This window comes from Nicotiana attenuata, unplaced genomic scaffold (genome assembly GCF_001879085.1).
Source record: "Nicotiana attenuata strain UT unplaced genomic scaffold, NIATTr2, whole genome shotgun sequence".
In the NCBI taxonomy this organism is placed as follows: Eukaryota; Viridiplantae; Streptophyta; class Magnoliopsida; order Solanales; family Solanaceae; genus Nicotiana; species Nicotiana attenuata.
The window spans coordinates 101,432-161,556 of NW_017672905.1; the positions used below are offsets into that span (position 1 = coordinate 101,432).

Consider the following 60,125-nt stretch of genomic DNA (forward strand, 5'->3'; position numbering starts at 1 on the left):
AATCTTCAACTGCCGCGAAGCATAGGCAATAGCCTTGCCATCCTGCATCAACACTGCACCAAGTCCAATACGAGATGCACCACAATAAACTGTATAAGGCCCGGAACCTGTGGGCAAAACCAACACCGGTGCCGTAGTCAGAGCTATCTTGAGCTTCTGAAAGCTCGCCTCACACTCGTCCGACCATCTGAACTGGGCAACCTTCTCGGTCAATCTGGATACCCTCTGCTGACACAACATGACCCAGGAATGCAACTGAACTCAACCAGAACTCACACTTCGAAAAGTTGGCGTACAACTGACTATCCCTCAAAGTTTGAAGAACCACTCTAAGATGTTGCTCGTGCTCCTCTCGGCTGCGGGAATATATCAAAATATCATCATGAAGACTATCACGAACGAATCCAAATAAGGCCTGAACACTCGGTTCATCAAATCCATAAGAGCTGCTGGGGCATTTGTCAACCTGAATGACATCACCAAGAACTCATAATGCCCGTACCGAGTGCGAAAAGCTGTCTTAGGGACATCAGATGCCCTAATCCTCAACTGATGGTAGCCAGATCTCAAGTCAGTCTTTGAAAATACCTTGGCACCCTGAAGCTGATCAAACCAATCATCAATCCTCGGCAATGGATATTTATTCTTGATTGTAACCTTGTTCAATTGTCGGTAATCAATAGACATTCTGATTGACCCATCCTTCTTTTTAACAAACAACACCGGCGCACCCCAAGGTGAAACACTGGGCCTAATGAAGCCCTTCTCAAGAAATTCTTGCAACTGTTCCTTTAACTCTTTCAACTCAGGCAGGGCCATACGATATGGCGGAATAGAAATGGGCTAGTGCCTAGAGCCAAATCAATGCAGAAATCAATATCCCTGTTAGGTGGCATACCCGGCAGGTCTGAAGGGAAAACATCAGGAAACTCACGAACAACGGGCACAGAATCAATAGGAGGGACCTCAGCACTAGAATCACGAACATATGCCAAATAGGCCAAAGACCCCTTCTCGACCATACGCCGAGCCTTCACATACGAGATAGCACTGCGGGTAGAATGACCAGGAGTCCCTCTCCACTCTAAACGAGGCATACCCGGTAAAGCTAAGGTCACAGTCTTGGCATGACAGTCCAAAATAGCGTGGTAAGGTGATAACCAGTCCATCCCCAATATAACATCGAAATCATCCATGTCCAGAAGAAGCAAATCTACACGAGCCTCAAGACCTCCAATAACCACTATACATGAACAATGGACGCGATCCACCACAATAGAATCACCCGCCGGCGTAGACACATAAACAGGGGCACTCAAAGAACCACTAGGCATGACCAGATGTGGCGCAAAATAAACCAAAGCTTCTCTGCTACAAACCAAAACAGTACCTCTAATACCTTTACCTCCACCTCTAGCATCTCTACCTCCACCTCTAATACCTCTGCCTCCCCCTCTAATACCTCTCTCTGTGTGATGTGGAGAAACTTCTCCAGAAATAGCTGCGTGAACTGCTCCCAAGTCGAAGCTGGCGATTCAGCTGGTCTAGCCAAGCAATAATCTCTCCACCAAGTCTTGGCGGATCCAGACAAGCGAAAAGTAGCAAAATCGACCCCATTGGTCTCAACAATCCCCATGTTTCTGAGAACCTCATGACAGCTGTGTTGATAATCCTGGGGATCCTCAGTAGATGCACCGCTGAATGTAGTAGTGAAGAGCTTGGTGAAACTTATCCAACCTCCACAAAGCCTCCAAAGACGTAGCTGATCTATTACTGGTCTGTGCTGCTGCTCAGCTGAAGAAGCGGTACATGACCTTGCCATTCGCGAAGGGACAAGAGTAGAGGTTTTAATTTAGCATTTGAGAAACAAAACCGCACGACAAGAAAGAACAAGTGTGAAGTTTTCCTAACTCCGTAGCCTCTGGGGGAAAAAATACAAACGTCTCCTTACCGATCCCTCAGACTCTACTGAGCTTGTCCGTGAATTGTGAGACCTGTGTAACCTAGAGCTCTGATACCAACTTGTCACGACCCGAATTTCCCCACCCTCGGGGGTCGTGATGGCGCCTACTCGTAGGAGCTAGGCTGCTAGGCAAGCCACAAATCATAAACTCCTACCTACTTTATTTTAAATCCTTTTATCAATCATAACAACAAGCGTTAAATATTTAAATGACAGCGGAATATGAAATTAAAGCGGAAGACTTAAATTAAATAAGTTGAAGCCTAATGCGGAATTCAACATGTGCCTCTACCCAAGAACTGGTGTCACATCATCCACGGACTACTAAGAGTACTAAATACAATCGTTTGAAAGAAATATAACACTGTTTGTCTCGAAAACATGAGATAACAGAATGAAATATAAGATAGAGGAGACGCCGGGCCTGCAGACGCGTGCAAGGCTACCTCGGAGTCTCGGTGGACTGAAGGCTGGCTCCCGAGCTACTGCTGCTGTCTGGGACCTGGACCTGTGCAAAAGAGAACAAAGTGTAGTATCAGCACAACCGACCCCATGTGCTGGTAAGTGCCTAGCCTAACCTCGGCGAAGTAGTGACGAGGCTAGGATCGGACCACCAAATAAACTTGTGCAGTTATATAATATACAGCAGAAAGTAAAGCAGGAATAAACAAGTAAGGATGGAAGGGGGAAACATGTTGCGTGGAGATAACAGTTGAAACAGAATCTCAAGAGAATTATCAAGAAACCAAAATTCAACTTCTAACAAGGATAAGGAAAACAAAGGCAGGTTTCACTCTCGGTTCACAACTCATTGCAGGCGTGCAACCCGATCCCATTTTATTAAATCTTGTGGTAGGCGTACCACGCGCTCCCATTTTATTAAATCTCGTGGTAGGCGTACCACCCGCTCCCATTTCATTAAATCTCATGGTAGGCGTACTACCCACTCCCATTTCATTAAATCTCGTGGTAGGCGTACCACCCGCTCCCATTTCATTAAATCTCGTGGTAGGCATACCACCCACTCCCATTTCATTAAACCTCATGGTAGGCGTACCACCCGCTCCCATTTTATTAAATCAACAGTTCTTCCAAATGAAATTTACTCCAACAAACGCAACAATTAATACGAATTCATAAGACAACAAGTACACAATAATTATGACTCACTGAGGAAAACAAGTAATGACAAGTAGCAATTAATTATGGACTTTAAGGAGCAAATAGGCAATTTAATATTTAGTATGCTAAATGTCAAGTAGCAATTAAGTCACATAAACATGTAGCTATTATAGCATAAATTCAAGGCATAATGTTGCGCAAGGATACCTCGAGCCAATAATAACAAGCAACACAATAAGGGAAAATGCCAACATAAAGAATCACAGTAATAGTGGAATAAGACAATTAATGCACTTAAACCGAGAACAACAAGAAAATAAGTAAATAAAAGTAAAGGACAACATAACTCAATTATCAGCAAGAATCGGGAAAATCAAAGACAAGTGCACGGCATCACCCTTCGTGCTTTTACTCTCGTCCTCACCAAGCAATAATATAATGAAAACGTGCACGGCATCACCCATCGTGCTTTTACTCTCTTTCCTCACCAAAGCAATTAGAATAATAAAATGTGCACGACATCACCCTTCGTGCTTTTACTCTCTTTCCTCACATATAATCAATAGAATTGGCACGGAATGGTACATCGTGCGGCACGACATCATCCTTCGTGCTTTACACTCTTTCCTCACAATAGCAAACAATGCACGGCATCACCCTTCGTACTTTAACACTCTTCCTCACCCAAACAACAATCACAAACAAGGGCAAGGGAAATAAAGAAGAACATATAGGAATCCCGGCAAGGGAACAACGATTTAACAATTAAATCCCGGAAAGGGAGCAACAAGTAAATAATTAAATCCCGGCAAGGGAACAACAATTAAATAATTAAATCCCGGCAAGGGAACATTTCAATAACTCTTTCTCTATCTTTCACTTGTACTCCATAACTCACTTTACCACTTGAACCAATGCTCCAAAAGGGTTCAATCATCTCATATACTTTCACGATTCATAATATAACTCGAGCCAATGCTCCAAAATGTTCAAAGGTCTCAATTCCTTCGACAAACTTTTCACAACAACTAGAAATCATCACCAAAGCATGAAGAACACAACGAAATCATGAAAATCACAATATAAGACTCACGTTCATACTTGACACCAACGTATAGATACTCGTCACCATGCCTATACGTCGTACTCAACAATTATCACATAGCAAATAGGACTCAAATCCTAATCCCTCAAGCTAAGGTTAGACCAAACACTTACCTCAATGCCTTGAACAAAACTCAAGTCTTAATTATAGCTTTACCCCTTGATTCCACCGCCAATTCGCTCGTATCTAATCACAAATTACTTAATTACATCAATAAGTGCTAAATGAATCAACCCCAATGCATGAAAATGAGTTTTCCAAAGTTTTACCCAAAAAATCAAAAATCGCCCCCGAGCCCTTGTGGTCAAAACCCGAGGTTCGAACCAAAACTCGATTACCCATTCCCCCACGAACTCAAATATAAAATTTATTTTGAAATCGGACCTCAGATTGAGGTCCAAATCCCCAATTTTTTAAAAACCCAGGTTCTACCCAAAACACCCAATTTTCCCCATGAAAATCTTTGATTTTAGGTTGAAATCATGTTAAAAGATGTTAATGATTGATAGAAATGAGTAAAAACTAACTTACAATTGATTTGGAAGAAGACTTGTTCTTGGAAATCGCCTAAGTGTGTTTGGGTTTGAGAAAATATGAAAAATGGGGCTCAAAATCGTTTAAGTGTAAAATTGCAGGTCTCAGATGTGGGAATTGCGAAAAAAGTTTGGGAAGTGCGAACAAGCCTGGGAATTTGCGAAAAATGATTAGGAAATGCGAACCTGGGAATTGCGAAGAAAGTTTGGGAAGTGCGAACAAGCCTGGTAATTGCGAAAAATGTTTGGGAAATGCGAAGTCTGCAGGCCAGCAATTCCTTAAGTCCAAAATTTCACCCCGTGGCCTATCCAAAACTCACCCGAGCCCTCGGGGCTCCAAACCAAATATACACACAACCTCAAAAACATCATACGGACTTATTCGTGCGATCAAATCGCCAAAATAATATCATTATCAACAAATTAGCCCTCAAAATCAAAGCATTTTTCTCAAACTTCATCAAGTATCAAATTTAGCAATAAGTCCGAATCACGTCAAACGACGTCCGTTTTTCACCAAATTTTACAGAAACATCTTAAATCACATATAAGACCTGTACAGGGCGCCGGAACCAAAATACGGGCCCGATACCTACACGTTCTAATCAAATTTCATTTCAAATTTCCTTAAACAATTTCAGAAAACAATTTCCTTTAAAAATTCATTTCTCGGGCTCGGGACCTCGGAATTTGATTCCGGGCATACGTCCAAGTCCCATATTTTCCTACGGACCCTTCGGGACCGTCAAATCACGAGTCCGGGTCCGTTTACCCAAAACGTTGACCGAAGTGAAATTAACTCATTTTATAGCCAAATTTTACCATTTTTCACAGATTTTCTTATTTAAGCTTTCCGGCTACGCGCTCGGACTGCGCACGCAAATCGAGGTGACTCTAAACGAGGTTTTAAAGGCCTCGAATACACAGATTTTAATTTAAAGCAAGTGATGACCTTTTGGGTCATCAGATCTTGTAGACAATTTTCTTGAGGGAGTTAAGTCTAAAGAAAAAAAACAAAAAGATTTTCTTTTGTTAGGTAGTGTAGCATTTCCCCCTTGGTTTTTCTTTGTGACGCGGTTCTTTTTCAAGGGTTTTATTTGAACCGGGTGTAGTTAGTTTTTTTGGGAGCAGGAGCCATTGTGTTGTGTTTTGAACTAAAGCAATATCTCTCGACTTTGTAATGCCTTGAAAATAGTGAGTACTCTGGTTGTGACGCTTAGGCTCAATTTTTGACTCTTGTATAAGTACCTTAAATTGTATGATCTTAACTTTGCTTAGCTGCTTTGACTAGAGTGTCTTGACGAAACCAATCCTGAGTGAGTTATGTGCCATGTGTGTGTGAGGTTTGGATGTTATTCTGTGCACTGCATTTGATGCCTAGAACTTGCCCCGTGTGGTTGTAAAGCGAAATAGTAGTTTTGTTCAGTCTTGGAAGTGATATAGGCGTTTCTTTGTTGAACCAGATATGTATATTTTATCCGCCTAATTGTTATGTATCGTAGTTAACCCCTTTGAGCCTGTAATCCTGTTTCTTTGGCAACTACATTACAAGCCTTACCTGTTTGGTTGAATTAACCATCTATTTGAACCATTGTAACCTCTCATGAGCACTTGAATTGTTTATGAACTGTGTAATAGTTAAAGTGTGGGGTGGCTGGTTTGGCTTTTGAGTGGAACTAATGAAATAAGGAGAAAGGAGCACTATCTTGAACAAGTAAGAGCCACTTGAATTGGAAAAAAAAAATAGTTGTATTGTTGTGAGAAAAAAAGTATTCCTTGACAAGTGGTGACTCTTGATGTAATTGTGCTTAAAGAAGTATGGAGTAATATACATTGATGTGAAGGCGGAGTTTGGTTGACATAAGTATGGGGTTTGAATGATAAAGTATATGTATTAAAGTGCTTAGGGAGGTGTAGTCACTCTTATATCTAAATGTATTCTACCCGTCCCGCAGCCTACATTACAAGCAAATAAAGTCCTAATTGATCCTAGATTGAATGAGCTCGATTAGTAGAGTAGTACACTACGGGCTGGCCTATGGTGCATCTTTTGTGGCATATGAATGTTATTTATGAGAGTGAGTGAATTCTTTCTATCTTAAGTTCCTAAGTGTTCTTAAATTTTATTGTGTGGAACTACTCTCTTTTGTTGTGTGAGGGCACTTGATTCATGAAGGAAAGGTAGTGTCAGTGACCTCTATGTTAGAGTAAGTGGGTGAGTTGTGAATAATGCGTGGTACTTGTGAGTCAAATCGTGAGGTGAAGATGTTACGCTTTTGTGCTTAGTCTATTTTAAATATTCTTGGCGTGATGAGTTAGGAGAATTGTTTAAAAAGGTCGTGTCTATATAAAGTATAGTTTGATTGCTCGAGGATGAGCAATGGTATAAGTGTGGGGTGTTGATGATAGGCTATAATTACGTTTTAGTCGATTATTACATTCCAATTTACTGCACTTTAATTGAGTTTGCGCTTTAATCGCTAGTGTTTTGCACTAATTGTGTGTTTTATGCTTTATAGGAGTGATTCCGAGCTATGTAGAGGTTATGGAATGAATTCAAGTGATTTGGAGCTTTGAAGTATGAGTAAAATCTCAAGGAATTAAGCCGGGATCGTGTTCGGGGATCAACAGATGATAGTTAAGAACGAACGACGAATCGAGTAGGCATATTGCAAACTGTCTAGTAAAATGAACATAACTTTTCTCTCAGAACTCCATTTGGGATATATAATATATGGTTGGAAACCTAACTCAAAGGGCTACAACTTATATGTTTTACGTTTTTCCAAATTCCAAACGGAACAGGATGAAAAACGCGGTCGAAACTGCAACTGCGGACCTAGGCGCGGACTGAGGCAGTGCACTGGGAAAATACCGCGCCCGGACCGCAACCGCGAGGGTTCAGACCTAAAAAATTGTCCTTTTTCATGTAGGAGAAGGTATAATTATTTGGGCTCGACCCTAATTGGTATATATACATGGAAAAACGGTATTTTAAGAGTTTTGGACACGCGTTTGATACAGATTTGACCTAAGAAGGCAGAGAAACAATAGGAGCAAGGCGGAGAATTCTTCTACGAGTTTTTCCTTTCACTTCCTATTTTTTCATTGTTGGTTATGACTTTTAGTATTGTAGTTTTACATACTATTATGAATAGCTAATTTGTTATCTAGGTTTTTGATGGAACCTTTTGTAGGATAAATTCTTGTTATGTTTTTATATAATTAGGCCGTTGGATTTCTCTACTTGTTCAACTACGTGTTTGTTGTTGTTGATTGAGTCGCCATTAATTGACTGTGCCTATTTAGTGTGTACTGCTCGAGAGAGAGTACATATTTAGGTAGTTGCTTAGCAACATCACTCCTAACGTATGTGAGAAATCAATACATTGGGTTTAAAGGTAGGTTTAGAAATAACAAAGTCTTGACGTGGTCATAGTGAGCGGTTAGATGAAGCCAACTAGCGTAGTTCGAGAGAATATGTCTAGTAAATTGTTGTAGTTGCTCGAGAGAGAATTACGGCACCTAAAGTGTTCACGATCAGTAGAGAATACATCGGCGAAATTGTAGGGAACATAGTTGTAAGGATTCCGACAATTGGGGAAATCATAACTCTAGACCTCCTTAATTTAGTCTTCAACCCTTTGTCTCGTTAGTTGATAATTTAACCGCTTTGTAGTATTTGCTAGTTAATTAGTTAAAAATATAAATCTCAATTTTTATAATTTAGAAAATTGTTCAAACTTGTCTTCTTAGTGATATTAAACAGATATAGCTAAGCCTTAGTTCTCTATGGGATTCGACTCCGGACTTTTAGATCGGATTATATTTGCATCGACCGCTTATCCTTTTTAGGACTAGAGTTGGGCGTGATCAGAGCCGTAGTCATATACTTGTCTTATTGATTCATGATTTGGTGGTTAAATAGCTTATCTCATTCATGATAAATATTATAATAAGACTTTTGAATGATGAAATTACTTATTGAATTGTTGAGATGAATTGAATTACAAGATTAGCCATAGTCATCTTTTAGCCTTATGTACTTTTACCCGCATTTCTATTATTATGATTCGGTGCCTTTAATTATGTTGTCTCATACATATATCTATGAGTTTGAGATTTAAATATTATGAAAAAAATTAAGAATTTGGGCACCACAATATTATGAGCGGATATTGGTTATTGATGATGTTGTGCGGATCGGATTGCATACCACAACAGTATTATTAGGTGCGGATTGGGTAGCACTCTGCCACGAAAATATGTATGGATTGGGTGGCATACCTCCACGAGAATATGAGTGGATCTGGTGGCACACCACCACGAGAATATGTATGGATCGGGTGGCACGCCACCATGGGATTATGTATGGATCGGGCGGCACGCCGCCACAAAAATATATGCGGATCGGGTTGCACATCGCAACGATTTTTATTACTATTAATGGATCGGGTTGCATACCGCACAATGCTTAAATTTGGTATCATCCTTCGGGAGTCAGGTGATTACTCATATTACTCTGAGCCCTGCGAGCGCATGATACTGAAATTGGTATTGATTTGGACACTCTGTTAGTGTCGGGTATATTGAGTTATGTAGTGAGAATTGATATAGGATTATGAGTGTGCATTAGTAGAGTAGACTCATGCAGTGTCTCTTACTTTTATTTGACTGTTATTTGGCGCATATCATGATTATGAATGATTTGAGATACCTGATATTATGTGATATCTCTTGTTTGAAAAGTATGTTTACATATCAGTTTTGTGCTTCTACTGGTAGACTTGATTGATAATATCATGCTTTATTCCATATGTTGTTACACCTCTTGTGATTATTGAGTTGTTAGTAGATCCGACTATAGATCTCTCGCCACTACTTATTCGAGGTTAAATTTGATACTTATTGAGTATTGTGGTTTTGTACTCATACTACACTTCTATATATTTTGTGCAGGTTCTGAGATTGGTATTTACGGTACCCATTGAGCTTATTAGGAGTATTTAATTGGAGACTTCGTGCTGAGCTGTTATACTTGATTCGACTCGCAGCACATAGAGTCCCCCTTTCCTACTTATTCATTTATGTTTATGTATTTTTTTTTTCCAGACATATATTATCATTCAGGTGAAACTTGTTACTCTTAATTATTAGATGCTCGTGATATAGTGGCACCGGATTTTGGGGGTTTGCTAGATAGATGTGGTCGTATTTACACCTTGTCTTTGATTTTATAATTATGATGTTGAATTGGCATTTATTCGGCATTGTTATTTATATCATGAAACAGTTAATGGCGTAATAATTTGATTCTATAGTTGTTACTGCATGTTGACTTGCCTAACGAGTGGGTTAGATGCCATCACAATCCTTTGGTGAAATTTTGGGTCATGACATTGCTTTAAAGGGAATTCCCAAACCACCACTCCTTTTATTTAGCTTAAGAGCCTGTTTGGAAAGCCAACTAGGAATTGAATTTGGGTTTAATTGGGTGTAATTACACAGTTTGGCATGTTTGTCTGGCCAAGTAATTACTTGGTCAGCATGGAATTGGGTATAATTGGAGGGGTGTAATTACACTCTCCAATTCTCAAGGGATGTGAGAATTGGTGGTAATTACTGTGTAATTACAAGGTTGCTTTTTAGTTTCTTTCCCTTTTTATTTTATTTTAATTTATTTTCTTTATAACTTTTATTTGTATTTTTTACCTTTTAATTTTATTATTACTTTTAAGTTTTTTGAAAATTTAAAATATATTTTTTTGTACATTATTTATATTTTATTTCTCTACATTTACTTCTTGTGATTCATGTAATTGCTTATATTTTATTTTTATTTGTTTGATTACTCTAGTTTTTAATCTACACCTCCTAATATTAGAAATAATTAGTCATTAACAAACTTGATATGTAATGAGTGATGCAATTAATGTTTTTGTTGTCGAATGTGGTTATAAATTTATTATGTATCCTAATCTTAAGTTATGTTGGAATTTGATATATATTAAACTATTTTTTTTTAGGGGGGGGGGGCGGATTTTGAAATTGTATTATATTCTTGGTTCCAATTTACTTGTTATAGCAGCATTGGCTCACATTGCATGTTGTTCATTTTTAATTAGAATTGATACATTAGTTTCGTCAAATATTTAAATAATATTATGACATTATATTTATAAATATTAATATATTTTATCAAACATGAATTCCATGATGTTCTTACAAAATGTACATTTTTAGTTTTTGTAAGTAACTAAACCAAATATTATTATAAATTATCTCCACAATATTAGTTATAAATATATGATTGCTAATTAATGTATATTCACGAAAAAATATACATCTTAAATACCAAATATAATATCATTTATAATTATAAAAATCATTTATAGGCATATATTTATTATATTAACTTTTAAGTTTTGATAATTGCTTCACTTAAAATTTTATCTAACTGTGTGATTACACTTGTGCAACCAAATAGTAAACTTGTAATCACACTATAACAAACAAACAGGTCGTCGTAATTACAATACTGTGTAATTACTAGGCTGTGTAATTACTACCCTAGTAATTACACAAATTCCAATTACCCTGTGGCTTTGCAAACGGACCCTAATTCAATCTGTTAGTATACCTGGTTTATATATATCTAAGTCTTGACCTTTGTCATTTGAACTGTTGTTGCATTTCTCTTTCTTGGTAAAGAAGTTCGAACTGGTCAGCTTATGTACCTTTCCACCGACATGATTTCTGACTTTCACCGAAGTTAAGATTCAAGTCTCAATAAGCTTTACCTAGATTTACCTAGATTATCTAGCTAAATTTACCCGTATTGTTATATTATTCGGCTAAATTTACCCTTACCTCTAGCAAACTTTTAAAACACCGTAAGTTGAATGTAACTGATCTCCTGAACCTTTTTACCCCCAAAAGAACTGATAATATTGTACTGGACAAAGACATTTGACACCTTTATGTTCTAGTAATACCCATGATGCTTGCCATTTGCAAATTCTAAGATCAAGACTGCACCCTACTTGTCATTCCAAAGAGTAGACCAACTAAAAATGATCTGCGCCCCTATTTGTTTTTCAAATCAAGAGCTTATTTTGCATGTCCATTATCACCTTGATTATATTTGGTCACAACTACTTGTAGGGTTGAATCCTAGATTTGCCACGCACTCCGGAAGATTGTAAACCAAATATATTGAGAGGCCTAACTGTTCATTATGTTATCTTAGGAGTGGATAACATGCTGTGTTCTTTTTGGTGCAATATTTCATTTGGTCAATGTTTAGCTTAAGTTAATCTTAGCTTGTCAACAATATTCTACTGTTTGTTTTCCAGCTAACGATGGAAAATAGTTTTACCCCAAACTATTTCTAGAATGCCTTCCCTGCTATATCTTCTCAAATTTTCATCAGAATTCATTTTCCTCCAAACAGTTCCAGGTTGGAAGTTCTTGCCCTCACATTTCTTTGATTTATTCGTCTTGTAATCAAAATGTTGGCATCATTGTTTCTCCCTTCAGTTGCACAACGAAAGCAACACCATTTTAGTATAACATTGCCCAGTTCCACGACTTCCTAAAGTTTTTGCAGTTTGCCCAAGTACTTTACAGCAACTTAAAACAGAGTAACATTGCAATCAATTATAGCTATTAGAAGGAAGAAACTAGCGTCATTCCTTTCTAAACAATATCAATTGTTGAACAGCTGCATGAACTACAAACTAGCAGTTAAAAATGAGTATTCCTGTTGCTTCTCTTGTTGCTTTATATGGTCCGCCACATGTGCAATTACTCCAGCTCCAGCATTGTGAAACCATTCATTCTTTACCTGTTACCAGGAATAGTGATAAAATTAGATACAGATGGACAGGTTGGAACCTTAACATATTTGCCAGGACTTTACATGGATATTGTTATGGGCGAAGAAAGGCCAAAACGCTGAGTGAAAGCTAACATCAACTTTCTTCCAACTTAACTGCTGTAAGCCACGTATCATTTCCTCTGTTCGAAAAAGAGTACTGAGATTCAGTGTGCCGTAAAATAAGCAGATGTAAGGGCTTTGAGATTCATTTTCAACTGTACGCTTCTTAGTAATATTACCTTCCATAATTTCATGGTATTCCAATGTGGTCTGTGCGCTGGGTGCATTTTGAGCTGCCTCCTTTGCTTTGGCTGCTTCAGGAGGGAAATGGGGACCTTCAGATGGAACGGCTGAACAATATTCCATATCTACAACATGCTTGTATCCATCCAAAGATCGCCGAGGTGGCTGCAAGTTTAAGAAATCTTTAGACCGGTAGAGAAACACATTCGTCCTGTTATAATGAACTCCTAAAGGATTTTATCAGAAAAGTGTCTTCGATCTATTATGTTAGAAAAATTTATCGGGAGCGAAAACTCATCATCCGCACCTCGAAAAATTGGCCTTAACTCTCATATTGCTAAAATTGTGGCCATGATTACCTCGAGAACAGGCGAAAATATTGCTAAATCGTGAATGACACGTGTTCGGAGTATTAAATGCGGAGAGACGTGCGTCTAATCAAGCGTCAAAAAAATTTCAGAATGGTTCAGCAAATTTTCCGCCAAGAAAGAAATCTTCACCGACTTCCCGATGACACAAAGATGTGCCATCGGAAAGCAGGGGGACTTTCTGTATAGGGTAAAATCGGATCACATTAAATACTCGAAGGATAGAATGGCACGCGAAGCCGGAGACAGACGGAAGAAGCGAGTGGAAACCAAGACCGAGGACAACAGCTTCGGGTGACATCGAGCCGACCCCGGAGGGAACATTGTTGACGAGGGCAAACGAACATTTGCCACCAGATGACATTCAATGAAGAATATTCCTCAGTATTAAATACACAACCTGTTACAGAGAATTTTGGCATTCATAGCCTGCCGTTATATATTCATCAATGGCCCCCATTATTGTCATTTAATAGGAGCTTGATCCTAGGACCTTGTTCCCTATAGCTATAAATAGTGACTTCAACAGCTATTGTAAGACGCGAAATTTCGGAAAAACTCATGATACACATTATTCCAAGCTTAATACTCCCTCCGTTTCAATTTAGACGGAGTAGTTTGACTTGGCACGGAGTTTAAGAAAAAAAATACTTTTGAAACTTGTGGTCTTAAAAGCTTAAGGGATAAAAGCTTTGTGGGGCCATGATAGCTGATACTTGTGTGGTTATAAAAGCTTTTCATTAAGGGTAAAATAGCTAAAATTAAGAGTTTAAAGTTGAATTAATTCCAATTGTAGAAATGTGTCATTCTTTTTGGAACGGACTAATAAGGAAAGTGTGTCATTTGAATTGAAACAGAGAGAGTAATACTTTATTTTCTGTCTATCAATATTCTTATTACTGTCTTTGGAAGCCTTGCTCCCGGAACCAAGCTGTCTGCTATCTTATCTCGATTTTAACGCTAAGTCTCGCATTTTATTTAATTTGTTTATCATTTTGGGATCAAATCGATTCGTTTGTCTATAAACCACGCTATAAATTCAACTGTACCGTTTTACGAGTAAACACATATAAAGTAGACAAATCTAGCACACTGTCCACCTGCCACCACTGCTAATATGGGTCCTGATAAGAAGCTCCGCAATCCCTGTTGCCGGGACCAACAACTCATCCACCAACACCCATCCTGCTTCTACAAACTCACAACCTTGCGGGATTTGGGGGAAGTTTCAAGAGGTTTGAGGAACAAGGTCAGTGATGGAGTGTGGAAAAGGCAGCAAAAGTTAGTGATGTTATTAAGAACCCACTTAGTTTAGTTGTCTATTACAAAAATTCTGTGGTGATTTGCACGAAAATAAAAGTAAAAGCTAAGTTACCCAAAAAAGCAAGGGTAAAAGGTGCAAAATACGACTGTGTAAATATATGTTTTTCCTCTATGTGCTGTGAAAGCTAAAGGTTCCACTTAGATCTGAACTCAGCCTGCTGGAATCAGAGTCCAATGTACTGATGATTAGACTGTGGAACCATCAGTCGAACTCTTGTAAAAATGATTTTATATCTACAGATGCAGTCAAAGTGTGAGAATTTAAACAAAGTTACTGGAACTGGTCTATGATCATTTAACAGCCAAATCACGTGTTCTTTGCTACAGTAGAATGTCAGGAGGATTATCTTTGAAAGTAGTGAAGTGAGAATATTAACTCCGCCCCTATAATAAGTTTTCAAGCCACCATAAAAGAAGAGGGTTGTAGTACGTTGACAGTTAAGGAAAAACTAGTCAATTTGTGATGAATCTTAAACAATACTGAATATGTTGGGACATGCTCAGTATTGGACCAAAATGGATATTGAGTATTTATATAGCCAACAACAACTTGGAATTGAGGTGTAGTTGTTGCAGTGAATGGAAAATACTACTGCGGTGCTTCATTTCTCCACATTAAAGCAACAACAACAACAACCCAGTGTAATCCCACAAGTGGGATCTGGATAGGATAGAATGTACGCAACCTTACCCCTAACTTGAAAGGGCAGAGAAACTATTTCGAATAGACCCTCGGCTAAATAAAAGATGGAAGAAGCACTAATAGTAAGTAATAGCAATACAGGATATTTAGAAAACTAAATCCAAGACAGCAAAAGAGAATATGAAAGAAGTGTTGATAGCAAGTAACAACAGTACAAGATATGCAGTGATAGCAAACTAACGGAGTACGGATGGCAAGTAATAACAGTACAAGATTTGTGGTAATAGCAAACGAAGGATAAAAAGAATACCATACAAACACTAATACTATCGAACTAAGGAAGACAAAGGAAAACGCTCGACTTTCTACTAACCTTCTAACTTAATTCTCAACCTCCACACCCTCCTATCAAGGGTCATGTCCTCGGTTAGCTCAAGTTGCGCCATGTCCCGCCTGATCACCTCTCCCCAAGACTTCTTTGGTCTACCTCTACCCTTCCTCGTACCCCCAAGGCCAACCTCTCACACCTCCTGACTGGGGCATCTGTGCTTCTCCTTTTAACATGCCCGAACCATCTTAGCCTCACCTCTCGCATCTTTTTCTCCACATTAAAGCAACTAGGGTAATTCTTTAGTTGCTATACCATGTAGAAACTAGCACCCAAGGGTGTGGCCTAGTGGTTAATAAAGTGGGTGAGAATCATGAGGTTTTAGGTCCAAATCCCAGCGGAGGCAAAAAACACTAGGTGATTTCTTCCCATCTATCCAAGTCTTGTTGGATAGAGTTACCTGGTACCTATTGCTAGTGGGAGGTGACAGGTATCCGGTGGAATTAGTCGAGGTGCGTGCAAGCTGGCTTGGACACCAGGGTTATAAAAAAAAGACCAAGTAGAAACTAAAGGTACAACAAGGTAAAAGTTCCAGCAAGATTTGACCTCGGAGTTAGTGGATTTTAGAGCCTAATGTCCTAACCGCTAGACTACAAATCTGAAGGTTGACCTACAATACTTGAATCTCTATCCGCCACAGAGCTGCGGAAAGCATTAAAGAGGTTAGCATTTAAGTATAATATGAAAATTACATTACGAGGTCTTGTTTATCATTAAATCATTTTCGCATCAGAAAGCCCACGAGAATAGAATCATACTACAGAATGCTAATACAAAAATTACCACTAAAGTTAACCAACTAAAGCCTCTAAGAGAAACACAGCTTGAACAGAAAGAAAACAAAGTTTGCATGAGAGAAAGGAAAGCCCTTGTCTGAGTCATCAAAACCTCAGCACTCTGTGAGTGTTTCATGATTGCAAATAATCAATATGCCTATTTCAGAACATAATGAAAGCTTAAACTTTAGATCTGAACCTTGTTTAATTACTCTTTACCTGAAACAGTAGCTATACTTGACCTCACACCAATTTATCCAGACTAACTACCCGAATTCATAGTGCGATATTGTAGACATCTAATCAGAATGAATGATTATCTTCTTGAAAAGTAATAGAGTATTTAATAATTATAAGATCACCTTGAAAAGTTCTGTCTCCCTTCTTATAGAGGATGTACGCCAACCAACCATATCTAGATTATGTCAAGAAATTAGTGCAATTACTGCAAGGGAAGTAAAACTAATAATAGAAACCAAAAAAAGAAATTACTTTAGCCAAAAGAGAAAAAAGAAAACTGACACACACACACACACACACACACACACACACACACACACACACACATATATATATATATATATATATATATAAATTTAAAGGAAATATGAAGCTTGAGAAACTACAAGGAGATGCAAAGGATACGGTCATAAGAGACATTAGCATAAAGAACACGACATTTGAAAGCACCGAGGGCCGATCTGCAAGAAGGAAAAAACATGTGTAAGAAGCTTAAAGATGGAATAGGAAACTGCTGCTCGGGGTAGAAAGATTTTTTGACTCACATAAATTTACCATCATCACAGTCGGATGCCATTCTAAGTAGAAGAGGTGGTTTGTTGGGCTTGCCCTCTGTGAGGAAGAGCTGACTACCAGTTCGACCAGCAAAAATGGAAGCAACTGGTGCTGCGAGTTTCTCTAATATAGGAACTCCCAGGAGAAATGGAAGCTAAACAATAAAAGATAATCAACAGTCGGGATGTCAAGAGCCAACATAAATAATCACAAAAATTGTTCAAATCTTGCTGGAGCCATTATCTTACAGTTGGATTATATAAAAACACTTGCTGATGAATAAAACCTACCAATTACTTTCCCGGATTTGTATATCCTGTGACGCAAGGAGGGAAGATAACTGGACCCTAAAACATCACCCATTTGGGGTTTTTGTTGACCTAAAGAATTTATTGCAGATATGATAAGCTATTTCATTTTTTGTCTGTCATATTTCCTTCTTGAATAATATTAATAACTCTGATTATATTGGTTACATACCTTCTATATATTGCATAATAAGAGTCATCATTTATACTTTTGACATCCCTAAATGGCATCTACTTTCCTGAAACAAGGATAATTTCTAGTTTCTTTGGAGTACTTTTTAAATGTAAACTATCAATTTGTGCTTCTTTTGCCTTCCAATAAGAAATAAAATACATGAGTACTTCTTCGGTTTTTGTATCAAATAATGTAGTTACCAGCATTGATCTAGAAAATGGGCCTTAATGAAGACGGCAGTTAACTAGGACAAGAAGATCAACACATCATAGTAGAAAATTATGGAAATAGTGCCTATCACTTTCTTCTAATTCTTTGTACCAGCTGAGAGTGTACTCTAGAATATTTCAATTTACGGAGAGGCCCTAGACAGAAATAAAATGGGAGTAACAAGTCTCTTTCGAATAATTTTCAAAAAACAATCGTGGAGATAAAGAAAATTTTAGTCTCTAAGGCTTTGGTCAAGTAGTAAGAGCACAAAACTATGTGTGGGTTAGGCACACGTTACGAGTTCGAATACTGTTGTCGACAAAATCATGGTATTGTGGAGAAGGATAGAGCAGTGGGCCATTACCAACCGAGTTTCAAACCGTGCGGCAGCTGGCCCCGAGTATTTCTCAGTAATGAAAAGAACTATCAAACAAAACAATCAGCAAATGCTAACATGAGACTTGGATCTTTTTCTCCTAATACAATTGTCGCATTGACATTCTATTGGGTTAACTATCAAATTTGGGAACAACAACGATTATATTTCTCCTGGGAAAGTACACAAACCTTAATTAACCATCAATATCTTTGTGCCTTATTCTAGAGATCATGAGGTACCCCAGCAAAAGAATATAATACCAAGATACAATTCCAAAAGTCAAAATTTTGCTTTAAAATGGAACACCACAAAATCTGTTGATTTACCTTGTCAAAGACTGAAGTTAGTTTCTTTTATGAGTTGTCAATAGCTGATGTCAGTTTTCATTCCACAAGCACCAATTATTCATCATCAACGCTCATTTGGCGGAGGAAAGAACACAATAAAAGTAATGACTTACACCAACTTGTTCGGATTAAGGCTTTTAGTTATTGTTGTTACACTTGCATTAGATCCGCCATTTTGGCAGTTTAGCCTGATTAAGGGACTTGCAGATCAGTATATGGGTTAGTATATATATGTGAGAATTAGAGAATCTCTAGTTTTGGAGAATCTTGATTTTCCATGGAATGTAAGCAAGGAACAAGTTGGATCCGAATTAAATATAATGGTTTAAGAGGATTCATATAGACGACCTAACTTCTTTTGGCTCAAGGCAGAGCTGATTGATTGAATTAAGTACCAACTACTCCATTTAAACGTAGGATTACCCATGAAGAGGATTCCATTCAAGATAAATAGATCAGGATAAGAACATTTGGTAAGGTGTTCTGGATAGATGTGCTAATAAACTAACCCATGGAAGAAACAATATTTCTCAATGGGGGCAAACTTACTCTCATTAAAAGTGTACTACATGGTATGCCTGCCTACCTACTGTCCATATTCTCAATGCCAGCAGCATTGGAGAATAAAACTGAATTCAACAAGAAATAGGTTTTTATGGGATGACAATGAAGACGAGAAAAGAATTAATCTGGTCAAAAGGCAGGTGGTTCTGAGGGATAAGAAGGGGGTGGAATGGGTGTAAGAAATCCGAAATTAAACAATAAAAGTTTGCTAGTCAAATGGCTTTGGAGGTATTACATGGAAGGAAATGAAGTTTTGGAAGGAGCTAAAATGCTATTCATGGCAAAGAGGAAGGATGGAGAAATATTAAAAGGGGAGTCTGGAAGAACATAAGTAAGCTTTAGGGAGAATTTAATCAATTCACCAGATTGGGGGTGGATGATGGAATTAAAAATTAGATTCTGGACAGATTTGTGGGCTGGAGACGAGTACCTGAAGGATAATTCCCTATTCTGTTCAGCTGTTCAGCAGATAATGAAGGTACACTTGCTGATTTTCATTCAAGTCCTGGTAAATCGTTTTCAGAAGGAATTTAAATGACTGGGAGATGGAGCTTTTCTGTCGGTTACTTCTGCAGTTGGAATTAGTTTGTATCGATCATGATAGAATGGACTCCTTGCTTTGGTTAGCAAGCAAAGACAAAAAACATTCAGTTAAAAACTGCTACAGACTATTGATTAAGCAATCAGGACAGTGCAAAGCTTCTTGGCCCTGGAAGATGATATGGAAGACAAAAGCTCCTGTCATGGTAGCTTGCTTTGGGCGGATAACAGCTTGCAGGGCATGTTTAACTCAGAATAACTTGCAGAAGAGGGATTTTTTTCCTATGCAGCAGATGCTATCTATGTCAAGAAAATCAGGAACCAGTTGACATCTTTTTCCCCATTGCAATTTTGCCAGACAATGTTGAGATTTTTTTCTAACCATTAGAGGTATTGCTTGGGATTGCTACATAATCTGCAGTGAGGTCCTACCTCTCTTTCTCTTCAAACACACTCTCTCTCTCTCTCTCTCTCTCTCTCTCTCTCTCTCTCTCTCTCTCTCTCTCTTTGAACTCTCTAACGACTCTTTCCCCGCCAGTGACCAACCCAGCGCAGGAGACCACCATCCCCAGCAGGTAGGCCCCTTCTCTCTCCTCTCTCTCTCTCTCCTCTTCTCTTCCTTCTTTTTCTTTTCTTTCTTTTCTTCTCCCTGAGCTGTTCTATCACCACCGGTGACCAACCCAGCGACGGCGACAAACATCCCACCCCTTCTCTCTCCTCTCTCCTCTCTCCTTCTCCCTCTCCTTGTGTGTGTGTGTGTGTTTGCATTTGTGTACAGTGAACAGGGCCGGCTGAACCAGGACTATTCCGGCGAGATCCAGCCACGCATCGGCGCGTGAACAACCATACAGTCAGATTTCCGGCAAGATTTTCCCTCTTTGGTGGTCCCTCCTCAAATCGACCTAACCACCCAAGTTCCTGCCAGTTCCGACGGGATATAGTCATTCCGGTCAGTTTTCCGATGAGCTCCATTGTTTCCGTCGACCTCCATCCAGGTGTTCTCTACTGTAATTCCTCCTGCCCAACGAGTGGCAACATCGTCTTGACGTCTCCGACTACAATCCAGGTTCTATATTTCTTGATTTGCTATATTCTGTTTCGCTCATTCGTATTTGCTTTCCTGTCCTTTAATATCGATGCTTGTATTTAGTCCCACTTGCCTTTCTTTAACTCTAGAATCGCCGCTTGTTTTATTGTCATTTTTAGTAAACGCCTAATTAGTTTACACCTGTTGTAGTGGCTCTGATGAACGATGGTATATTAAGGTCATTCCTCGGTTGAGGCTGGGGGTGAGGGCCAAGGGTGGCAAGTGGGTTAAGGGAGCCTCTCTAGGAAGAGAGTTTGGTCTTGGAATATAGGGACATTGACGGGAAGTCTATAGAGTTGGTCAAGATTCTCAAGAAAAGGAGGATCAATATAGCTTAAGCCCAAGAAACCAAATGGGTACGGATTAAGACACGGGATGTGGACTGGTTTAAATTGTGGTACTCATGAGGCTCGAAGAATAGGAATGAAGCATGCATTTTAGTTGATAAGAAACTCAGGGAGCAGGTGGTAGAGGTTAGGAGGGTTAACAACGGGATGATGGGGATTAAGCTAGTCGTTGGAGAGCTTACTTTAAACATAATTAGTGTTTACACACCTCAAGCGAGATCGGGAGAGGAGGCCAAGAAGCATTTTGGGAGGATTTGGATGAGGTTGTGATCGGTATACCGCTCACTGAGAAGCTATTCATAGGAGGAGATTTTGATGGCCACATCGGGACAACTTTAGGGGGTTATAACGTTGTACATGGTGGTTTTGGTTTTGGGGATAGAAACGAGTGAGGAGTCTCGCTTTTGGATTTTGCGGAAACTTTTGAGTTTGTGATAGCTAATTCGAGTTTTCCAAGGAAGGAGGAGCATTTGGTGACCTTTCATAGTACGGTGGCTAAGACTCACAAAGATTACTTACTCCTTAGGAAGGTGATAGCAAGGTTATCCCGAGTGAGGATCTCACAATCTAAGATAAGCTCTTGGTGATGGATTTAGAGAATAAGTGGAAGAGAAAAAAGAGGGCTTTATGCGACAGGCCAAGGATCAAATGGGTTGGCTTGACTACTGTCAGAGCTCAGATGATGAGGGAGAAGTTGGTGAGATGGGGGCTTGAGGGAGTAGTAGGGATGCAAACATGTGGATAGGACTGCTAGTTTCATTCGGGAAGCAACTAGAGAGGTTTGGGTGCCTCGAGGGGTAACGTTGGTAGATGTCCAAGGGAAAACGGAAGCCAAGAAGGCCGCGTATGTGAAATTAGTGGAGCACAAGACGAGGAAGATAAGCGGACGCATAGGAAGAGGTACAAGGCGGCGAAGAAGGAGGCGAAGTTAGTGGTTACGACGGCAAAAAGGATGTGTTTGAATGCTTATATGAAGAACTTAAGGACAAAGGCGAGGGTAAGAAGCAGTACAGGCTAGCTAAGGTGAGAGAAAGAAGAGCCGGAAACCTAGAACAAGTGAAGTGCATCAAAGACGAGGATGGCAAAGTATTGGTGGAAGAGGCACACATTGGACGTAGATGGCAGACATACTTCCATAGACTCTTGAACGAAGAAAGGGACATGAACATCGTGCTGGGTGATTTGGAGCACCCCGAGAGTAATCAGGGTTGCGGGTATCGTAGGCGTGTAAAGGTTGAGAAGGTTGAGGGGCTATATGTAAGATGAGCAGGGAAAGAACGGCGGGGCCAAACGAGATCCTAGTGGAATTATGGAAGAGCCTAGGAAGGGCAGGTTTGGAGTGGGTTCACTGGGTTGTTTAATGTCATTTTTAGGATGGCAAAAATGCCCGACGAATTAAGGTGGAGAACAATGATTCCCTTGTACAAGAACAAGGCTGATATTCAAAATTGCAATAACAATAGGGGTATCAAGCTACTAAACTACACTATAAAAGTTTGGGAGAGGGTGGTGGAGATAAGGGTGAGGAGGGGTGTGTCTATTTCGGAGAACCAGTTCGGATTCATAACGAGGCGATCGACTATAGAAGCCATTAATCTTATTAGGAGATTGATGAAGCAGCATAGGGAGAGGAAGAGGGACTTACATAAGGTGTTCATCGACCTAGAAAAAACATACGACAAAGTCCCAAGGGAGGTTCTGTGGAGATGTTTGGAGGCTAGAGGTGTACGCGTAGCATACACTAGGGCGATTAAGCACATGTACGATGAAGCCAAGACCTAGTAAGGACAGTGGCAGGAGACTCGGAACACTTCCGAGTCGTGATGGGGTTGCAATAGGGATCAGCAGTCAGCTCGTTCTTATGTGCCTTGGTGATGGATGAGTTGACGCGACACATTCAAGGGGAGATGCCTTGGTATATGTTATTTGCAGATGACATAGTACTAATTGACGAGAAACGAAGCGATGTTAATGCTAAACTAGAGGTCTTGAGGCAAACCCTGGAATCTAAAGGTTTTAGGTTGAGCGGGACTAAAACAAAAAACTTGGAGTGCAAGTTCAGTGACCTGACTTCAGAGGCTTACGTGGAAGTGAGGTTGGATACACAATCATCCCCAAAAGAGAAAGTTTCAAGTACCTTGGGTCTATAATCCAAGGTAATAGGGAGATCGACGATGATGTCATTGGAGAAGGGTAGATGAAATAGAGGCTCGCATCCGGCATCTTGTGTGATAAGAATGTTCCACCAAGTCTTAAAGGTAAGTTCTACAAAGTGGTTGTTATACCGACAATGTTGTAATGGACGGAGTGTTGGCCAGTCAAGAATCTCATGTTCAGAAGATGAAAGTGGCGGAAATTAGGATGTTGAAATGGATGTATGAGCATACTAGGAGAGATATGATCAGGAAAGAAGATATTTGGGACAAGGTGGAAGTGACCTCTATGGTGGACAAGATGCGAGAACGAAGCTGAGATGGTTCAGTCATGTGAAGAGGAGATGCACAGATGTCGTGGTAAAGAGGTATGGGAGGTTGGTTATGGTGGGTCCAAGTAGAGGTAGAAGCAGGCCGAAGAAGTATTGGAGTGAGGTGATTAGGCAGGACAAAGCACATCTTCAACTTACCGAGGACATGACCCTTGATAGGAAGGTGTGGAAGTCGAGGATTAGGGTAGTAGGTTTGTAGGTAGTCGAGCATTTTTCAGACCTTTTTATTTAGCAACTGCTGCCCCGCTTAATAGGAATAGGACGCACTTACCGACCGATGAAAGGAAAGAGCGGGGTCAGCCATCGACAAAGGAATATCGAACTCTACCCATGTGAGGCCTCGTAGCCAGGGAGAACCATAGAATCGGAAGGTTATATTAGAACATCGGTGGAAAGGTTTTCATACCTATAATTTTTTTCCATACCCGTAGTACTAGTATTATTTCCGTATTCCTTATTCTTACACTTTTATTAGAACATGTTGTTTCTTTTGCTTCGATTATCTTATTTTTTTGGCTGTTGTTACTGCTTTTCTTTCCATGGCATGGCTTCTCCATTACCGTATCTCTTTTTCAAAATTATTGTGTTTATGCTTTCCTTGAGCCGAGGATCTATCGGAAATAACCTCTCTACCTTCACAAGGTAGAGGTAAGGTCTGTGTACACACTAGCTTCCCTAGACCCCACTTGTAGGATTAAAATGAGTATGTTGTTGTAGAGGTATTGCTTGGGTGATGCCTCAAAATGTGAAGGGATTAATGGAAAGTTGGCAGCAACAGGTGGTTCCTAAAAAGCAGATATGGAGGACAGTTCCATTGTGCATTTGCTGGACTATATGGCTGGAGGGGAACAAGGCTTGTTCTGAATGACAGAGAATTCTTAATTCCTAGAACTAAAAATAGATGCTTACAAAACTTGTATTTCTGGTGTAAAAGTAGCCTTCTAGTAAGTCTAAATCAATATATGGATTTTTTAGATCTCTTAGGAAGGAGAATGTAATAGCTGCATGTTCTGTACTTTGCTTTTGTGCTTTCTTTTGACCATCTTGGTACGATTTAATAAAACCTTTACCTTATAAAAAAATGAATCAGGATAAGAACAAAGCCAGTATATGATTAAATGTGTAAAGACAACTGAAAATCATATATTGATGATTTGATGAAATTCGAAAACAGGAACTCTTTTAACACTCAATTTTCCAATAAAACTTTATTATATGCCTCACAAAAATTTTCCGAAGAAGGATTTACCACGGTAAAAAGTCGAGTAACTTCTCAAGGATATATTACCACAAATACCATCCAAAGAAATCACATTTACCAAAAACCTTGTAATAAGAAAGAACCACAATTAGCATCATAGACATTCAACAGATGGCCACATGAGAACTAACCTGCTTTTTCCCTCTCACACCAAGATGTGGCGTTGCCAAGGTGATAAAATTGATTGGTTCCAGCCCAGCAATTAAGCCTTTATTTGAGAAGCATGTCATTTTGAAGTTTGCATTAGTTGAAGCGACCACATCATCAGAAGGGTCACTATGGTTGGTTGATGTATAAAGAACACCAGCAGCATATCTTGCAATCAATCCACCAAGAGAATGAGCTAGAAAGGAAATCTTCTTTAGGCTCTCTCGCTTCTTTACAACCAGCATGACCTGTTCATAATTAGTTGTGACGTATATAAAAGGCAAATCATTCAGCAATCACAAGGTAAAATCCGACAACTTTAAAATAGGCATCTAACTTCTGAGAAGCATGGAATGGAAAATTTTATGATTACAAATCAGAGAAGTGTACTTGGAAACAATTTGACCACTCAGTTTTTTTGAAAAGAAAATTATGATAAGGAATGCAGATTGAACACTTCCATCATGAAAATCAAGAAAGAACTTTTTATTCAAAAATGAAGGTGATAATCCAATTCGCATAACTACTGGTGCATTAATAAAAGTTCATTGCTAATTCGAAGAAGTAGGCAGAGAGAAGGTCCTTTTACTAGTATTCAAAGAACCATTTGAGATCAGACGAAAGGAGAAAAAAATTTCTGATAACTTGGAAAACTCGATAGTACAATATATCATATGGGTCTGTTTCTTTCAGTTCTTGTAAATATGTGAAAAGGGTCATATCCGCCACCACAGAACTGCTAGAAAAGTCTCCGCATTATGCCATATTCGTATCCCGTTTAGGAGGCCGAGCTTCCTGGATAGCAGCTACCAGGTCAGATTACATCCATTTACAGTTATCTATTATGATGGATAAAATATACCTCTAGAAACTCCGTCTATGTGCAAGCACAATTGGTTCCAAGCTCGAATGAAGGAGGAGGGAGAGAGTACGTTGACGGCCAATGAAAAAGTAGTCTAAATAATAGTAAACATCTGAATACTCAAGAATGCTAGAATAGAGAAAAAATGAGTACAAACGATTCATATAGCGAGCCCAACAAGGTTGGGACCAAGGGAAGTTGATTGCTTGATTGATTGAGAGTATACCCCTATATTTGCTTATTTGCACCAGAGTTAGACCCAACTTACACCATGACAGTGTGTAGTACTAATATCACAAGCACAACTAAGTCCATGCACCACCTCTTTTACTCACTTCATCTGCTAGCCTTTTCCCAGCTCCATCAATCCCGGAGAAGGTTTTAGTGAAAGTGTTACATGAACTTGCTGCAAAGAAAAGAAGGAAGAAAAAGGGTCAACTGGCAATCCCAACTGGCTAACTTTTGGTTCATCATTTAACATATGTTCAAGTTCTGAGATCAGGCTTCAAATTCATAATTATTTCATGAAGAAGAAACCACATTCAGCTGAAACTATAGTTTAGTCACCGTTACCAATTCCAAAGGTTCATTTCATAAGAATTCATGTCCCATTAGAACTAAATTGGTTGCTCTTAATTGTCTTCTTCTCCTCTTCCATACCCTCTCCTCTTCTTTTCTCCAATTAAAAAGGAGAAGGAGAAGCTATTTTTTATAATGGTGGTGTCACACCTAGCTTGCGTGCATCTTAACTATTCCATATGATACCTGCTACCTCCCACTAACAGAGGTACTATATAACTCAGCCCACAAATTAGGTAGATGGAGAAAAATCACCTAGAGTTTCTTGACTCTACTGGGACATGAACACTATTCTCCCAAAACTATAACTGAAATTTTCCCACTGATCTGGTTCTACATTAGGGTAGGTTGTCTACATCACACCCCTTGGGGTGTGGTTCTTGCCCGGACTCTACGTGAATGAGGGATGTGGTTCTTGCCCGGACTCTACGTGAATGAGGGATACTTTGTTCACCGGGCTGCCCTTTATCTGGTTCTGCACTGGAGAAAAATATCCATATCCTGTTTAACAGGTAACTCCTACAATGCAATTCAAGCTTCCTCGACCATAAGGACAAGAAGAATGGAGGAAAGAAGACGATGCAGAAATTACTCATCCTTCCTTGCTGAATGAGCTATAGTTTCTTTTCAAAAGGGATGCAAAGATGTAAAGAATTGGATTCTATGCATAGGATATATAGCTAATCTCGTTTACCGTTCCTTAGTAAAATAATAATTAGAGAGAAGCATAAAGCTTACTTTGTTGTTAATTGTCGCAGTGACTTCATCTTGTATTCAGACGGGAAAACGAGGGCGATGGAAAAGCGCCTATGTTTAATAGACAAAAACTTACTAAGCTGTCAGAGTGTGATTCTCTATACCAGAATATAAGTAAAGTGTTCGGACCCAGAACTTTCTTCCTGACAAATCAAATAATCATTTCATTTAAAATGCATTAAGATTGTTCCAAATGTTGAAATGTTATGCATCGAGCTTCCAAAAAGTATTGGAGTTAAATATTCTGGTTTACACAGCTTGTAATTTTTGGAAGTGAAGTATTCATAATATACTTTACTTTCACGGATACAACATTCTCATGTGATGGAAGCAAGAGCTTTTTGGCACTTCAGTATCTCAGAGTAGAGTGCAATTGAAGCAAGAAAATCAAAACTATTAAGCAAAAGCAAGAAAGCATGACAGTAGACAATTTGGACAGAAAGCTATACCATAGATCACAAAGTTTCTTCCCAACCGCTTTTTAAGCTCTGCTTGTGCATACGTCCAATCACTTGGGCTGCATCCCATGCAAACAACATGACAAGCTAGTTGAGTGACAGACGCTACTATAAGATCTATGCACGTGATCAGCAATGAGCATAGTACCCATTAAAATATCAGGTACAATATCATCGACAACCTGATGAATTGAGGTAATTGTACATCCGCCTTTAGAAGCTTGACTCATGAATACCACAAAAGCATTTTCACCCAAAATAGATAAAGGTGATGCATGTCACCCATGGAGAAGCAAGGAGAGAAAGCTCAGATAGAACTTCATGCTCCTTCGGAATTCGGGAAAAAGTAAAACATGTTGTAATAATGAAAAAAAGACAACTTGAAACCAGACCTAGTAATCTAGTATACCAACAGCAAAAAACACAATAATCAAGTACAGTCAAACCTCTCTATAATGGTGTCGTTGTCCGGAAATTTTTTGGTTGCAATAACGAAATGTTGTAATAGAGAATATATAATATAACATCACGTAAAAAATCGGTTCCAAGAAAACTTGGCCGTCATAGAGAATTGTTTTTATAGAGGATAGTTGTTATAGAGAGGTCTGACTGTACTCATTTGTTATCCGATTGCAAAGATATTTCTCCCTGCTGATACTTTCTCTTCAGCAATTTAGAATGACAAAGATTAGGCCTGACCAAAGTAAAAAATAATGCTATCAAACAACCCAATAAAGAGATATGTATGAGAGATAAGAACCATTAATAACTGTTACTGCATTCAAGACTTCACACCTTCTATCAGTTATGTAGAAGATACATGCATTATTACCTCTTGAAACTTATTCTTAGGTTCTACCACATGCACCCTATAAATGCTAATGCTTTCTGTTTGCAGAAGGATAACATCAATTAAGCCGAACGTATGCTTGGATGAACATGGAAACAGGTGACACACTAGTTTGTTTAACTTTTATCCTACACATTTGCCATCTCAAATTGTTGATATCAACAGTGACTCATTCATTATTCACTTTCTATTTTTCTCTTTTGATCCTTTTTTTATGTACTCTTTTATACTTCAATTAGAAAGTAGATATATGTACGCTACCCTCATTGGGTGAGCAAAGAATTTGCCTACCTTGCCAAGATGCCATGAACAAGAACAAGAAGATGCTCAGGCTTATCCTCCATGTCCAACAACCAACTTGGTGACAAAACACTTCTTTCAGTTGAACTCATCACCTGTGCTCTAAGGCTTCGATTTCTCCAAAAACTATTTATGCCTGCTGAAAGGGCGGGTAACTTTCTCAAAACTGTAGAAAAACAATTTGCAAAAAAAAGAAAAGAAAGAGAGAAATGCAATACTATCCAAAACATCTGTAGCATAAACAAAGACGTGGAAGTTGCAAAAGAGCATATTGTCATCATATCTGAATTATGATATAGAAAGTTAATATTCCAAATTCATAAAATAAGCAGGAGCAAACTGTTGCAACTTGACGCTCATTATTTTCCAAAGGACACCAGAAACACATAAGACTTCAAACGTTAACATCACCCTTTTTATCAAGCAACCTACCCAAAGTAGAGGAGGAAGCCAGCTGTAGGTACATATCGCTGACACCTAAAAGCACATAACGAGCAATATAGAACTGCCTAAAGCAGATTCCAGTATATCAGTAAGTCCCTGAAGCAGCTTCAACTCTTATCATTTAGCAGATATCCACACAACCTGCATAGGAGGATGGGCTGGAAGCAAGCTACAGCACCGACAAGTGGAAGGACACCACAAGCAACATGGAATTGACTAAAGTAGAGTACCAGAGTTCATTTCCGGTTATTTAGAACATAGCATTATCATTACATGCTAGAGCCAAATGATCGAGTTCCCATAGCAATTTCAATACTCACATATCAGCAGACATGCTCATAAATTATTTCTTGACAAACTACACACTAACATAGGGGGAGTGAATTATAAAAGCAATATCTATGTGTCTCAATGAACCAGAAATATCCTGAATTAGTTGCTGTGGCATTTGATGGCTCTAAGTGCTACACGTCAAGGTTTGCCTACAGATTAAAGAAGTTAATTGTCTTATGGACTGTAATAGAAGCACGAAGGCATTATTTACAGCCTACCGCTTTTACAGCAAAGACCAATCATTTTAGTTTGAGAAACTTCAATGGCAAAAAGATCACCACTAAACCATAGTAGAAGGGTTTCACTAAACTATGGATTCGAGCTATGAAATACATTACAAGGGAGGAGTGGATTATTCATCTACTGATGCTCTATCTCACAGACATGCAGAACTTGATTAATGTAGCAACATATTCAATTACAACCTACTTGGACACAGGAGGTTCTAGCTAGATATGAAGGTGATGTGGACATTACTAATAGCCTGTTTGGCCAAGCTGCAAAAATCAGCTTATTTTGAGAAATGCTTTTTCTCAAAAGTACTTTTGGTTAGAAGCAGTTTGTGTTTGACTAATTAATTTGTAAAGCACTTCTGAGCAGCAATTAGTGTTTATTAAAAACTGCTTCTTAGTGTATTTTTCTCAAAAGTGCTTTTCAAAAAAGTACTTTTAGAGAGAAGCTACTTTTTCTGATTCTCCAAAACTACTTCTGCTTCTCCTCAAAAGCACTTTTTTTTCTTCCAAAAGTTCGGTCAAACACTTCAACTTCGGAAAAATAGCACTTTTTTTTGAAAAAAAAAGGTGCTTCTAGGATTGGAGAAGCTTGACCAAACAGGCTAAGTCATAGTTGCAGTCAATAATATTAACCCGCATGCAATCCTTGACTTTGCAGAAATGAATGTTAAAATGTAGATTGGCAGCACTTGTAAGCTTGGAGGACAGCTACTTAGTTCTACACACCCCTCATCTCTTGGGGTTGGGGTCATTCAAGGATCCTCGCTAGTCAACATATGATGACAGGTGTGTTCTACTGGCCTTCAATGTTGACTGATATTAAGAAGTAGATACAAGATTGTTGATATGTTCCTTAATATTTCACTTGTATCCCTAGCTTATACTTCATAAGGTTTGGACGAACATTGCCACGAAGGGCTCCTGAATCTGCGGGTATGGATACTTTTTTGTGGTAGTGCATAGATATAGTAACTACGTTCATTTCCTCCCATTGTCAGGTCCTTCCACTGCTCAGCAAGTGACCAGGCCATTTTTAGAAAATATCTACAACTCACATGGTTCCCCCAGATAGTATCGTGACTGACCAAGACAAGATATTTCTTAGCATATTTTGGAAGGGGTTGTTTTAAGGGACCACAGACCGAAATTCTCTTTAGTTCAACCTATCATCCACGAACCAGTAGACAAACAGGGAGACTGTACAAATGGTTAGTGGTGCAAATGGTTGTCCTAGGCTGACTATGGTACAACACCAGCTTCGTTCAACCCTGCAAATGACCCCATTTAGGGTGCTCTATGGAATTGACCCACCCAAGTTTACTTTTAGAGTTTTTCTTACAGAATAAGGTTATAATGATATACCAGCTACTCCAAGCAAAGGTAGTTGATATTGAAGGTCCCAAAAGATAACCTAAAGAATAAGGCATAGAGTCAAATGAAGAACTACACAGCTACACAGCTACTCCAAGCAAAGGTAGTTGCATCCAAGGGTACCGCCTAGCGATCGATGAAGCTAGGATGAAGACCATGAGAGACCGAGGTCTGAATTCCAGCAGAGGCAAAATGGTTGGGTGATTTCTTCTCATCTACCTAAATCGTGGCCCCTGATGGAATAGTTGAGGTGTACGAAAGCTTCTTGGCAATAATAAGACAAATTAAGACAGATATGTATTCCTGGTTTATCACTTTCAACATATAGAAGACGAGTTGAATGTTTCAGCTTCAACAGAATATCTGCACATATCTGCTCAAGGCACAGAATTCAAAACAAAGATCTCATTTGTATTTAGCATTACTGTGTTAATCCATGTATCACTTGCTTCAGCCTTCAAGCATTAACCAATTTACTAACTGAATGAAATTTAAAGGAATCTGCATCCAATTAACGATCAAACTAAAATGCATAAGCGTAGCCAAACAAACAACAGAACAAACACCTCATGTTAACATTCATTTGAGCAAGCACAAATTTCAATTAGAATTTGATATAAGCTGTAAAAGGAGGGAAAATAATTTACCAGAAAAGATGACAAAGTTCTTCCAATTAAAGGACGCCGATGAAGAACAACAGTACGGGTAAGAGGAGGAATATGGATTGGAACATAAGAAGGAATTGTTATTGGAATGAGAATGGTGCTTAAATCGAGGCAAATAATGATCATGAAATATTGGTGCCAATGACGCCATAAATAGGAGTTAGTGATTTGCCCGTCAAATTCGCTGGCGCCCTAACCCTGTTGCTTGTTATGTCACCGTCTCTCCCATTCTTTTCTTACTATATATTATCCATTTATATCCTCCATGCCCATGCCCACGCCCACGCCCACGCCCACGCCCATTTTAAAGAACAGATATTGAGGCATCCGTCATTTTTAGGAGATTTCTACTCCTCCTTTATCTTGGGGCAACGAGCTGAAAGGCTGCTTGAGATGTGCATATATATAAGCTAAAGATTTGACTTATCCACACTTATTTTTATCTTTAAAAGTAACTTAGGCCCGTTTGGCCAGTAGTTTTCCCAAAATAAATTTGAAATTTATTTTCAAAACTCAATTTTAGCCATAAATTTTGCTCATATTGTGGCCAAACCCCAAATCTCAAATTTCAAATCCCAAAATCAGCTATTTTGAGCCAAAATCCCAAAACTTGGGAATTATATACATGTTTTTCCAAAATAAAGTTGGAAAATATGTTTTGAAAACGTATGTCCAAACACATTTTCATCTTCAAACGAAACTTCACCCAAATCAGATTTTTCAAAATAAATTTGTGATTTATGGCCAAACGCTAGCTTAATATGTTCTAATAAATTTCATGTTCTATTTTTCAAATAACTAGTTTTTTTGGCTCTTTACAAACTTGTTTTTAGTTTTAAGAACCTACCTTTTTTTTACACATTGTAGATTTATTTTTACACTTAACCTTTACACATCTAAAAAGGTCATTTCATTAAATTTAAAATTGTAAAGGAACATGATGTAGAAATAGCACCTTTTTAAGGGCAGTTGTCAGGTAGTGAGTTTATCTAATTAACAAGTTAATACTATTTTAAGAACTAGTCAAAGCACGTGTACATCGTCTCAAGTTTTATTTTTCCTTAAACTCCGTACCCAGTCAAACAGGTTCACATAAATTGGAACGGATAGTATAGTAAAAGTTAAAGAAAAAGGTGTAAAATCATAAAAATTGTTATAAAAGAAGAAGAAGAAGAAGAAGAAGAAGAAGAAGAAGAAGAAGAAGAAGAAGAAGAAGAAGAAGAAGAAGAAGAAGAAGAAGAAGAAGAAGAAGAAGAAGAAGAAGAAGAAGAAGAAGTAGTAGTAGTAGTAGTAGTAGTAGTAGTAGTAGTAGAGTATTGCGGAGAAAAGTAGAGACAAAATTCATAGGACCCTCTATTTATAGGGGAAAAGTGACTCAGCCACCAAGTAACAAACCCTAAAATCTCTCTAAAATATTGACATTCACCTTAAATACAATTCTATTTTTAACACTCCCCCTTGAATGTCTATTCAACAGATAATGTGTCTCGTTAAAACCTTAACTAAAATAAAATCCAGTGAAAAAAAATCTGGTGAAGGAAAAAGAGTACATCTAATAATACAACTTTTTGGTTACCTCGTTAAAAACCTTGTAAGGAAAATCCAATGGGATAAAATCTTGTAAGGGAAAAAGTGAACAACGCGTATTAACTCCCAATGATGAGAGCATCAATTCACATCCTTAAGCCTTCACATCCCAATCTTGTGCACTAGCTTCTTGAAGGTTGACGTCGGCAGAGATTTGGTGAATAAATCAGCCATATTAACTCCAATGAATATGTTGCACCTTGAAAATCCTTATTATCACATTATCATGTTTATACTTATAGTAAGATACAAATGTGCACAAATTGCACCTCGGAACCAGGATTTGACGGTGCCAATAGGTTCTATGACAATTTTGGACTTGGGCGTATGTCCGGATCGGGTTTTGAATAACCCGGGAGCGTTTCGGCACTTAATATTGATAGTTGGCACCTTGAAGGCTTTAAAGTTCTTTAAATTTGGTTCGGAGTAGGTTTTGGTATTATCGAGGATCGTTTGGGATTCCGAGACTAGGAATAGTACTGTATGGTGATTTAAGACTTGCACGCAAAATTTGGTGTCATTCCAAATAGTTTAAGTACGAATCGGCGCATTAGGAGTAAATTGGAAGAATTGGAAGTTCATAAGTTGATCCTATTGGTTATGGGCTGTGATTCTTAAGTTTAATGTTGTTTTGCGCATCCTAAGGGTGCGAGCGAGTCCGTTTTATGATTTCAAACTTCTTGGTATGTTTGGATGGGGCCTCGCAGGCCCCAGATGCCTTTCAAACGATTCGCGGAGCTCGTTTAGCCTTGGGTGAATGGCTGAAGCACCCAGCTTCTGGTGCAATCGCACCTGCGGAGGGCTAGCCGCAGGTGCGAGCTCGCAGAAGTGGTCTAGCAGGAGCAACCCACGAACCGCAGATGCGGATGAGTGTGCTCACCTGTGAACGCGCAGGTGCGATGGAAGAAATCGCAGAAGCGGCCAAAACTACAGGTGCGGCACGTGCGTCGCAACAGCAGACCCGCATAAGTAGGCCAGTGGTCCGCAGATGCGGAAGTAGGCCAACTAGGCAAGGGCCGCACCTGCGATGATTTTTTCGCAGATGCGGAGCCGCAGAAGCGGTCGCTCTTCCGCAGAGGGTGAGGAGGACGGTGTCTATATGTGACAACCAATTCGGGTTCTTGCTGGGTCGTTCTACTACGGAGGCTATACACCTTATTAGGAGGTTGGTGGAACAGTACAGGGAGAGAAAGAAGGATCTGCACATGGTGTTTATTGATTTAGAGAAAGCGTACGACAAATGTTCCTAGATAAGTTCTCTAGAGATGCTTGGAGGCAAAAGGCGTGTCGGTTGCCTACATTTGGGCAATTAAGGACATGTATGAGGGGGATATGACTCGGGTTAGGACAGTAGGAGGCGACTCTGAGCATTTTCCAGTTGTTATGGGGTTACACCAAGGTTCTGCGCTCGGCCCGTTCTTATTTGCCCTGGTGATGGACGTGTTAACACATCATATTCAAGGGGAGGTGTCGTGGTGTATGTTATTCGCCAATAACATAGTCCTGATTGATGAGTCGAGAACCAGTGTGAACGAGAGGTTGGAGGTCTGGATACAGGCTCTTGAGTCTAAGGGTTTCAGGTTGAGCAGGACAAAGACGGAATACCTGGAGTGTAAGTTTAGTGTGGAGCCGAGGGAAGTTGGTGTGGAAGTGAGGCTTGAATCACAGGTCATCCCAAGTTGTTGCAATTTCAAGTACCTTGGGTCGGTTATCCAGGGGGAGGGGAGATCGACGAAGATGTTACACACTGTATCAGGCTGGGGTGGATGAAGTGGAGGTTAGCATCTGGAGTCATGTGTGACAAGAGAGTGCCACCGATACTCAAAGGTAAGTTTTACAAAGCGGTGGTTAGACCGGCCATGATGTATGGAGCTGAGTGTTGGCATGTTAATAACTCACATATCCAGAAGATGAAAGTAACATAAATGAGGATGTTGAGGTGGATGTGCGAGAACACTAGGATGGATAAAATTAGGAATGAAGATATTCGGGAGAAGGTGGGCGTGGCTCCCATTGATGACAAGATGCGGGAAGCGAGACTCAGATGGTTCGGACACGTACAAAGGAGAAGCCCAGATGCTCCAGTAAGGAGATGTGAGCGGCCGGTTTTGGAGGGCACGAGAAGAGGTAGAGGACGACCTAAAAAGTATTGGGGAGAGGTGATCAGGCAGGACATGGCGAGGCTTCAGATTTCCAAGGACATGGCCCTTGATAGGAAGTTGTGGAGGTCGAGTATTAGGGTTGTAGGTTAGGAGATAGTTGAGTCTTTCCTTAATTCGTCCCTTTGTGAGGCTAGTGTGGTAGTTTTTCTAGTCAGCTAGTGGTAATGTTGTGTCTTACTACTATTTTACTACTATTTCATTTTTCATAGCGCCTGGTCTATACACTGTCTATCGTTTTTCCTTTGCATCTACTTTCTCATTTTCATGATGTTATTTTTCCTATATTTTCTATTGGAGGTACTGATATTATGTCTTTGTGTCGTCTTCTTGAGCCGAGGGTCTTCAGAAACAACCTCCCTACTTCTTCGGGGTAGGGGTAAGGTCCGCCTACACACTACCTTCCCTAGACCCCACTAGTGGGATTTTACTGGGTTGTTGTTGTTGTTTTTCATTCATCTGTTGGGTGATTTTGGAGCTCTTGGAAGGGGGTTTTCACCTAGCACTTTGAGGGAAATAATTTCTATACAATATGAGTTTAAAACATAGATTATGGGTAGATTTTAACACGTAAAATTCTGAAAAATCATGGGTTTAGATGAAAAACCTAAGTTTTGATAAAAATGGGATTTAACCACGAAAATGGTTATAGAATTGAGTGAAAATTATATATTTGAGTTCATGAGGTTATGGGTAATGACTCTTCGAAAATTTCCGAAATCTGAGCATGTGGGCCCAGGGATAAATTTTAGGAACCTTTCAATTGGGGTTGGGTAATTACGCTAATAGTTAAAATATGAGCTTTTGAACATATATTGATTAATTTATACAACATTTGACTAGTTTCAGATTATTCGTGTCACGACCCAAACAGATGGGCCGCGACAAGCACCTGGTACCTTACTCAACCGAGTACCAACATAACGTATCTTTTCATGTCATACTATCACAGATAACTGAGCCGGAAGGCTGCCGTGAGATAAGTAGAATACAACATGTGATACCAACTTATACATAAGACATACTGGTCGATAAGACCAAAATAACCACTCGTATACTGAACATAGGCCGACAAGGCCCTACAATCTTTTACGTACATGACATCTGTCTACAAGCCGCTAAGAATACATAATTTTCATAAAGGTCAGGACAGAGTCCCGCCATACCAAACAATACACGTCTACATCATACTAACCAAACAAGCAACTCCGAAGAAAATGGAGCGCACCAACGTCTTCCGCTGAGCTGATAACCTACTTGGAAGGCTCTCGACCTGTCTATCGGGACCTGCAGGCATGAAACGCAGCGTCCCCAGGCAAAAGGGACGTCAGTACGAATAATGTACCGAGTATGTAAGGCACATAAATAAGTACATAACAGACATGGAAGAAATATAGAGTAAATGACTCAACCTGTAAGTCTGGATAACTCTATAAATTATGAAATAATTATAGTGTCATGCATATGCGCATGAATGTCATGTCGTGCATAGATACATGTTTCATAACACATCAAGCCTCTGAGGGCATCCCATCATATCATCTCGGCCAATGTGGGTAAAATCATCAACGTATACTAGTTGATCAGGTGGTGGTCCGTATATAATGTCGTAACCTTTTCCCATATATATATATATATATATATATATATATATATATATATATATATATATATATATATATATATATATATATACGCGTATATAATGACGTCTGGTCATGGGTCAATGTACATGTATAAATAAATGCAATGCATGAGAAGTACGTCAATAAAATTTCTTGGAACGTCATAAGACCGTTATACCTTTTATTAATATCATGAAACAAACTTTATCAACTTACGTATTTCTGAGACCTATGAACAGATGATAGAATAATAAGAAAACGGGAATTCAAGAACATAGAGATCTCTAATACTTCTATGAATAGAGTCATTTATGGAAATTATGTGTTTGCTCGTGTCGTTTATATCATATGGATCATGCCAAAAAGAAAGAAGGGATAGCCTTAACATACCTGGAGTAGCGAAAAATCCATATGATATTCTTGGAAAAGGTTGCACTGTACTTCCTTAGAATCGCAAAATCTCACATAGCTAATATGCTAAGAAATTTCATCCAACTTGTTTTCGAATTGAATTTGCCTCTCGCTGTTCAATAGTAAATCGTCCAATGGACATTTAATCTGCATAACATCAAATCCATACTCCTCCAAGTCCTCGAGAGATGTCAGAATGTCATTGATGACCATTGAATTTTTTTTGATCAGCAATGGTTAATTTTGATATCTTATCACCAAGGAAGGCATACTTTAGCATCTTTTGCAAAGCTAGCTCTTCTCGTTTCTCCTCCTCATGTTCTGCTAAAGGTGAGAAATGTGGATTTTTTTGGGAATTTTGAGAATGAAACTTATTGAAAGACTTTAAGAATGGCTAACGTCCCCCCCCCCCCCACCCACCCACCCACTTCTGATGGTAGCCTTTGATATGGAAAATGTTTTGAAACGAAATGAATGTGTAAACTTTCTCATTAGTTTGCCACCTCATAATCCTTAATGTGACACATATACTAAATGACTAATGAGTCATTTTCCAAGAATTGGCTTGCTGCCACGTGGGGGTGGGGTGGAAAATTTTAATCTTTATCCACTAATTTATTAATAAATTAGGTAATGTCCTATTACCCGGTAATTAACCAATCACCCGCATAATTAAGAATTGTCTCAAATTGCTTAAAATTCTACTTATTTTAAATACCCTTTTATATATTATATTATCATGGTCATATGGTACCTTGTATGGTATTAGTCTATAAATATCGGGTATTAACGCTCAGCCCGTATTTTATCCCAACATGCCAAACTTGGACGAAAATTCATTTTCTTTGACTTGCTTCCCCTTTCACCTTCACGAATTTACTCATCACTTGTTTGAAATAGCATAATCCTTATAAATCTCCAAATAATCTTTTCCTTGGACTGATGTCAATTACCTTGCGACAAATTCAACGTACAATAATACAGGGTGCAACATCGTCGTAATTTAATACTGCGAAGCGTAACGTCATCGTAATGTAGTACTGCAAGGCGTAACATCAATGTAATATAATACTGCGGAACGTAATATCGATGTAATATTGCGGCGCGTAACGTCATTCCCCCATTTGGAACATTCGTCCTCGAATGTTGACTGATGCTTTTATCATTTTCATAACTTATAGCTCTTGTAAATACCTTAATACTCTCCTTGCCATTTAGGCAGTTTTTCTGTGAATAAATCCAAAGACCAGGGCAATTACCCTTTTAGGCCTCTTTCCCACGCCATGACTTGTGATCGAATTCCTTCCAATCTCGTAAATGTTGCTACCTTCTATCATGCAGCCTCTACAATACTGACCTTGTAAGTGTGCCTATGCGACTCTTCTCTCCCTTTTCCTCCAGGTTACTCTCGTTGTTTATCCTTAAGACTGATGGTCTAATCTCATCTTATACTGTTGAACATTTATCCATCTATTGTTGATTTACCTTAATGTTGATTCATCATCTAGCACTGATAACATGATCTCTTATGTAACACTGCCGCTAGGGCTTACGTCTCATCAGGGACATCTGGAGTAATTAGATTGATCCACCTAGGGGTGATACTATACTTTCATAACCGTACTTTATAGCATCCCAATGTGACTCACCTTATATGGGTATTTTAGTCCCTTACAATTCATGAAATCCTCTTCCCTCTTTTTTTTCTTCTTCAAATCATTACTCAGGCGAAGGCCCAATCGCCATCCTTTATTATCACAATTATACCCTCATTCTGTTACCAGGGCGGCATCCCATCTCTTCTAAATGCTACTAGTCTTAAACTCCTTTGAGTTCATTCAGGCTATTTTGAGCTTTCAATAACTTAGAGGAACCATCAGCTCCTTTTGTTTTCACGGGCTTAATCCCGAGGACTTATCCATTTTCGTCACCTTTTCACTTGCCTTCTTCTTATCCTTACTCTTGTTTTTCTAAAACCTTGTCGTTCTATCATACTTTAGCTTGCGATCGATTCCCTTATGCTTTTCTAGAATATCAAGCGAGACATCGAGTCGTCTCTAACTCTTCTTTTACTCTCTAATTAGACCTTTCGGTACTTAGAAACCATAGATTGGAAGGTACCACTGATGATGCTGCTATCATTCCTTGATACTGAATCTCAGCGTTTCTAGTCTTTTACCTGAAGTATGGACCACTCTCATCCATCTATACTTGAGTATTCCGTTACGTTGTTCACCTTTACCTTACTTACTTTTAAAATATCACCTCATATTGTTCTATCTCTCTTTCATAACCTCCCTCCTACATAGGTATAAATCACATCCACCATTTGAAGCTCTATTATAATACTTGCACCTCTGGTGCCTATACAATCCAGTGGGAGCTCCATACTGAATTCTTATGAGGCTGGTAATTTTTCGAACTGCTTTATCGTAGAGCCATTATAGAATATGGTTGTTGTGCTATCTCTCTTGCACCTCTAATATTAAGATTGATTCTGCTATGTTCTCAATCATGATTCCTATAACTTCTAGGTCCAATAATCGGATTCCTGATTTACTTCGTTGATGTAACTCTTTAGCTTCCTCCTTCTTATGATTGGCCTTTATGTCGGCTTAAGTTATCTCCTGATCTGGGGTTCGTGGTATTAGTTATTTTGTTTAGCCTTTCATGGGCGCTGAGGAATATGCATGATACAATCATTTAACAGTTTAATCCTTCGTCTATGACCTGGGCTCAATTCTTTCTTTTAACATATACCAGAATCCTCTACGGCTGTATATGCTGCATGTATAAAACTTCGAACCCTTAAGTGCGTTCATAACGTAACCAACTCTAGATCATTCTGAATAATTTCTTTCGTTCCATCTTAGCTTTCTTTCAATGTAGGTTATTACTTTCCCTGGTCTTTCTGCCCCTTGTTGCGTTCATACTTAACTTATCATAGCATGCTAGAGTTTTCATGCAACTCATATGGTCTTGAATATTACTTTTTAATCTTACTTCCCGTTTATTAGCCATGGTAGGTGCCACTTTCCTCTTTAGGTCGTTGTGCTTAGGTTGAAGCCTTCTTCCTTATTTCCTCAGCTAGTCTTTCATTGTAGTACTTAGGGGGAACCCTTGACTCTTGTAAAGCTGTGAGCTTATTACGAACCCATTTTGATGTCCTTCCTTGCCTATAATCCTCTGTAGTTGCTTACCTCTGTGCCCTTATGCTTGTAGGGTTGCTTCTGAACTGATATTTTGACTGCCTTTATATATATACCTTTATTTCATCCCCGTAACACTCATATGGTATCTTTAACTATCCCGACTTCTATTTGCATATATCTTAAGTATTATAATGACATTACTGCGAGGCTGAATTCTCCATGTTGGGGTTTACTACATTTATCTTGCATGATCTACTGATTTGTCTGTAACTTCTTGTCTAGTCATGACTAGGCTCTTCCTGAATCAACTACTAACTACTCGTCGGCCCATTCACATCCATATTCCGCGTAATCTTTCTTGGGTTATTTCCTTATCTTAACTTACCTCACGTACTGGCTCTTTATCTATCAATAACATCCCGGGCAGGAACCCTTACTTCCTTTTTTTTGACGTTGTGCCTACATAACGTTTGGAATCATAGCTTATCTGTAACATTTGGATAAGTGCAATCTCACCCCTTCCTCATTTTTATCGCATTCTTCCTTTATCATTCCATATTCCCCGTTTAGGGGAGTATTTAGACTTGGAGCTATGACGACCTGCCTATAGACGTTTTTCCTCTCCATCTTTGGCGTCCTTTCACATCATCAATGACCCTTACTTGCCTTGTGGTAATCCTTCTGTACCAAGGATAACAAAATTCCTTACTCACGATGGTGACACCTAGTGTAATTGGCACACACAATTCTTTAAGTTTAACTTTACTCACATTGCTTGCTTTAGGGAAGCGTTTGCCTGAATGACCATTCTCTGAATTTCTAATGAATCTTTTTCTGTTGTCCATTCTATTATTTCCAGAACAAAATCTGAAGCTCATGATACCGACTATTATCAAATCACTCAGTCCCTAATTCATGTTTAGCTTATCTTGTTCACCAATCCATATTAGTTTCTATTACTTTAGGGTCTAACTTTTCCTTTTGGTAATCACGTCAGAGTTGCGAACTTATTTCTCGAAATGAGGATATGACTTTATGGCTGTCGCGCCCCCTTTTTTCCCTCCTCGCGTCGGGAGAATCGGGTTAATGACATTTGGGTATGGGACAACTCGTTCCTTTTGGGAACTAGGTTTTGCATTTTTGAAGAGACGCCACCTAATGATTTATGGTGCATTAGGACACCTACAAGGTTCAATCACAACTACATTTTTTGATAACCGGAGATTGGGTGAGGGCTTGAAAATATCCCAAGGGGAAGGTGTTAGGCACCCCTCAGGATCCACTAGTGTGGTTCCCGGCCAGACAATTCTTTGTGAATTTGGTGCAGTTACCATGTAAGCAGATAAGGCTCAAATAAGAGGGGATTTTAATACACAAATGCTTGAAAGTAAACAAAGTTTGAAAGAGCAATTATTAAAAGGCTGATTTTTTTTTGAAAAGAAGTCATAATATTTTAAAGACAAAGAAAGAACTAGGTTTATTTATAATATGGATCACATCAATGCAATACCCGGTAATCACTCCTCAAAAGAGGGGCTACACGTGGTATTAGCGCACCGGTCATCATATCCATATCTACCCTTCCCACCCCGCTAAGGTACTAAAGCGCGGATTGGTCTCGACCACTATTGCATGCTATTACCCGCCCCATTCCTATCAGTCCCGGAGGCATTTAGGACTACTATTCCTAAAAGAGAGGGGTATTAGGCTAACTTGGAGTTTCAAAGGTGAAAAATCTAAGGCGACATACAAAACACATAGGACTGCACATTAAAAGGGGAAGCACGTAAACACTGAAGGCTCACATATACCTCCTCAAACAAAGCAATCAAATAGCATGACTCAAACAACAAGCAGAGTCTGAAAATATTTAAGGCAAAAAAGGAGCTTAAGTTGTTGAAGCAGACCAATTTGTTACATAACTCAGATAAGAAGTCCGAATCAGGCCTGCCTGCTGGTTGTAGCAATTATTAATTATCAAAAACGGGCTCAGTTTTATTTATTGTTATTACCTAAGGTTTGCCTAAGTGTTTGGGGCAGAATCCTATGAGCATGGTATCTGTTACGGATTCAGAATGTGGCAAAGCTATAACAAACTTAAAAAATGAGCGGTTTGAAATCCTATAGGCATGCTTGCTAAACCGTGTTAAATTATAAAAAACTGGTTCGGGATAGACTAATTTTAAGTAAGACTAGTCTCAGATCCTGCAGATGATGGCATCCACTATTGCTGGTTTTAACTCCTATAGACATGATATCTAGTGTTGCTGATTTTAATTCCTATAAACATGATATCTAGTATTATACTGATTTTAACCTTATAAACATGATACTCATTTATAGCCGTTTAGATCCTAGAGCATGATGTCTAAGTGGTAAAAAAACATGCAGAATAAAGTCCTATAGGTAGGTTATCTAGGTGTGAAGTTGAACATGCAGAATTTTAATTGAACCCCTATGGGCATGGTATCTGAAATGCAAAATCGAACATGCAGGATGTAAAACAGTCCTATAGGCATGCTTTCTAAATGCAGAATTGAATCATTCAAAATACAAATCCTATGGCATGTTTTTTACCCTTGAGCATGCATAATTACCCATCCCTTTTCACTAGCCAACCCCAGATGTTCATTAAAAATTATTACAGACCAGTTGTTGAATTACATAAAAAAATACATAAAAAAGGGAAATTACAACCATAGGAAGCCTGATTCTGACTTCCTCTCTGAGTCATGGAACAAAACGCCTCAAATACCACTTATTTCAAAGCCTTTCTCGGATCTGGGTGCGTCAGAGTTCCCTAAAGGTCTCAAGGAACCCCGGGCAGTGCTTACACCCAGGTTCAATAGAACTAGATAAAGATTAGTGCAGTGTGGAAGGACCAGCCCTTATGTGTCCAAGTTCAGAGGGAGATTATGGGTCCCAAGGCAAGGCTCACACAAGAGGGGCAGAACTTAAGTCTAAGAAGATAGTGGTAGTACAGGAATGGAGTCTTAAATCTGAGGGATAAGGAGAAGGGTAAAAGGTGATTAGGTAAAACAGTAGTTAGTAAAATACAGAGTTGATAACTTCATACAAAGGGGGTCAGGGGTTGGGAATTCATTGCAAGGAGCCTATGCACTTAGGCAGGGGTCAGCTTTTGGCATGCACAACAACAGAAGATGCTGGCATGCCTATAAGCCAACCAGAACACACAACAGCTAGAGAAAACATGGAGGTTATGATCCCAGGGGGATCCAGTTTGGGTCATGGACAACAATGTTTAATGCTGCCATGTCCCAAACTAGCCACAGATACCAAACACATTGGGATGGGGATTTAAGGTTCACAAACCATGATAAGTAAGTAACAGAAACATTAATTTAGAATAGAAAAGGCAGAATATAGCATGCTTAACAATGAAACTTAGTTAAATACAAACAAGAGACAAACAAGAATGAAAGAAACAGTAAATAAACATGTTGTTGTTGATGCTAAAAAAATGTTAGTTAGAACATACCAGTCAGAGAAGCAAAGTGCAGTAAAGAAAAGTAAGCAGGACTCCAAAGTCTAGCCTTGGCTTTCATCCGGCTAAACAGACAGTAGCACGAGTAGCAGTAAAGCAAGAGAGAGTTTTTGAGTGTAAGTGTGTGTTCTGAACTTAAAAATAGTTCGTCTTCTCTTTGAAAGAAGAGAAGTTGGCTATTTATAGTTTTGAAAACGAGTAGAAATTAAGGTAATAAGCAAAGACTTAACATAAACATGAAAACAATCACTATTCAGAATCAATTACACACATGATTGCTTTTAATTAAGGAATCACTTTCTTAACGGGCGGGTGAAATCAGATTTTCACAAAGGAAAAGTTTGAAATCAGTCACAAAATTGAAGATCAATCAAACAGGGAAACTTAACATATAAATAGAGTGCACAAACACTAGACATGCGAGGCCAAACTATTGGCAAAAGAAAGCAACATACGATAATAGCACAAAGTTAGTAGACAGCAAACATTCGAAGCATGATAGTCACGTAGGTCAAGCTTCAATGACTTAGTAGTAGAGAAAAAGATAGAGTATCAGAAGCATGTGAAGGGTCAAGTGAAAACCCTTTTGAAGACATAGTCGAGTTTCAAAGATAGTAAGAACCCAGAATCACATAAAGAAAACATATGCTGAAACAAAGGAATTTCAAATCAAGTCGAACAACTTCAAACAGATGAATTGCACAAGCAGTTTCAGAAACTCGAATAGACCCCAAAGAAATTAGGGTTTTGAAACCAATCGAGTTTAAAGATGATGAGCAAATAGATTACACAAATACTTAGAGACTCGACTGAACCCAAAAGAAATTAGAGTTTTTCAACACCAATCGAGTCTAGAGATGATAAGCAAGTAAATCAAACAAACAAATAGTCTCAGAACTCGAATAAACCCAAAAAAATAGGGTTTTCAACACCAATCGAGTCTAGAGATGATAAGCAAGCAAATCAAATAAATACTAACAAATGGATTCAGAAACCTCAGAAGAAATTAGGGTTTTTATCATGAAAACTCAGAGAGGAGAACAATACGAGCAAACATAGCTAAACATGTCAAAAATCAGAGAAAGTCTTGAAATAACTTAACAAGAAAACCTAATCGGAAAAGATAAAGAGTTTTGGTAGCAGAGTTTTAAAAGGAACTTCGAGAAAAATGCTTAGCAGTTCAAAGCAAACATAGATCTGAAGCAGATCTGAAAGAATCAAAAGAACCTTAGAGATTAGGGTTTCAGAAGAAACCCAAGTGACGAGAAAGGCCTTGAAAGCCATTGATCTAAGCAGGAGAGTCAAAGGTCTGACTCGAATGGCCATGGTTGGCCGGATAAAGATCAGAGACGACTGGAGTTCGGTCATCGAGCAAAGTCCGGACCAAGCCCCTTCATGATCTGGTCATGAGACCACAGAAACGAACACGTAGAAGCCATGGGAGGCTGATATAGGTCTCCGATGACCTTGGAAGGCCATGGATTAGGGCGGATTAGGGTGGCGGCGGCTAGGGTTTGAGGGTGGTGTAGAGAGGATTTGGGAGAGGAGGGAGATTCAGAGGCGGCGTGTTGTGAGGAATGATAGGGTTTAGGGGGTCGTTTGGGATTAATTAAGGTAAGGGGTCTGATGGCTGTTGATCATTTTGATCAACGACCTGGATTGGACGGGTAAGTGGAGCGATTTAATAGAATAGGGGTTGAGTCGGTTCAGATTGCAATTGGGTCGGAGTAATTCGGCTTCAAATTGGGGTTCAAAATCAGGCTATAATTGAAATAAAATGGGGCTAACATTTAAACAGCCAATTTTCCTATTTGATTTATAAAAAGTACTAAAATAATTTCTGTAAATAAGTTAAAGGTACTAAAATAATTTATAACACATAATTAATTATTTAAAAATACCAGACCTAATTTTGTGAACATAAAGGCGATTAAATCTTAAAAAAGGCTAATAATCAAAGCTAAAAGCTTTAGGCATCTTTTGAGCATGTTCAGCTTCAAAAATTCCTGGAGTCCTACGCATTGCAATTATATGCAATTTACCTTTAAAAATACTAAATAAATTTGTAAAAATATGCAATTATTCCCTTGGCTATATTTGGTATAGATATAAAAGTGCAATAAGGGAATCACCAAAAAATGACAATTTTGGTAACAATTACTGAATTTCATGGATAAAAATAAGAGAACGAATAGATTTAAAAAATCTTTTAAAATTAAGCAAAAGTAATGAAGCACTTGCATATATGCATATATGCCTATATATATCATTTTGAAGCTATTTTTCATATTGAAAACATATAGGAAAAAATTGGGTGTCAACAACTGCCCCTCTTTACCCGGGAATGATGAAAGAGTTTTCGGGTAAAGATATGATGGCCAATTTTGACCGAGCGAAATGGTTTTGGAGAGGTTTAGGCCGCACCCTGCTTTTGAGCTGCCTACATATCCCTGGTTTTACAGGAATCAGGCCATATGTAGTTCAGGATCCGTCGGCGGAGTATGCCGAGGGGTATTTTCCAAGAACGGACGCAATATTGTAGGCTGGTCGAGTGAGTGGTTTACTGGAATGGTTAGGTTTGATGGCTGCGGGCACTGGAGCGGGCTCCTACCGGGACGGTTGTTGCATGCCGGTTTTACCTGCAAATAGAAACAATACAAGCGAATATTGTGCATAAATTTAAATATGATGCAAGTTCCCGCCGGACCATGAATGATGTCTTTGGATGGCTAGGCTGACGTCCTTAGACCATGATGTCCTGGGCCATGAAGCGTGTAATAAAGGATTCGCAGGCTATGAAATGATGCTCTCGGGCTATGAAAATGATGCCTTTGAACCATGATGCCTTTGAATAATGATGTGCAAAAGATTGAAAGGGATCCTCAGGCCATGACATGGTGTTCTCGGGCTATAAGGATGGTGCCTCCGAACGATGACACCTTTGGATGAGTTGGCGATATTTCAGCCCATGAAGAAATGCAGTATGAGGCGATCTTTCAGCCCATGAAGATGCAGTATGAGGCGATCTTTCAGCCCGTGCAGATGCAGTATGAGGCATTCTTTTCAGCCCATGAAGTGTAGTATGAGGCGATCTTTCAGCCATGCAGATGTGGTATAAGGCAATCTTTCAGCCCATGCAGATGCAGTATGAGGAGATCTTTCAGCCATGTAGATGTGGTATGAGGCGATCTTTCAGCCATGCAGAAATACAGTATGAGGCGATCTTTCAGCCATGCAGATGTGGTATGAGGCGATCTTTCAGCCATGCAGATGCAGTATAAGGCGATCTTTCAGCCATGCAGATGCAGTATGAGGCGATCTTTCAGCCATGCAGATGTGGCGATCTTTCAGCCATGCAGATGTGGCGATCTTTCAGCCATGCAGATGCTGTATGANCGTCAGATCCTGACTTCATCAATCAAAGTGGCCATCAGGTGCATAGTTTTACCATCATAAAGGACATATGTTGCTCATATCCTAAAAAAATGCTGCCTGGTGTGTGTTGGATCCTCTAATAGTTGTTCTTTTTTGGAGGATACGAGCAGCATAATAAATGGCTAACAAATATAAGAGTCCACGATTACTTTCTACCTGTACACACGTTTCTTGATTTTTATGATCTTTTGTTTTTTGGAAATTTTAGTCTTTGTTAATTCTGACCCATGCAGATGTGGTATGAGGCGATCTTTCAGCCATGCAGATGCAGTATGAGGCGATCTTTCAGCCCATGCAGATGCAGTATGAGGCGATCTTTCAGCCCATGCAGATGCAGTATGAGGCGATCTTTCAGCCATGCAGATGTGGCGATCTTTTAGCCATGCATATGCAGATGGAGGTAGAGCTTAATCTCGTAAGGCAGAATGGTAGCCTTATGTAATGCAGAAAATGCAGATAGAGACAACGTTTAGTCTCGGAAGGCAGAATGGTAGCCTTATGCAATGCAGAAATGCAGATAGAGACAGTGTTTAGTCTCGGAAGGCAGAACGGCAGCCTTATGCGATACAGAAATGCAGATGGAGACAGCTTTTAGTCTCGGAAGGCAGAATTGTAGCCTTATGCAAGAAATAAAACAGCAAATGACAGTAGAGTTTTCTTAGCTGATAGCAGATTGCGGCGTGGTGATTACTGGGAGCGTCGCGACATACAAAACATTGCGGGTGCGTGCTGATAGTAAATATTAGTAAGTGCAATGGTTCGGAGAATCGTGTTCTTGGACAAGACTTGCCCTGTGAGTGTATAGTATGCTTTGATGATCTCATAATACTAGTGCCTGCATCCAAAGAAAAATCGTGAATTTTGTAAAAGGGGAGGGTTAGTTCGTATCCCCCGTTGGTTTTGCTTGACCTGTGGCTGCGATCTGGTGATACTGTATGTATACTGGGGTAGCGTTGCTAAACAAAGCAGTTTCGATAATAAACATGCATGATTTTGTAAAATATAACATAAATGTATAATTAAAATAGTTTTTAGATGAACCGACGACTGTGACGTGGTTTGGAACATTGCGACCTTTCTTGCTATGGAATTTTGAGGGTCCTCCTCAAAATTCTGCCCTATTTGATGGGTTGGTGATTCTGACTGCTGCTTGCGACGATCGGTTGAAATTGCTTCAGAATTTTGAGGGTCCTCCTCAAAATTCTGCCCCAGTTTCTAATTTCGGGAAAAAATTGAAAATTTTATTGAATTGTGACCGAACCCATAGGGCTGCCTACGTATCCCCTCTTAAATGGGAATCAGGTGAGGCGTAGTTCAATTACATTGTGCAGGGAGAGCATAAAGATTACACATAGTAGCGCTTGACTGCATCTGAATTAATCGGCTTTTGCCAAACTTCTCCGTCCATTTCTGCGAGTATGAGGGCTCCTCCTGTCAGAACCTGGTGAACTATGTACGGACCTTGCCAATTAGGAGAGAACTTTCCTTTGGCTTCATCTTCATGCGGAAAAATTTTCTTTAACACCAGATGTCCCGGTGTGAACTGTCTTGGCTTGACCCTTTTGTTGAAGACTCTGGACATTCTGTTCTGATAGAGTTGACCATGGCAAACTGCGTTCATCCCTTTTCCGTCTATGAGAGCTAGCTGTTCATAATGGCTTTTCACCGATTCTGCGTCATCGAGCTCAGCTTCCTCTATGATCCTCAAGGAAGGAATTTCTACTTCGACGGGAATGACGGCTTCAGTACCATAAACCAGCATATAAGGGGTTGCCCCGGTTGATGTGCAGACTGCGGTGCGATACCCTAACAGAGCAAATGATAACTTTTCATGCCACTATTTATGCTTTTCTATCATTTTCCTCAATATCTTCTTGATATTCTTATTGGCGGGTTCCACAGCTCCATTCATTTGAGGCCTGTAGGCTGTGGAATTCTTGTGGCTAATTCTGAATGTTTCACACATGCTTTTCATTAGGTCACTGTTGAGATTGGAGCCATTATCAGTGATGATCGACTCTGGGATACCGAATCGAGAAATAATACGGTCGCGGACGAAGTCTGCCACGACTTTCTTAGTTACTGCTTTGTAAGATGTTGCTTCGACCCACTTGGTGAAATAATCAATGGCTACTAGGATAAACCTGTGTCCGTTTGAAGTAGTGGGCTCAATTGGACCAATAACATCCATTCCCCAAGCGGCGAACGGCCAAAGTGAGCTTGTTGCATTAAGTTCATTTGGAGGCACTTTTATCATGTCGGCATGAATCTGTCAGCGATGGCATTTCCGGACGTACTGGATGTAATCTGTCTCCATAGTCATCCAAAAGTAACCTGCCCGGAGCATCTTCTTTGCTAAAACAAAACCATTCATATGTGGACTGCAGGTCCCAGCATGAATTTCCTCTAGTAGCTTGGATGCTTCTTTTGCATCGACACACCTTAATAATCCCAAATCCGGAGTCCTCCTATACAGGATTCCTCCGCTGTGAAAGAAATTGTTAGACAACCTCCGAAGTGTGCACTTTTGGGTATGATTGGCAAGCTCCGGGTATTCTCCTTTCGCCAAATATTCCTTGATATCATGGAACCAAGGTTTTCCGTCTGCTTCCTCTTCAACATGGGCATAGTAAGCTGGCTGATTATGAATTTTCACTGGTATGGGATCAATGAAATTCTTATCGGGATGCTGTATCATGGATGACAGGGTAGCCAATGCATCGGCAAATTCATTCTAGATCCTGGGAACATGTCGAAATTCTATCTTTGTGAACCTCTTTCTCAATTCCTGTACCTGATGCAGATACGGGAGTATCTTGGAGTTCTTGGTTGCCCATTCTTCTCGTACCTGATGTATGAGTAAGTCTGAATCTCTGATCACTAACAATTCTTGGATGTTCATGTCAATGGCCATTTTGACCCCTAAGATGCAAGCTTCGTATTCGGCCATATTGTTGGTGCAAGGAAACCGGAGCTTAGTGGACACTGGATAATGCTTTAGCTTCTGAGCGACCCAAGTCAAAGCACAACAGGTGCTCTCCAAAAGAGAATACCAGGCCTCATACGGAGTGAACTTCCTGCTGAGATAATAGATGGCCTGTTCCTTTCTTCCTGTTTCATCATGTTGCCCCAGAACGCAACCGAAAGCTCCGTCCAACACCGCAAGGAGAGTAGTAGGGGTCTACCTGGCTCAGGCGGGACCAAGACTGGTGGTGTTGACAAGTACTCCTTGATTCTGTCGAAGGCCTTTTGACAGTCATCGGTCCATTTGGTAGCGGCGTCTTTCTTCAGCATCTTAAAGATTGGCTCACAGATAATCGTGGACTGTGCTATGAACCGGTTGATATAGTTAAGTCTTCCCAAGAAACTCATCACGTCCTTCTTGTTCTTTGGCGGTGGGAGTTCTTGAATGGCTTTGACCTTTGATGGATCCAGTTCTATTCCTTGGCGGCTCACGATAAACCCAAGCAACTTCCCAGCAGGAACCCCAAATGCACACTTTGCGGGATTTAGTTTCAGGTTGTACCTCCGTAATCTGTTGAAAAACTTCCTCAGATCGTTTATGTGGTCAGCTACCTTCTTGGATTTGATGATAACGTCATCCACATATACCTCTATCTCCTCGTGTATCATGTCATGGAAAATGGTAGTCATGGCCCTCATGTAGGTGGCCCCTGCATTCTTTAGGACGAATTGCATCATCTTGTAACAATACATTCCCCACGGCATAATGAAAGCTGTTTTCTCACCATCTTCTTCATCCATCCAGATCTGATGGTAACCGGCAAAACAATCCACGAACGACTGTAGTTCATGCTTGGCGCAATTATCAATCAGGATGTGTATGTTCGACAAAGGGAAGTCATCTTTCGGACTGGCCCGGTTGAGATCCCGATAGTCGACACAGACTCTTACCTTCCCGTCCTTCTTTGGCATTGGCACGATGTTGGATAACTATGTCGGGTATTCCACTACCCTAAGAACCTGAGCTTTGACTTGCTTAGTGACTTCTTCCTTGATTTTCAAACTCATATCCGGCTTGAACTTTCTGAGCTTCTGCTTTACCAGCGGACATGTTGGATCAGTTGGCAGTTTATGGGCCACAATAGATGTACTTAGACCAGTCATGTCATCATATGACCAGGCGAATATGTCCTCATATTCCTTTAGAAATTTTGTGTATTCCTTCTTTTCTGATGGCGATAAGTGAACACTGATTTGTGTTTCCTTGACGTTTTCTACATCTCCCAGGTTAACAATTTCTGTTTCGTCCAGGTTGGACTTAGGTCTATTCTCAAAGTTCTCTACTTCTTTGAAAATTTCCTCTGGTATGTCATCTTCTTCTGACTCAATGTCCGTTTGTTGCGTTGTCTCATTGCATGTCACAGTCATTGGTTCATCAAGATAAGTTATAGTAATGCTGTATAAGTAATGTAATGAGAGAAAAATAATAATGAGTGTTGATTCATAAGAAAAGTCAAAAATGCTTTGATAAATTCCAAACTATTTTGAACATTGAAGATCTTATTGCGGGTATTAAAATGCGAAAAGAAAAATCATCTAGAAAATAAAAACAGTGCATGATGCTTGTTTTAGCCTTGCTACCCCGAGGCTCGCCGAGCTCTGGTTGTCCTGATAGTCCAGTTATTGAGGCGTGCTCCCCTTCTTACGGCCTGTATGGAAGGGCCTTCCTTCCCCTCCTCCTCAAGGATAACACAACAATCCATATCATCGTCTTCTAAAAATAAGTTTTTCGCTGTTGCGAGTGCCTCTTCTTCGTCTGTCCCATAGACGGCGTCAGCCTGTTGGAAAGTCTGTTCTAAGTGTGGTATCGGCTGCTCCAGTGGGTAGTAAGGACCACGCCATGGTGGCGACCAGTTGTTGAACTCTTCCCAAGTGTATTCGTATCCCATGCCGAAAGTGGTGCCATGCTTCTTGAGTGTTATGGGTTTAGCTATTCCTTGGAGGTTTTTGCCGAGTCCTCTGCCAGGTTCGTACCTACTCTAATTCAATATACTTTCGATCTTGTTATCCTACCACTTGTCTTTGTCGACAGCATTGACCCGCTCGATGTGGTGGTAGGTCTCTCCGCCTAGCTTTCTTCTCCCTCCGATTGCTGGAATGGTCTAACGACTGTATATGGGGTTGCTACATTCGCCGTGAATGATCACCTCCTGGTGATTCCACTCAAATTTCACAGCCTGATGCAGTGTCGAAGCCATGGCCCCGGCAGAATGAATCCAAGGGCACCCTAACAGCAGGTTGTAGGATGCTGGCACATCTATCACTTGAAAGTCAACCTCGAACCAAGTTGGTCCCATTTGCAGACACAAGCTAATCTTACCGATGGTGGACCTCTGAGACCCATCAAAAGCTTTTACATTGATTTCTCCTTCTTTTATCTCGTGCAACCCTTTGCCCAACTTTTTGAGCGTTACCAGAGGACAAATGTTAAGGCTGGAACCCCCGTCGACCAGGATCCTGGTGATGAAATAGTCCTCACATTGCACAGTGATATGCAGGGCTTTGTTGTGACCCAACCCTTCAGGCGGCAGTTCGTCCTCATAGAAAGTGATTTTATGGCTTTCTAACACTTGTCTCACCATATTGGCCATTTCTCCGCCAGTGATGTTACTCGGCACGTATGCTTCACTTAGTACCTTTAGCAGAGCATTTTTGTGTGCCTTGGAATTCTGCAGTAGCGAAAGGATGGATATCTGTGCTGGTGTTTTATTTAGCTGGTCGATGACCGAGTACTCTTTGGCCTGTATTTTTCTCCAAAGGTCGTCTAGACCTGTTTCAGTGATGAGTGGCCGGTTGGAAGCTTGCTTACTTGACTCAGCTAAGTGCTTCGGGGTATAGACTCTTCCAGTCCTTGTCATACCCTGTGCTGCGATAGTTTCTTCGAACCTGACTTTGCCTTTCCTCCTAGCCTCAGCTGTATAATCCCAAGGAATAGCTTTTGTGCGGAATGACGGCATGGTGGTCATTGCCACTAGGATTGGTGCGGCTACCTTTACTTCAAATGGAACATGTTCCTTGGGTGGTAAAATTGTAACCTCAAACGGTGCTGGTGCTTTTGCTAATGGCGCTGCGTCGAACTCTAGAGGGATAGACATATCTACCTCAGTGACCTCGGATGGTTGGATCTGGACCATGATGGGGTTGAGAGTAACTGCTGGTTTCTTTGGATCATCGCCCTCCATGATCAAACCTATGGATCCCTCGGGATTCCAATCATCCTCCACTTCAATCATGTGAATACCCCCGCCCTTATGGTCCGGGAAAGGGTTGTTGCGGACATTTGGGGCGGGTTCCTTTGCTACAATGACCTTGTTATCAATTAAGGACTGTATCTTGTCCTTTAGAGAGCGGCATTCGTCGATGGTGTGTCCCTTCATGCCAGAATGGTATGCACAAGATTTGTTTGGGTTAACCCACTGAGAAGGGTTCTCAAGGGTTGAAGCAGGGATGGGGCTAACATAACCGGTGGTTTTGAGTCTTTCATATAGTTGGTCAATGGCTTCAGCAATGGCTGTATACTGTTTGGGAGGCCTGCGGTCAAAATTTGGTCGGGGTCTAAGGAAGTTCTAACGGGCAGGAGGTGATTGACAGTGAGATAGTTGAGCATTATAAGTTTGGTAGACATGTGCGGGTTGGGAATATCTGGGCGAAGTAGGCTGATATATGGGAGGTAGAGGTGGTTGATAGGCGGGTGGTGAGGGTGCTTGGTAGTTCAGAGTAGGCTGATATGTGAGTGGAGGTGTTGGGTAGGTTTGGTATTTGATAGGAGATTTGGTTCTTTGTGCAACCATCACGGCTCCTACGTCCCTCTTCTTGGACACACCACCGGACTGCAAGGCCTTATTTGTAGCTTGCAAGGCCTCGAAGTTTGTGACCATACCGCTCTTAATGCCTTCTTCAATTCGTTCCCCCAGTTTGATAATATCAGAAATTTGTGGCTTTCGATCATCATTAGTTGTTCATAGTATTGCGAGTCTTGGGCCCGGACAAAGAATTTGTTCATCCGTTCCTCCTCTAAGGCAGGTCTGACCTTAGCAGCTTCGGATCTCCAGCGAGTAGCATACTCACGAAATGTTTCTGTAGGCTTCTTCTTTAGATTTTGAATATAGAACACATCCGGCGCATTCTCTGTGCTAAACCTGAACTTGTCCATGAAATCGGACGCCATGCCTACCCAGTTTGACCATTTGTTTGGTTCTTGGCTGACGTACCAAGACAGTGCATCTCCCTTTAGGCTCCTCATGAACAACTTCATGCGGATTCTCTCATCTTTCCCTACCCCAACCAGCTTGTCACCATACGTCCTCAAATGGACCCTTGGATCACCTGTACCGTCAAACATCTCGAACTTTAGAGGTTTGTACCCCTCGGGCAGTTCGACATCGGGCTGTATGCAGAGATCTTCATAATTCAACCTTTCAATTCCCTTGTTTCCTTCAACGCCATGGATCCGGCTAGTCAATTTCTTAAGCTCTTAGGCTAGGTTCCTGATGAGCAAATCTTTATCATCAGACTCGGGTGTGCCTGAGATGGGTTGGGTAGAGAGTGGCATGGTCTCCACGTAGATGTGGGTATTATGGTGGGTGTGGAAGTGGTCATTTGTGGGGTTTTGGAGTTCTGGTAAGAGCAACGGGGTGTTGTTTGTGGTATGGCAAGTGTTGCATTGGGTCTTTGGTGGAACATTATGATGAGCGGGATGATTTTGTTGCTTCGGGATGTTTTAGGGTGGTGCAGGGTTTTGAGTATTAGGAAAGGTGATATCTGGGGTGCTGAGTGAGAATGACAAACTTGCTAGATTCCGAACCTAGTCGAGCTCTTCCTGGAACTTTAGCAATTTCTGTTTAAGCTGGGATACATTTTCCTTAGGAACCTTAGTACCATGACCATTAGTGATCTCTACCTGTTCAATTGAATTCTCCTTTCTGTCGCTGTTCAAATCTTCCATCTTGCCTTTGTTCTTGCTTTTGATAGGACTAAGAGGAGGAGTGGGTGGAGGGCCCCTGGATCTCGTGGAATAAAATGATGTTGCCAGAGTGCACAAACTAACCTTTAGGGAGGGGAATAACAAAACAAAAAAAAATAAAACAAAAAAGGTAACCAAGTTAGTGAGGGTTATAAAAAGTGTTGTAGTATTTAAACACATAGTGCGGGAATGTAAATCGTGTCCTAATTTGGGGACCTCTTTGTGCCCGAGGTAGGCCTAGCGACAAGTTGATTTAGAGAACTTAGAATGCTAAATGCTTCATTTTATTGATAAAAAAATAGACGAATCCCAAAACAACACTAGAGGCAAGAAATAAAATCACTAATGGCCATTGGCCTTATTACATTACAAAGCGAAAAGATAAACTCCTATCTATTTGGCCCTAGAAGGACCTTCCCTAGATTCGGCATCCTTTGCTCTATCGAACAGCTTCCCCAACTCGTGAAGTCCCAGCAATAGGTAGGCCCTGGCCAGATATCCTCCTTCGGTTCCCTCAGCATTTTGGCAGTCTTCGACCCTCTTGAGAAACTTTCTTTCTAACTCCACTATGCCCCGCTCCAAGTATCCCAGTCGCTTTTTGGCGTTGACAGCCATGTCCTTCTATTCCTCGATTAACTTCTGATTAGATTCCTATATCTCACGGTGCTCACTTTCGCACTCCCGGATTCTCTTGCGTAATTGGTTGTATTTGACATGTGCCTCAGCCCTTTCATCTATAACCCTATGACCTCGAGCAAACCCTGGCTGGCCCAGACCATCATGGTTGTCATCCAACCAACCCGAGTAGAAAGGAGCACAACCAGCACGATACCTATCTGGATCGATGGTATCTCTTCCCATTATGATCTTGCAGTGCCACATATGCTGTGCTTGGCACTTGTAAGGACTATCATCCTCTTAGAATTCAGCTCGAAAATGACTCATTTTATCGACCCTGGGTATAACCTGCTTCCTACCAGCTTGCCTCATAACCCGAAGCGGGACGTAAGGGTATGTCCTCCTGAGATCGATCAATATCAGAAAAGGTGCGTCTCTTGATCGGGCAACGAATTCCTCCGTTGGAAACCATTCGAACATCCACTGAATTTGCTCATCGGTCAAATTATCAAACAATTCGACCCATCCTTTACCATCTTCCGGCTGAGCAAACATATCAGGGATGTAATTCATTCGCTTTGGGTGATGGAAAGTGATGTGATCATCCCAGTCCCTACGCTGGATCTCTTGTCGATATTCGCTTCTCTGGAGATGTTCCATAAGCCAGAGTTGGAGTAATATATTGCAACCTTCAAAGTGTTTGGCTCCTTGCTGACACTTCTCCAAAGCTCGGTATATGTCTGCAACAATCATGGGTACGATGCTGAACGCCTGCTCATCAATCCCTTCCATTAAGGTTTTGGTTACCATAGCTAGCCTGGTGTGGATCCTTGCTTTCTTCATTGGAAACACGACCAGCCCCAGGAAACAGAACATAAAGACGAAAACTCTTCGGTGGATGTGTCCCAGAGATGTAAGGGCAAATTCGCCAGAGTAGGTATGGTAAGATTTGCTGTGACCGTACCTTTCATACAAGTAATCAAAAGGAATGTATGAATCCTTCAAGCATGTTAATTCTGGATTCTTCTTCAAACCCATCATTTTAAGGAAGCCCCTACCTTTGCGGTTCTCAGGCATCAGCAAACCCGGATTTTCCCACACCAAGCCGGCCAATCCTCCTATTTCCTCTAGCAAGGGTGTCATTTCAATGTCCCCAAAGCGGAACACAGCCTTTTCACAATCCCAAAATAGTGTGGCAGCTTCTATGATCTTGTTGTTGGGTTGAATTTCCAGGAGGGAAGGTAGATTTCCTAGATATTTTCGGACGGGAGTCTGATCACTAGAGTGAAGATCTTTCGACCAGCTTAGTAGTCTTGGGTGGATGTTGGTAACCATGTCGAATCTGGGGATTTCGTGCCTCATTATCTGCAAAACAAAAGGGTTAGACCCTACCCCCACCAGACTCGACTATTTAATATCAACAATTAGCATTAGGCATTTAGTTCTCCAATTAAATGCACAGAACGTGATGGTGTCCTTTTGGGTTTAGGGAAACCCAGTGGACTTTGGACAGGGCTATCTTAAAGGATCATTATGTGGACAACATAACTGATCTAGCTAGGTTTGACCATGATGCATGCACAATTTAAATGGAGTAAGGTTTCTATAGGGTTTTAGACTGGTACCCTTGAACGGACAACTCAAGGGGGAAAGGCGCGGAACCGTCGACTACACCGTTGATCGACTGGTTTTACCGCAAACATGCCTTTCCGAATTTAGGGGGTAATAATATAGGAAGAGCGCAACCACTCATTATAATCGTTGCTATGGTATTTGTTTGGCATGAGTGGAATATGATGTTGAGCATGATTATGCAATAATTAAAATCATGTTGTCACGTATTTGCATGTTTAAGAAAGCAGTAAATACAGCAATTTATAACAGTAAAGTAAAGAAAAGAAAAGAAGAAATGAGTCAGTTTTGCCTTTGAAAAGAAATTAAACGCTTAAAGGAATTTAAACAAGTAATTGCATATAAAGGGAAGGGACAAATTCACAAGAACAATCTGAAATGGTAAAAGCCTAAAAAAAAATCCGCAGCAGAGTCGCCATGTTGTCGCGCCCCCTTTTTTCCCTCCTCGCGTCGAGAGAATCGGGTTAATGACATTTGGGTATGGGACAACTCGTTCCTTTTGGGAACTGCGTTTTGCATTTTTGAAGAGTCGCCACCTAATGATTTATGGTGCATTAGGACACCTACAAGGTTCGGTCACAACTATATTTTTTGATAACCAGAGATTGGGTAAGGGCTTGAATTTATCCCAAGGGGAAGGTGTTAGGCACCCCTCAGGATCCACTAGTGTGGTTCCCGGCCAGACAATTCTTTGTGAATTTGGTGCAGTTACCATGTAAGCAGATAAGGCTCAAAGAAGAGGGGATTTGAATACACAAATGCTTGAAAGTAAACAAACTTTGAAAGAGCAATTATTAAAAGGCTGATTTTTTTTTTTGAAAAGAAGTCATAATATTTTAAAGACAAAGAAAGAAAAAGGGGAAGGGGGTCCTAAGTTTATTTATAATAGGGATCACATCAATGCAATACCCGGTAATCACTCCTCAAAATAGGGGCTACACGTGGTATTAGCGCACCGATCATCATATCCATATCTACCCTTCCAACCCCGCTAAGGTACTAAAGCGCGAATTGGTCTCGACCACTATTCCATGCTATTACCCGCCCCATTCCTATCAGTCCCGAAGGCATTTAGGACTACTATTCCTAAAAGGGAGGGGTATTAGGCTGACTTGGAGTTTCAAAGGTGAAAAATCTAAGGCGACATACAAAACACATAGGACTGCACATTAAAAGGGGAAGCACGTAAACACTGAAGGCTCACATATACCTCCTCAAACAAAGTAATCAAATAGCATGACTCAAACAACAAGCAGGGTCTGAAAATATTTAAGGCAAAAAGGGAGCTTAAGTTGTTGAAGTAGACCAAATTGTTACATAACTCAGATAAGAAGTCCGAATCAGGCCTGCCTGCTGGTTGTAGCAATTATTAATTATCAGAAACGGGCTCACTTTTATTTATTGTTATTACCTAAGGTTTGCCTAAGTGTTTGGGGCAGAATCCTATGAGCATGGTATCTATTACGGATTCAGAATGTGGCAAAGCAGTAATAAACTTAAAAAATGAGGGGTTTGAAATCCTATAGGCATCCTTGCTAAACCGTGTTAAATTATAAAAAACTGGTTCGGGATAGACTGATTTTAAGTTAGACTAGTCTCAGATCCTGCAGATGATGGCATCCATTACTGCTGGTTTTAACTCCTATAGACATGATATCTAGTGTTGCTGATTTTAATTCCTATAGACATGATATCTAGTATTATACTGATTTTAACCTTATAAACATGATACTCATTTATATCCGTTTAGATCCTAGAGCATGATGTCTAAGTGGTAAAAAAAACATGCAGAATAAAGTCCTATAGGCAGGTTATCTAGGTGTGAAGTTGAACATGCAGAATTTTAAATGAACCCCTATGGTCATGGTATCTGAAATGCAGAATCGAACTGCAGGATGTAAAACAGTCCTATAGGCATGCTTTCTAAATGCAGATTGAATCATTCAAAACACAAATCCTATAGGCATATTTTTTACCCTTGAGCATGCATAATTACCCATCCCTTTTCACTAGCCAACCCCAGATGTTCATTACAAATTATTACAGACCAGTTGCTGAATTACATTAAGAAAATACATAAAAAAGGGAAATTACAACCATAGGAAGCCTGATTCTGACTTCCTCTCTGAGTTATGGAACAAAACGCCTCAAATACCACTTATTTCAAAGCCTTTC

The 60,125-nt window shown here is 40.0% G+C and overlaps 1 protein-coding gene across 2 annotated transcripts; it reads right to left on the reverse strand.

Annotated features, from left to right (window-relative positions):
- Positions 1-12,262: 12,262 nt before the first annotated feature.
- LOC109214888 lies at positions 12,263-32,280 on the reverse strand. Of its 2 annotated transcripts, none has more exons than XM_019378851.1 (11): positions 31,822-32,280; positions 28,785-28,932; positions 27,635-27,702; positions 26,186-26,256; positions 24,973-25,236; positions 17,129-17,292; positions 16,989-17,044; positions 16,706-16,758; positions 12,842-13,010; positions 12,645-12,742; positions 12,263-12,569 (listed from the first exon to the last, which is right to left on the reverse strand). In XM_019378851.1, exons 1-11 carry the CDS (start codon positions 31,988-31,990, stop codon positions 12,456-12,458), a joined length of 1,374 nt encoding a protein of 457 aa, XP_019234396.1. In that variant the 5' UTR covers positions 31,991-32,280; the 3' UTR covers positions 12,263-12,455. The 2 variants fall into 2 exon arrangements, with proteins under 2 accessions (XP_019234396.1, XP_019234397.1); XM_019378852.1 differs by having other exon boundaries at positions 28,785-28,929; positions 31,822-32,209.
- Between the last annotated feature and the right edge of the window lie 27,845 nt (positions 32,281-60,125).

What these genes read in the sequence shown, in the direction of transcription:
- LOC109214888 (XM_019378851.1), bottom strand. Translation starts at nt 31,990, where the DNA reads ATGGCGTCATTGGCACCAATATTTCATGATCATTATTTGCCTCGATTT. An exon ending in GAACTTTGTCATCTTTTCTG is followed by an intron (nt 28,933 to 31,821) that starts GTAAATTATTTT and finishes CCGCCCTTTCAG; the next exon opens with CAGGCATAAATAGTTTTTGG. An exon ending in TGTGATGATGGTAAATTTAT is followed by an intron (nt 17,045 to 17,128) that starts GTGAGTCAAAAA and finishes TCCTTCTTGCAG; the next exon opens with ATCGGCCCTCGGTGCTTTCA.